A 61684-nucleotide genomic window follows, 5' to 3' on the forward strand; every position below is an offset into this window, starting at 1 on the left:
TTTTTTTTTTTTTTTTGAGACAGAGTCTTGCTCTGTCTCCCAGGCTGGAGTGCAGTGGTGCGATCTCAGCTCACTGCAAGCTCTGCCTTCCGGGTTCATGACATTCTCCTGCCTCAGCTTCCCGAGTAGCTGGGACTACAGGCGCCCACCACCACGCCCGGCTAATTTTTTGTATTTTTAGTAGAGATGGGGTTTCATCATGTTAGCCAGGATGGTCTTGATCTCCTGACCTTGTGATCCGCCCATCTCGGCCTCTCAAAGTGCTGGGATTACATGTGTGAGCCACCACACCTGGCCCCGGCCTCTCACTTCTAATAGCTACAACCTCTTTCCTTTTTCTCTCTAGCCCTAGGCAGTTCCCTCAGTTACACTTTGTGATACTATGGTCCCTTTCTGCGTTTCTAGTAGTCCTGCACCTGGTTAACATGTCCCTCTATTAAATTCTTCCTGTTAAAGCACCTGCTGTGGTTTTCGTTGGCTTGGCTGAGAGATCCCACTTAGCTGGTGTTCTCACCTGGAATTGCTAGACAGCAGCTGCCCCCTTTGGTCAGGTATATGCTCTTCTGTTCCCCTCTTCCTGCTCCCTACTTTTTTCATTTTTATTTTTATTTTTTTGATACAGGGTCTCGCTCTGTCACCCAGGCTGGGGTGCAGTGGTATGATCATGGCTCACTGCAGCCTTGACTTCCTGGGCTCCAGCGATTCTCCCACTCCAGCCTCCCAAGTAGCTAGGTCCACAGGTACACGCTACCACACTCCTGAGCTCAAGCAATCCACCCACCTTGGCCTCCCAAAGTATTGGGATTATAGGTGTGAGCCACTGCACCCAGCCCCCACTTTTCTACATCTTGCTGACTCTGTATGCCTGACCCTAAGGGGATCTGATTTGTGCTCTTGTCTAATGTAATAACGCCCATTGATTGAGCATCACCTATGTGCCAGAGTCTGTGCATAAGACTTTATGTAATTATCTCATGCAGTTCTCAACATAATACCGTGAGGTGGGCACTGTTATGCTCCCCATTGTACAGATGAGAACATTAAGGCTGGGAGAGGGGAGGACTTGACCAAAATCACAGCCAGGGCCAGCATTGGTGGCTCACGCCTGTAATCCTAGCACTTTGGGAGGTCGAGGCAGGTGGATCACCTGAGGTCAGGAGTTTGAGACCAGCCTGGCCAATATGGTGAAAACCCATCTCTACCAAAAATACAAAAATTAGCCAGGTGTGGTGGCAGGTGCCTATAATCCTAGCTACTCAGGAGGCTGAGGCAGGAGAATCACTTGAATATGGTGGGTGGAGGTTGCAGTGAGCTGAGATCACACCACTTCACTCCAGGCTGGGCAAAAGAGCAAAACTCTGTCTCAAGAAAAATAAAGAAAGAAATAAATAAAATAAAATCACAGCCAGGCAGTGGCAGAGCTGGCCACAGGGACCCATCATTCCTATAAAATGAGGCTAACCACATTGTTCCCAAGTCAGTAAGTTCATACTTCTATCGTGAAAACTGTGTTTTATTTATATGTTTAATAAATATCTGATCTGTGCACTCTGGGCTCCCGTTAAATTAGGTTACATACAAGTACTTGAAATCAAAACCTCAGAAGTTACCCTTCTGAGTTTTGAGAACAGCATGTCTGTGACCATGAAGAACTCAGTTCAAGTTCAGGATATCAATCATATAGCATGGTGACCATAGTTAATAACAATGTATTGTATACTTTGCAAATTGCTGACAGTAGGTTTTTACTGTTCTCATCGTAAAAAAAGGGTATGTGAGGTGATATATATGTTAATTAGCTTGATTTAGCCATTCCACATATTTCAAAACATGTTGTACACTACAAATACATGCAATTTTTATTTGTCTTTTTTTTTTTTTAATTTTAGAGAAAGGATCTTGCTCTGTCACCCAGGCTGGAGTGCAGTGGCTTGATCGTACCTCACTGCAGCCCTGAACTCCTGGGCTCAAGCAGTCCTCCTGCCTCAGCCTCTTGAGTAGCTGGAACCGCAGGTATGTACAGGTATGTACCGCCACATTTGGTCATTAAAAAAAAAATTGTAGAGATGCAGGTCTCACTATGTTGCCCAGGTTGGTCTTGAACTCTTAGCTTCAAGCGACCCTTAGCCTGAGCCTCCCAAAGTGCTAGGATTACAGTTGTGAGCCCCCATGCCTGGCTGCCATTTAGTTTCTGATGATCATTTTCCTGCCTTTTTTTTGGGTGCAAAAAAATGGTTTTAGTCCTCAGCATCTTACCTGCATCAGGTTCACCAAGGGGCCCCAATCCAATGGCTCCCTGCCTCAAAGCAGTGGACTATCCATCTCTCCCAGGATGGCTCGGTAGCACCTGAGGGCGCATGCGGATAGCCTGGGATTTGAGAAAAACCATGAACCCAGACAGATCACAGCTTGCAGAGCTCAGGGTCTCTTGCTGTCCTCTGAGAGCAGTGACCTCCCAGAATCTTCCTGCTGGTCCAGGTACTGTGAAGCCTCAGGCCCCACACCCACCCTCTGCCTTCCATCCTCGCAGCTGGGTTGCACAGCAGTACTGCCCAAATGAGATGCCCCCGCCTGGGCTGGTGCCAACATTCAGACCACATGGAAGGAAAAGTGTTCTGTTTATTGGTCTGGCTTGGTCTCCTGTGCGTCTCTCAGAATGCTGCTCTGCCCTTATGGGCTCAGGGGTCGCAGTGGTGGTCACACCGGGGCCTGCCTCTGCTGCCCACCTGGAAGTGGCCTCAGTCAGTCTTCCTGAAGCCTGGAAGGCAAAGACCACAGGATGGCATGGGATTCTGAAGGCAGCCAGGCTTCATCCTCACCATCACCTCAGATGCCCAAGTACCCCTCACAGCTGGCATGATGTAGGCACCCCAGAAGCCATGGGTCTCAATGACCCACAGTCATAATAGCTAGTTTTCTTTTTCTTCATTACATGGATTAAAGGAGACAGATATTTCCCCAGCACAGCCACACAGCCACTTGGCCTCTCCATTCTGAGGCATAAGGTGTTCACAGAGCTGTTAGTCAAGAAAGACGATGTGCTATCGCCCAGCCCAGCCACTAAAGCTGTGTGACTGTGGGCGAGTCACTCCACCTCTCTGAGCCTCATTTTCCTATTGGTCAAGTGTAACATTACTAAAGCCTACCTCCCCAGTTGCTATTAGGCAAGTACAGCCATGGAGAAGACAGCGTCTGGGGAAGCGTAAAGTTCTATAAGAGAATGAAGACTAACCAGACCATTTTTCTACTGTTTCACACTTCAGGCCTTTGCATCCATTCCTCACTTGATCTTCACAACACCCTTGTGCAGCAGAAAAGTATTACACCTATTTTCCAGTTGAGGAAACCGAGGCTACACGGCTCATCCAGGGTCACAGAGCTAGTAAACTGGCAGAGGTAGGACTCAAACCTGGGTCCTCTGCCTCCAGGCTGTGTTCTTTCCTGTATGCTAAGCCTCTTTCTAAATGAAGACCCTGCTAGGGAGAAAATGAGTGAACACAGGAAGACTTTAAAAGTTACCTGTCAGCCTAAACTTCTGGAAGAGGGGGATGAAGCCTTGGAGGGCGCTGTGGATGCGGTACACTGCTCAGAAGCAAAGAAAAAAGTAAGTTAAGTTTGTGCCCCATCAAGGGATACCCGGCCACCACTGGACAAGGGCCTAACTCATGCAAACAAAGCTCTGATGGTGGAACTTCAGGCAGCAGGTTAAGCTTAGATAATGGTACTAGAGTTATTATTACTAAAAACAACAACCGCGAACAGCAGAAGTAGTGGCAGGAAACTCACTCGCCAAATTCAGTTCCCAACTCCATTAACTAACTTGTTTTCAGGATCTGGCTAGTTCTATTTTGTTCGCCACTTTTATTTATTTATTTTATAGGCAGAGTCTTGCTATGTTGCCCAGGCTGAACGAATTCCTGGGCTCAAGCGATCCTCTTGCCCCAATCTCCTGAGTAACTGCAATTACAGGCGTGTGCCCTGGGCCCAGCCTGTTTGGCACTTTAAACTGTTGCTGTTGCATTGTATGGAGCTGCCCGTTTTTCCCACAGGGTTTTGCCAGTGACCTTACATTGACCTTGAAAGTGGTGAGGAAGAAAACATGAGCATAAGGACATTTTTTTTTTTTTTTTTTTTGAGACAGAGTCTCGCTCTGTTGCCCAGGCTGGAGTGCAGTGGCACGAGCTTGGCTCACTGCAACCTCCGCCTCCTGGGTTCAAGCAATTCTCCTGTCTCAGCCTCCCGAGTAGCTGGGATTACAGACATGCGCCACCAGGCCTGGCTAATTTTTTGTATTTTTAGTAGAGACAGAGTTTCACCATGTTGGTCAAGCTGGTCTCAAACTCCTAACCTCAGGTGATCCACACACCTCAGCCTCCCAAAGTGCTGGGATTACAGGCGTAAGCCACCGCGCCTGGCCAGAAAATTTTTTAAAAAGTGTAGATTGTGACTCTCTGGTCCATACTTGAATGAGTATGAAAATGAATATTTCTACCCACGACCCCTCCAAGAGACTGTGTGTGTGTCCATGCTGGGGGAGGGGCTTACCTAGTCCGAAGTAGATGCCAACGGTTTCCAGGGAGGCGAAGGTGAGCAGGCCGACCCCAAGAGACATGAACCAGTCTGGAAGGGCAGTGAGGGAGGGAATGGTCAGCCTCCAGATCTTGACGCCCCTGCCCCCTGCACCACCCCATGCCATCCCCCTTGCGCATTCCCCAGGGCGCCTCCCCTCACCTGCGTAATAGTGATAACACACCAGCAAGGCCCCGATGGCAAAGCACAGGAGGACGAAATGGAAAAACTCATCTGTGAAGGCAGGGGTGGGCAATCACTATCTGCTGCTTTCTCTCTCTTTTTTTGGGCAGAGGAGACAAGGTCTTGCTCTGTCACCCAGGGTGGAGTGCAGTTGTGCAATCACAGCTCATTGCAGCCTTGAAGTCCTGGGCTTAAGCAATTCTCCTGCTTTAGCCTCACAAGCAGCAAGGCCTACAAGTGCATGCCACCACACCCAGCGAATTTTTTAAATTTTTAGTAGAGATAAGGTCTCGCTATGTTGCCCAGGCTGGTCTCGAACTCCTGGCTTCAAGCAATCCTCTCATCTCGGCCTCCCAAAGTATTGGGATTACAGCTGTGAGCCACCATGCCTGGCCTCTTTTTTTTTTTTTTTTAATTACAAAAAATCTCTGTGTGGAGCACCATGGTCTTTCCTCTTGCCCTCCCCTTCCTCCTAGAAGTCCCCATGGATTCCAGGCCTGGAGCAGGGAGGTTGCTCCCATTTTCACTGCTCCTTTCCGATTCTGGTCTAATCTAACCTTACAACTTTCTCAGCTCAGCTGACCTCCAGTTCCCCATCCTGGCCACAAGACCTGGAAGGTATTTACCATCCTAGTGACTGTGCATAGCAGAAAGAGCAGAGGACCAGGGCTCAAGCTCAGGCCACTCCACTCACAAGCTGTAAGGCCACTCCCCAACCTTGAACCTCAGTTTTCATATCTGCAAAATGGGAACCATTGTCCCACCCTGTTGAGGTGATTCTGAGCTGAGTAATGTGTAAACTGCAGGGCACACGACAGAGGTGGGCTATGATTACTGCTGTGCTAGGCCACCAGCCGCATTTCACCCCTAGAAATCTAGCCAGACAGGAAAAAGCAGCTCTGCTACACCAAGTTCCTTACCATCTTTCTTTATATTCAGTCTTCTTAACTGAGAGGCCTCCACTTCTCCTTAGAGAACAAGAGAGAGATGAGTATTTAACTTTGATGCAGGACGGGAGGTGGGATTTTCTCTTCCCTGCCTCATTGAGAATTAATATCCTGGGTATATCTTCCTGGGTCAGAGGGCACTCACTGCAGGACCAGTCAAACTGTGAAGATGGGGGTGCTGTCCTTGGAACCCCCACTGACTTCCTCCTCCTTCCTTAGGCCTGAGTCTGCCTTCCTTTCCATTTCCCCTGCACTGGAGATCCCCCTTCTGAATCATAGTGACACTGGCTGGCGACAGCATCCCTGCTGGGACTAACCCACCCTCTCAGGCTGTCTGAGGACCCAACCCATCGTCTGGAATCCACACCCGCTCTGGCTCTCCTATTTGAGCTTGTGTATTTACCACTTGCTGGGTCAGAGCCTCTCCTTCGGAGTCCTGGGAACAAGAAACTCAACATTAGTGCCCAACCCCGCTTGGGGTCCTTAACAGGTGCCTCCACCCTGGGGAAAGCTATAGGTGACCTAAAAAAATGTCCCCATGGAATTCTGCAGCCCCCACGGTATCCTTCTCTCTACTGATGGCTGGTTGGTTGTAATCTCCTGGGGTCTTGCTGGGACAGCCTTCCAAGCTCCCCAGGCTCCCTGCTTCATGCCACAGCTGGCCCAGCCTGCTTGATGAGCCTAGGCTAAGTGGACCTGGGGCTCCTGTTTCTCAGAGCCAGGTATCCCAACAGGTGCTGGCTCTCTTGGGGGAGAAGTGATGCCTAGACCTGGCTCAATACCAGCACCAACGACCTCTCTCCTCTAACTGGACACTCACCTGATTCCCCAGAGGGTACCACCTCTCCAGGAGCATCTGCGCAGAAAGGAAATCAGTGATCATATACCCATGATCCTCTGAGGGGGGAGAAGTCATGCTTCAGGGAAGGTGGATCCTGTTTGGAGACTTCCCACTTAATCTGGAGTCGGCCAGGTGGGGAATGGAGCCGGCTGGAGGGTTCATGTTCCAACTAAAGGGGCAGCCACCACCCACCAGCCACAGAAAGCTGCTGTAGGAACGCCTACCCACTCTTACAGGTCTGTCAATTTCCCCAGAGAAGCCAGGTTTTCAGGTAAACTTCCCAATTATGAAAAAGTTTGGGCTGCACGCGGTGGCTCATGCCTGTAATACCAGCACTTTGGGAGGCCAAGGTGGGCGGATCACGAGGTCAAGAGACTGAGACCATTCTGGCTAAGATGGTGAAACCCCGTCTCTACTAAAAATACAAAAATTAGCAGGGCATGGTAGCACACACCTGTAGTCCCAGCTACTCGGGAGGCTGAGACAGGATAATCGCTCAAACCCAGGAGACAGAGGCTGCAGTGAGCCAAGATCACACCACTGCACTCCGGCCTGGCGACAGAGCGATACTCCATCTCAAACAAACAAAAAAAAGTTTGGTAACTCTTGTACTCCATGAATCAAAATGCCATTGCTTGTGAGACATGACATTATTTTATGTACTACTATGTAAGAAAAGCCCTTGACATTTACAATTGTAAGTTGCCAGCGATATATATATATATATATTTTTTTTTTTTTGAGACAGAGTCTTGCTCTGTTGCCCAGGATGGAGTGCAGTGGTGCAATCTCGGCTCACTGCAAGCTCCGCCTCCCGGGTTCATGCCATTCTCCTGCCTCAGCCTCACGAGTAGCTGGGACTACAGGCGCCCGCCACCACGCCTGGCTAATTTTTTGTATTTTTAGTAGAGACGGGGTTTCACCATGTTAGCCAGGATGGTCTCGATCTCCTGACCTCGTGATCCACCCACCTCGGCCTCCCAAAGTGCTGGGATTACAGGCATGAGCCACCATGCCTGGCTGCCAGTGATTTTTTTTAATAGAGACAGGGTCTTATTATGTTGCCCAGGCTGGTCTTGAACTCCTGGGCTCAAGCAATCCTCCCACCTTGGCCTCCCAAAGTGCTGGGATTATAGTCATGAACTACTATGCCTAACTTTGCCAGTGATTTTTAAGATGCATCCTGATTTCAGAAATATTCAAATGTGAAAAAAATGTGGTATAGAATTGATGAAATATATTCACATTCATAATTTTATTTTTAAAATTTATTTATTTAGAGACAGGTTCTCTCTCTGTCATCCAGGTTGCAGGGCAATAGCGCAATCATGACTCACTGCAGTCTCAAACTCTTGGGCTCAAGCAATCTTCCTGCCTCAGCCTCCCAAGTAGCTGGGATTACAGGTGTGAGCCACCATGTCTGGCTCTCACGATCATAATTTTATATATATATAATATATAAATTTATATATAATATACTTATATATTATATAACATATAAATTATAAATATTATATATTTATAATATTTATTTATTTATTTATTTTGAGATAGACTCTTACTGTGCCACCCAGGCTGGAGTGCAGTGGCATGATCTCAGCTCACTGCAACCTCTGCCTCCCGGGTTCAAGAAATTCTCCTGCCTCAGGCTCCTGAGTAGCTGGGATTATGGGTGCCACCACACCTGGCTAATTTTTGTATTTTTAGTAGAGATGGGGTTTTGCCACGTTGGCCAGGCTGGTCTTGAACTCCCAACCTCAAGTGATCCACCTGCCTCAGCCTCCCAAAGTGCTGGGATTACAGGCATGAGCCACAGCGCCTGGCCACACAATCATAATTTTAAAAAAGCATTCTGGGCCAGGTGTGGTGGCTCACGCCTCTAATCCCAGCAATTTGGGAGGCCGAGGCGGGTGGATCATGAGTTCAGGAGATCGAGACCATCCTGGCTAACACAGTGAAATCCCATCTCTACTAAAAATACCAAAAAAAAACCTTTCTGTGTGGGCCAGGCGCGATGCTTCACTCTTGTAATCCCAGCACTTTGGAAGGCTGAGGTGGGTAGATCACTTGAGTCCAGGAGTTCAAGACCAGCTTGGGCCACAGGGTAAAACCCTGTCTCTACCAAAAATACAAAAATTAGCTGGGCATGGTGTCGCATACATGTAGTCCCAGCTTCTCAGGAGGCTAAGGTAGGAGAATCGCTTGAGCCCGGGAGGTGGAGGTTGCAGTGAGCCGAGATGGTACCACTGCACTCGAGCCTGAGCAACAGAGTGAGACAGCATCCCAAAAAAACCAAAAAATGAAAAACAAACCTCCCCTTCCCCTGCCCCCCCAAAAAACATTCTGTGAGCCAGATAAAAAGCATCTGCCCACATGGGCCACCCATTTGCACATGCCTGCTCCAGGCTATCCAGATGCAGGTGATGACACCTGCTGCCTTTTACCCATAGAACTCTGGACGAGACAGGCAACTCCAAGCTCATGCCATCTTGCTGTCTTCTAGATCTACCAGGCTCTGAGCATGTGGGAGCCAAGCTGGCTTGTACACCTCGATCCTTGGCTCCCACCATGATTGTTGAGCCACTTGTCTGGACTGCTGAGGGTGAGTTGAGCCCTACAGACCTGAGCTGCCACCTCTGCATTATTCCAGTCCTGGGCGTCTTTCCCACACCATTCACCATGTGGTTCTTGGTGCCTGTTCTAGTTCCCTGGTGACCTTGCTCCTAGCCTGTCATCTTCTTCCCCTCAAGGGCAGACAGGCATTTGTATGATCTTCCAACCATCAGGCCCTGACTTCTGTAGTTTCCTGTCCCTCAGGGCAGCCCCAGGACACAAACACCACAAGAGGCACTTAGCATGTGACAATAGGCACTCAGCACACTGAACACTATATGCAAAGTGACCAGAGGGGCCAATACGGAGAGTGCAGAGAGCATACCAAGGACAACATGAAATGAGAACTCAAGCAATGTAATTTACCAAGCACCTCCAATATCTGGGGGAAAGAAGTAATTCATGAATAAGTGAATGTATCTACATTTTCTACAGTAAATATGAATTACTTAATGAGAAAAATATTTTAAAATACACATGAACATAAAGGTTTATCTTATTTTATACCCAGTGAAACCTTTCTTAAATTACTTGAGTAATTAAACGCATTTTTCTAAACCAGATTATACTTGTTTTTGTAACAAAAAAAAAAAAAAAAGAAAGAAGGAAAGAAAGAAAGAAAGAAGGACCAGGTACAGTGGCTCATGCCTGTAATTCTGGCACTTTGGGAGGCCAAGGCGGGAGGATCACTTGAGCTCAGTAGTTCGAGACCAGCCTGGGCAACATGGCAAAACTCTGTCTCTACTAAAAAATACAAAAAATTGGCCAGGCGCGGTGGCTCACGCCTGTAATCCCAGCACTTTGGGAGGCCGAGGCGGGCGGATCAGGAGGTCAGGAGATCGAGACAATCCTGGCCAACATAGTGAAACCCCGTCTCTACTAAAAATACAAAAAATTAGCTGGGCTGGTGGCGGGCGCCTGTGGTCCCACCTACTCGGGAGGCTGAGGCAGGAGAATCACTTGAATTGGGGAGGTGGAAGTTGCAGTGGGCCAAGATCACACCACTGCACTCCAGCCTGGGCGACAGAGTGAGACTCCGTCTCAAAACAAACAAACAAAACAAATAAACAAAAACCCCAGAAAATGTAGGATTTCCCCAAGACAATCTCATGCCCGCCTCCCCACCTGCCAATGTTATAACCACCCAACTGGCCACATCTCCTGTATTTGGCTGGGACTTTTCAGCTCATGAATCACCCTCATGACCTTGTTTCTGCCCAGCAAAGCCCTCTTTTCCTTCGTCTGTTTTCTCCAAAGCTACTAGGCAACTGATTACCTCCATAGAGTTGAAGTTCATCCTTCAAAACGTCAGGCTCCCCATGCCCAGGACCTGGATGGAGACAAACCCCTTAGTCAGCACTCCCCAAACACAGTGATCCAGGCCACTTCCCTCTCCCATGGCTTTGACGCTTAAGAAGTACCACAGTCCTTGTGCTGGAGGTGAGGTGGGGGGCGGTCTTCAGGAGGCAAGGCAGCACAAGTACCTTCCCTTTGCCCTCTCTGATGCCCCCAGAACTTCCAGAGGTGACCACACTCAGAAAGCACTCAAGACCTGAGAGGACCTGGACCTTGCTCAAGGTTAATAGTGGGTATATACTGGGCACTAGCATGCACCAACACTGTACTAAGTGATTTATATTTAATACCTCATTTGCTCCTCATGGACATCCTATGAAGAAGGTATTAGTACCTACCCCACTCATTATACAGATAAGGACACCGAGGCTCAAATAGTTAAATTATTTTCCCAAAGTCATATAGCCAGCAAGTGGCAACTCTACCAGGTCTGTTGCCAAAGCCTGCATTCCTAATCATGTTTATATCCAGAAATAGAACCCAGGGCTCAGCTCTAGCCTCATGGGCAGCATTTATTAAACACCTTCTGTGTGGCAGGTTCTGTACTATACAATAATTCACCCCTTTTCCCCATGCTCTTACCTTCCTATGAAATTTGTTGTTTATTTCTTTTGCAAAAATTATTTCCTGGTTGTAAAAGTAAAACATGCTCGGCCAGGCACGGTGGCTCACCTCTGTAATCCCAGCACTTTGGGAGGCCAAGGTGGGTAGATCACTTGAGTCCAGGTGTTTGAGACAGGCCTGGGCAACATGGTAAAACCCTGTCTCTACTAAAAATACAAAATTAGCCAGGCATGGTGGCGCATGCCTGTAATCCTAGCTACTCGGGAGGCTGAAGCAGGAGAATCACTTGAACCCCGGAGGTGGAGGTTGTGGTGAGCTGAGATCACGCCATTGCACTCCAGCCTGGGCAACAAGAGCGAAACCCTGTCTCCAAAAAATAAATAAATAAAATAAAAAATAAAACATGCTCATTGTAAATTATTTATAGTATAGGACAGTTCAAAAAGGGAAAATAAAAATCACTTATAATTCCACCATCCTGAGATAACCACTATTAACATTTTAGCATTTTTCCTTCTAGTCTTGATTATAACCATATATGTCTGAATTTTTATAAAGCATAAATGAGATCAAATTGATTCTATGATTTGGCATCTTTCTTTTTCAGTTCAGCGATAGATGAAGAGCAGAGCTGTCACCAGGGCAGAGTGTAGCATCCTTTATCTATTCTGCTGCTGTCAGGCTATTTCCTATTTTATCCTGCCATAAACAATGCTGTGAAGAACATCACACTTCAGTCCCACGGAGAAACTCAACAGTGAGCGAGTGGGCAAAAGAAAAATGGTAAGGCCTATTTCCTACCGGGTGAGCCGTTCCCGTGGGGGTATCCAGCCCCCAGGCTCCGTCGATGTTTTCCGGTTGCTCTGGGTTGCTGGTCCTCATCATTGCTCTCTGCGGGTAACAAACACAAGCTGTAGGAGAAGCTCAGCCTGGAACAAGCTGGGAATGCGTTCATTCTGGTGGCCATTCTCAGAATTTAGTTTATGAGAAGAGTGTGGTTTGGTGGGAGGAACTCTGATTTGAGGACTGGAGGTAGGAGACCTGCCACTCACTTTAGGTGTGACTTTGCACAAATCCCTTAATATTTCTGTTGATTTCGTGTCTACATAATATTTCTGCTTCTGCCTTGCCTACTTCATAAGACTTCCATGAAGATAAGATAAGGTCCCATGAGGCATCATAGTACTGAGATGGCTTCCATCCCACCAAGTGCAGGGGCTGTGTCATCTCTGTTTTCCCACCCATCATGCTGGCTCTGGATGTTTGCTGTGTCTCCCACCCCCCTGGAATATCCTTCCTGTTTGTCTGTGTTATTGAGAAGCTTAAGCTGATGTCACACCTCCTGTAGAAAGCCTTTGCCAACTGCCCCAGCTCACACTGGTCTTGCCTTTCCCTGCTGGGGTTTCTATAGCACCAGCTGTCTGTGCTTGACTCAGTGGACATGAGGGCCAGCGGTCTTGTGATGTGCCTCTCTCCAACCATTTCATCTCCTGAAGGACATGACCTGGGTTCTCCACCCTGCAAGGGTGCCCAGCTAGGAACAGGAGCTTGAGCAAGACTTGAAAATGGTTGTCATTTGTGCTCTTTGGCCAGTCAGCATTCCAAGAATTCAGGTCTAGGAGTTTCTGGCTCCAGGTCCAGAAGACTCCTTTATCCCAAGACAGGACCGTGGGGACCTCTCAGTCAGTCATGGGTCAATTTAAAAAATTCCAGGAAACCAAATTAATTGTGCTTAAACATCAGTGCATCTGTGCTCTCAACTGGATACGGAGGAAGAGGGATTGGGAAGCTCAACAAAATAACAACGGTGGCGTTTATCTCAGGAGAGAGGATTTCGGGTGACTTCTATTTTCTTCTTTTCTATATTTTACAAATATTCATCAGTGCAAAAAATGACTTTTTATTGCTAAAAAGATAATGCATGTTGCAAAATAAAGAAATATAGAAAATAAAGTAAAAATTATTCCAATTTTTTTTTTTGAGACGGAATTTTGCTCTTGTTGCCCAGGCTGAAGTGCAATGGCGTGATCTCAGCTCACTGAAACCTCCACCTCCCAGGCACAAGCGATTCTCTTGTCTCAGCCTCCTAAGTAGCTCAGATTACAGGCGTGCACCACCACACCTGGCTAATTTTTTTTTTTTTTTTTTTTTTTACTAGAGATGAGGTTTCACCATGTTAGTGAGGCTGGTCGTGAATTCCTGACCTCAGGTGATCCACCCACCTTGGACTCCCAAAGTGTTGGAATTACAGGTGTGCATCACCACACCTGGCAATTACTCCAAATTTTATCAGCTAGAGACAACTGCCATCAATGTGTGAATGAACATTGTTTTAACTTTCTCTGTGATATATTCATAATACAATTTTTTTGGAGACAGGGTCTCACTCTGTCATCAAGGCCGAAGTGCAGTGGTACAATCAGGGCTTACTGTAGCCTTGACCTCCCAGGCTCAAGTGATCTTCACGCCCCAGCCTCCTGGGTAGCTGGGATTATAGGTATGTGCCACCATGCCCAGCTAATTTTTTGTATTTTAGTAGAGATGGGATTTCCCCATGTTGCCCATGCTGGTCTCGAACTCCTGGACTCAAGTGATCCACTCACCTTGGCCTCCCAAAGTGCTGGAATTACAGGCGTGAGCCACTGTGCCCAGCCTAATACAATTTTTTAAATAAAAGGTATTATGGAATATATGCTGTTTAAAATGAAGACTATTTTTGTATATGCTCTCTGATTTAGTTATTTAAAAAGTTACCCAAACTGCAGAACTGTGAGCTAAATACACCTCTTTTCTTTTTCTTTTTCTTTTTCTTTTTTTTTTTGAAACGGAGTCTCACTCTGTCACCCAGGTTGGAGTGTAGTGGTGCAATCTCAGCTCACTGCTACCTCTGCCTCCCCGGCTTCAGTGATTCTCCTGCCTCAGCCTCCCGAGTAGCTGGGATTACAGGTGCCCACCACCACATCTGGCTAATTTTTGTATTTTTATTAGAGACGAGGTTTCACCATGTTGGCCAGGCTGGTCTTGAACTCCTGACCTCAGGTGATCTGCCCGCCTCGGCCTCCCAAAGTGCTGGAATTGCAGGAGTGAGCCACTGTGCCCAGCCTCTTTTCTTTATAAATTAAAAAATAATAATAATAACCGCGGCAGAAAGATTCACTGTTCATTGCTAGTGTCCCTAGTACCCATCACAAAGACTGGCACATATTTGGTGCTCAGTAAATATTTGTTAAATAAATGTAAGAAATATACTAATATGTTTTGGGTGGTTATCTCTGGGTAATGGGGCAAAGGATGATTTGTTTTCTCATATTTTCTGTTTCCCTATATGCTCTATATTTTCTACAGTGTACCTGTGTGTAATCTTTTACAGTTGAAAACAAAACTTCATCTAAAAATAACTGGATCGAAACAGGTATGTGGGAGAGAGATGGTGGATGTGACTATGAGTGAGGGCCCTGCATGTGAGGACGGCAGAGCTGCAGTGAGGCACCCAGGCTCGGGGCCTCTAGGGTAGCGGGTCACTGTCCGGGCCTGAGAAACAGGCGGCTATGTTCTGGCAGCAGGTCAGTCACGGTACGATCAGGGACCAGGATCCTGAATGTCAGCCTGTCTTTATGCTTCTAGGACTCCGGCTTTCTCCTGCTGCTTTCTCTTGGTGCTCCATTTGGCTAATTTCAGCCAGTCCTATGTGTGAGGTGGAGACTCCAGGGTGTCTGGGTGCCAGGGATTATGGTCATATGGGGGACATTTTTGGAGGAGCAGCACTCCGTGAGGGACAACCAGAACCAGAGGACAGAACACTCCTTCCTGCCCAGGGAGGAGAAACAAAAGGACAGGCAACAAACAGCCCCCTGCCTGCACCTGGAAGCTCTTCTTCCAGAGCCAAACCTCATACATGGTGGGCTTGTGTGTTTTCTCATTTTTTGTTTTTAAATGGGGCGATGGCTTCCTTTCCAGTGCCATGAGGAGACTGGCTACAAACAAACCCACGTGACCCACCGACCACTCTCCCTCCCCTGCTGAAATGATCATTGATTTTGTGGCTTTGGGCCTTGGTCTCAGCATTTGCAACATGAGGACATAAGACCAGAGCTTTTTTTTTTTTTCCCTTCCAGCCCAGAGACCTTTCATTAAATAAAGTCTTAAGCTCAAGCCCACGGCATAAGAGATCATAGTGCAGGAGCTCTGGTTGAGGAGGATTAGCCTCCCGGATCCCACAAAGACCTCCGGGGAATCCCAAGTTGGTTACTGAGCTCTCTTAGAGCAGGTCGGTTGGCCTCTCTGTGCCTCAGTTTTCTCACTTGTAAACTGGGAATAATAATAGTACCTTCCTTTATGGGTTGCTGTGAGAATTGAGTTATTACATGCAAGTGCTTACAACAGCTCCCGGCACAGAGTAAGCATTCAATAAATATTGCTGGTGCTACTACTATAAGTTCAGCCTCATATTTTGAATTAAAAGAATACAAATGAAAGAACATTCTGCTGTTTCTTGGAGAATAATGTGGTTATTTGTAATCAGGATGTTATTGGAGGCCAGGCACAGTGGCTCACCCCTATAATCCCAGCACTTTGGGAGGCCGAGGTGGGCAGATCACCTGAGATCAGGAGTTCAAGACCAGCCTGGCCAACATAAAGAAACCCTATCTCTACTAAAAATACAAAAATTTGGCCAGGCATGGTGGTGGGTGCCTGTAATCCCAGCTACTCGGGAGGCTGAGGCAGGAGAATCGCTTGAGCCCAGGAGGCAGAGGTTGCAGTGAGCCAAGATCATGCCGCTGCACTCTAGCCTGGGCAACAGAGCAAGATTCTGTCTCAAAAAAAAAAAAAAGATGCTATTGGATGTTGTTCCTCTAAACCCACTAAAGTACTTGCAAGGACTCAATACTTAGGAATGATTTGCACAAAAATTCAAAAGGCAAAAGCTTTCGCACAAGGATGCTCATGAGCATGATAAACCTGGGAGGGGAAGACCATAACACAACAATTACTTTTAGAGCTTTTAATATGTGCTACGTGCTAAGACTTTACCTGTATAACGAATTTAATCCTCACAAGAATCCCATGAGGTATTATGTATTGCTCTCATCCCCATCTTCTAGATGAGGGCACTGAGGCAGCCAGGGGTTGAGCAGTTTACCCAAGGACATGTAGCTACTTAGTGGTAAAGACAGGATTTGAACCTGTAACACACGCTTTGACTATGGCACTGGGGTGCCTCTAATAAACCTAAATGTTACTTTACATGAGATGCAGCCACTTGAGGGGCTGTTCAGTAAACATTAAAAATAGCTACAGCGATATTACAGAACAACATGGCTAAAAGCTTAGGATAAGATGGGGAAAATTTTAAATGGAGGACAAAATTGCCTATACCATCAATGATAACTGTGTACGTAGAAGCACATGTAGACAGATCGGCTCTAGAAGAGAATGTGGAGAAACGGTATTGGAGTTTCAAGTACTTCAATGACTTCAAGTATGGGGGATTATTTCCCCATGTAAATCTTTTTCTTGAATAATATACAGATATTTAAATCTCTGCTATACCTGAGGAGGAGGAGGAGGATGAAGAAGATGAGGAGGATGAGGAGGAAGAGCAGGAGGAGGAGGAAGACTTGTTTCTCTCATATTGTTCTTGGGAAAAGGGTCCAGCCTTCCCATCTTGCTTGTGGAAATCTGTCTCTCCATCTGCAAGGCACACAGAGGCCAGGGGATGAGCGTTTCCCACCCTTCCCACCCCAGGGACCACCCAGTCCTCTCCGGGGTTCTACTTGGATTTGGAGAGCCAGGAAGGACTGGATTATCTTCCCAAATATCTAGAGCCAATGCAACGTGCAGGAGACCAAGGCTCTCAGAGATGCCAGGGGCTCAAGGAAGGCTCAATACAGAGATTTATCTGAATATGGACTCAGAAAAGGGGTTTCTTTCTTTTTTTTTTTGAGACGGAGTCTCGCTCTTTTGCCCAGGCTGGACTGCAGTGACACTATCTCGGCTCACTGCAAGCTCTGCCGCTCGGGTTCATGCCATTCTCCTGCCTCAGCCTCCTGAGTAGCTGAGACTACAGGCGCCCACCGCCACACCCGGCTAATTTTTTGTATTTTTAGTAGAGACGGGGTTTCACCATGTTAGCCAGGATGGTCTCGATCTCCTGACCTTCTGATCTGCCCGCCTCGGCCTCCCAAAGTGCTGGGATTACAGACGTGAGCCAGCGTGCCCGGCCAGAAAAGGGGTTTCTAAGCCCCCTGCCTTGCCCAGAGACAGCTAGATTCTGTAGAGTAGTTGCTAACTTAGGATCCTCTGTACATTACAGCCAAGATGAGGTGTGATCAAGTCCTAAACCTTCCCATTCCCCATTCTGGGGTCACACAGGACCCTCTCCACCTTCTAGGGGTGCTCCCTAGTGCCAACCCAAGCCCCCAGAGAATTCTTGAGATTTGGCAAGCAGCTGAGGGTCCCCATAGCTAGACAGCACAGGAGGACAGATTGGACCATGCAAATGTGTGTGTGCATGTGTGTAAAACCACTACTTCCCCATTTCAGCTGTGATTTGAGGCCCTGTGCAACGTGAGCTGAGCAGGGTCTTCTTCTGTCCCTTCTACTTTTGGACTCCACCTCCCGTGTGGTTTTGCCCAGAGGGTCAGAGAAGGCAGACGTACAGTCTAAATCTTCTGTTTCTCTGTGGACTTGACTGTTGTCCTGAGGCTGGGAGGAGGATGCTGAAGTCTCCATGGCTTTTCCTGGAGGAATAACAATAATCAGTAGTTAATATCACCTTAGTTAATATCTTAATATACAAAGAGCTTGGCAAATAAATAAGAAAAAGACAAACACTCAACATTCAAAGGAATAAGAAAAATAATTAACAAAAAAAATGGTAGTTCTGTTGGCAAGCAAGAAGGCCGGGGTAGTGGAGGGAGGAGGGTTAAGGGAGTGGGGAATCGGGGTGGTGGGTATTGGTTAGGCAACTAGCAGGGGGCTTCATGAAGGAAATCAGTTTTTATCTGTGCCTGAAAAGTCAGGCACAATCCTTTTTTCTTTTTCTTTTTTGTTTTTTTGTGGAAACAGGGTGTCTCTATGTTGCCCAGGCTGGTCTTGAACTCCTGGGCTCAAGCAATTCTCCTACCTTGGCCTCCCAAAGTGCTGGGATTCAAGTGTGAGCCACCATGTCCAGCCTAGGTACAATTTTGACGGGAATGCAGATTTGAAGTTGGTGAACCAACTCCAATCCCACAAACATGGCCAACATCCAGGAATGACTAAGCAAAAAGGCAAGGGAGTCCTGGGCCCCGGCCGGCCTCACACACAGAGCCACCTGCCACCTCTTGACAGCTACGTGCACAGGAAAGAAGTTTCTTTTAATGGAGCCCATGTGCTATGAGTCTCTGTTATAGCAGCTGAGCCAGGAAGTGCAGGCTTCCTTCTAATTCCTTGCCCTATTTCTTCTTCTCTCAGCTCTGAGGCTGAGACCTTAAATCTGAGAGGAGGTAGATTTACTAGTCTCTGATTCATTTATTTTTTACTTTTTTATTTGAGACAGAGGTCTTGCTATATCACCCAGTCTAGTCTTGAACTCCTGGGTTAAGGCAATCCTCCCACCACAGCCTCCTGAGTAGCTGGGACTACAGGCACGTGCCACTGTGGCAGCCTCTGACTCATTTAAACCATGTTTCTCAGCCTCAACACGACTGACATTTGGGACGGGGTAACACACTGTGAGATGTTTAGCAGCCTCCTCCCAGATGCCAGTAGCACTTTCCTGTTCAGCTATGACAATAAAAATGTCTCCAGACATTGCCAAATGACCCCTGTTGTGGGGCAAACATCACCCCCCATTTGAGAATGTCTAGAGAATCTACCACAAGACCTTGGCAGGAAGCCTCCTCCCTGTGTCTTAGAGCCAGATTGCCTGGGTTGGAATCCTGTCTCTGCCTCTTCTAGCGATGGAAGCATGGGCTAGTTACTTAATCCCTCACTGTGCCCTGGGTTTCTCATCTGTAAAACGGAGACAGTAATAGTGCTTACCTTATAGTATGTGAAAATGGCAGGACAGTCAGCAGGGCCATTGTGAATGTGTGTTTCCTCCTCTACAGGCCTCCTCTTACCCTTGGACATTCAGTGTCCAGTCCCATCCCTGCTCATCCCTCATCTCATAGGCCCCAGACTCCATCACCCGTTTTTTTTTCTGTTTTTTGAGATGGAGTCTCGCTTCTGTCGCCCAGGCTGGAGTGCAGTGGCACGATCTCAGCTCACTGCAACCTCTGCCTCCCGGATTCAAGTGATTCTTCTGCCTCAGCCTCCAGAGTAGCTGGGATTACAGGCGCCACACCATGCTTGGCTAATTTTTGTATTTTTAGTAGAGATGGGGTTTCACCATATTGGCCAGGCTGGTCTCGAACTCCTGACCTTGTGATCCGCCCGCCTTGACCTCCCAAAGTGCTGGGATTACAGGCGTGAGCCACTGCGCCTGGCCTACACTTTACTAGAATAAAACTTCCCATTTCTCAGAGCAGAATTCAGCTAGGCATTAGGAAGTCACTAGCCATTAAAATGCATCGATATCGAGATGGAATGACTGACAGCAGAAGCCTCCAGGGCATATTTCTATTTTGAACAGGGTTCTCTGCATGCAACAGGTGACTAGTACATATTCATTGGCTGAGATCATCTCTAATGAAGGCATTTCAGCTAGAGTGGAGGAAGAGTTGTAGAGTCACGTTGGGGAAAGAGAGCTGCTGGCTGATGTCAGATAGACCGAAGTTTACAAAGTGATGAGCTCTTTTTCCAGTCTCATCTCCATCCTGCTCTGTGTCCTGGTCACACACAGCACTTTTGGCTTAGTCCATTCTTTCCTAATGTCAAAATTGCATCTGACCTTCCAAGCACAGGTCAAAACCCACTTCCCTCATGAAGTACTCTTTCGATTGCCTAAACAATACCCATCAACTCTATTCCCCACTCCCCTAACCTTACTCCCTCCACTATCCCTAGCTTTTGTTTTTTTGACAAGGTCTCTCTCTATCACCCAGTCTAAAGTGCAGTGGTGCAATCACAGCTCACTGCAGCCTTGAACTCCTGGACTCAAGTGTTCCTCCTGCCTCAACCTTCTGAGTAGGTAGGACTACAAGCATGTACCACCATCCAGGCTTTGTCTCCTTCACCAGATCATGAATGCAGCCTAAGTAGGGACTAAGGCTGATTCATTTCTGTGTCACCCATACCCTGTACAGAGCCGAGAACAAAGGAAAAATGATGATAACAAGCAGCTATAAGTGCCTACTATCTGCCAGGCAAGGTTCTAACAGTTAACTTGTGTTAACTAATCTATTCCTCACCACAAACCTATGAAGGCTCACTAGGGCCGTGCCCATTTTATAGGTCAGAATATTGGGGCACAGAGAGGATAAGAAACTTGCCCAGGACTGGCCGGGCACGGTGGTTCATGCCTGTAATCCCAGGACTTTGGGAGGCCGAGGCGGGCGGATCACAAGGTCAGGAGATCGAGACCATCCTGGCCAACATGGTGAAACACAGTCTCTACTAAAAATACAAAAATTAGCTGGGCATGGTGGTTGCAGGCCTGTAATCCCAGCTACTCGGGAGGCTGAGGCAGGAGAATCACTTGAACCCGGGAGGCAGAGGTTGCAGTCAACTGAGATCGCACGACTGCACTCCAGCCTGGGCGACAGGGCGAGACTCTGTCTCAAAAAAAAAGAAAGAAAGAAAGAAAGAAAGAAACTTGTCCAGGACCACATAGTAAGTGGTTAAGCAAGGGTAGTTGGTTGCTAAGCCCATGTTGGGAGACTAAAGGAGTGATGCTGGCTCCTCTTCTCAGGACCCTGACACTGGCACCAGGAAAGAGGACACACTAACAGTCATCAGAGTGTTATGCAAATATGCTGACTTGGCTTATATTTAGCTACTGATGGAGCCTTGAGTAATTGTTCCCATAGCCAAGGGAACTTCCTTGGGCAGGTCTTTAGCACACTGAAGGGAAGGAATGGAACCATCACAGAGGGAAGACCCGACGTGGCTCTGTTTCTCCTTTCAATGTCCTTGTGTATTCCTCCTCCACCCGTTTTTCTTTTTTGCCTTTTTTTTTCTTTTTCTTTTTTCTTTTTTTTTTTTTGAGACAGGGTCTCACTCTATCACCCAGGCTGGAGTGCAGTGGCACGATCACGGCTCTGCAGCTTCGACCTCCTGGGTTCCAGTGATCTTCCCACCTCAACCTCCCGAGTAGCTGGGACTACAGTCATTTGCCACCACACCCAGCTAATTTTTTAGTTTTTATATTTTTGTAGAGATAGGGTCTACTATGTTGCCCAGGCTGCTCTTGAACTCCTGGGCTCAAGTGATCCTCCCGCCTTGGTCTCCCGAAGTGCTGACGTTACAGGCATGAGCCACCACACCCGGCCTCCACACAGGTCTTATTTAACATAGGGAGAGACTGAGGCTCAGGTAGAGGAAGAGACTTGTTCAAGGTCTCCCAGCTTATAGATGGACCCAAATCTGACCCCTACCCCAACAGAGAAGCTTCATGCCCCAGCTGCCCCCTGGTTAGAGGCCTCTAGCACCACCTCAGGTGGCCCCCACATCCAAGGCTGATCCTACAAGGAAATGGAATGCCTGACTTTCTGGCACTTTTCTCCAAAAAGCCCAGCCCTGCTGAGTCATGGGTGGTGCCAGGGCCTCTGTACCCACGGGTCCTGCTAAACTGGATTTCCCCTTCAGGTGAGCCCAGATTTCCTGAGCTCCTGCTGTCACAGGGCCTGGGCCCAGGGCAGGAGGGCTGACAGAGCACACTGAGCCATCACAGCCTCACAGCACTCTCCTCTCCCAGCTCTCTTGACTCTCACACAACCAGGAGGGAGGCAGACTGGAGATTACTGTCGTATTTTACAGAAGAGGAAACTGAGGCCCTGAAATGGAGAGGAACTTGCGCAGGTCATGGAGCCACACGGGGCAAGGCTGGCTCTTTCATCACATCAGGTCAAGAGATCGAGACCACCCTGGCTAACACGGTGAAACCCCGTCTCTACTAAAAATACAAAAAATTAGCCGGGCGTGGTGGCGGGTGCCTGTAGTCCCAGCTACTCGGGAGGCTGAGGAAGGAGAATGGCGTGAACCCGGGAGGCGGAGCTGGCAGTGAGCCGAGACCGCGCCACTGCACTCCAGCCTGGGCGACACAGCAAGATTCCATCTAAAAACAACGACAACAACAACAACAAAACAAAATAATGGCTGTACAGAAAGAGGATGGTTGGACTCTGTGTGGAGGCTGTTTATACAGAAAGATCTAAGATTTTAAAAAGATAATCTGGAAGGAAAGAAAATAGTGCAAGCATCTAGGTTGTTGTCTAGCATGTCTAGCACATAGTAGGTGCACAACCAATGTTTGTTAAAGTGGCAATATAAGCCAACAAGGTGATATAGCTACAGAGCAAAGCTAGCATATCCTTAGGTGACATTAACAGAAGCACAGAGTCTACGGTGAAGAAGGTGGCCCACATTCCACCATCCCCAATCCTCCATCCTGGGTTTACTCCTGGGTCCTGCATAGAATAAGTTCTGGACAGACAAAGAGAATCCAGAGGATGTAGCGGGTACAGAGACTACACCCAAGAGAAGTGGCTTGGGGAGCAGGGCACTTGACCTAGGGATGAGCTCCACATGGATGGGCCTAGTCACTGACCCCAAGTCTCTGCAGAACTACTCCAGGACTCCAGGACATGGGGAGCAGGTAGGGCTGTGAGCTCACAAGGAAAGGTCAGTACTTGAGGAAGTCACCAGAGAAGTTGCCAACTTCAATATATAAAAGAATTTTCTTCTTTTCTTTTCTTTTCTTTCCTTCTTTCTTTCTTTCTCTTTTTTCTTTCCTTTTCTTTTTCTCTTTCTTTCTTTCTCTTCCTTCCTCTCTCTCCTTCCCCCTCCCTCCCTCCTTTCTTTCTTCCTTTCCTTCCTTCTTTCCTTCCTTCTTTCCTCTCTCTTCCCTCCCTCCCTCTTCTTTTCTTTTTTCTATTCTTTTCTTTTCTTTTCTTTCCTTCTTTTTCTTTCTTTCTCTTTCTTTCTTTCTCTCTCTCTCCTTTCTTTCTTTCTTTCTTTCTTTCTTTCTTTCTTTCTTTCTTTCCTTCTTCTTTTCTAGAGACAGGGTCTCACTTTGTCACCCAGGCTCAAGTGCATTGGAGCAATCATGGCTCACTGCAGCCTTGAACTGTTGACCTTGAGCAATTCTCCTGCCTCAGCCTCCCAAAGTGTCGGGATTGGCCTTCCAAAGTGTGCTGAGCCACTGCACCTGGCCTCAATATATAAAATAATATTCTAAAAATGACAACAGCTTTGGGGTTGTCCTGAGCACGTTGCCATGTGAGGTGGCAAGTTGAGGAGTGGCAAGGGTTGGCTTAGATGTTCTTAGCTCAGAACCTATTAGTGTCTCAAGCAATTCTCTCCAAAGTACAGGAGGAAAATATTAATGTATCGATTTCTATGTAGTTTTTAACTAAAAATAGTTAATAGTATATAGTTTAGCCCTGATGTGCACCCTTGGCTCATATGTCAGACACCACATGTCATGTCTATTAAGTGGGGCTCCCAGAGGCCAGTGGGGAGCCCCACAAGGCAGACAGGTTGATTGTGGCCACGTCTTCCTTTTCTCTACATCCAGACTATTGCCATATATTGTGGCGTGCAGGAGCCCAGTTGGGTTAATTTGAGGCTCAAATGAAACAGCTTTCACTGAATCAGCCCCCTTCTTGTTGACAAGTGACTTCAAAGAGTCTCTGCAAAGAAACAGCGGATGGAGATAACCCTAATCATGAAAGTACAAACAAGCAACAGGAAAAGTGTGGGACAGACTTGTCCTTACTCTTAGTTTAGCTGCATGAGCACATTGGAAAGAGCAATGGAAAGGAGTCTGACACATGAAACAACTGTTTCCTGTGTATTTGAGTTCCTGAAATAATGAGAAATAAACACAAACTCAAAATACACAATAATAACGAGAAACAAATACAAACTCAAACTCAAATACAATCGTATTTGAGTTCCTGAAATAATAATGAGAAACGATTTGAAAGGTGGATTTCCACCCACTATCATTGGTGATTGAAATTCATTCTGGGCGTACACTGGCCCTGAGACATCAGCTAACGGCCACCATACTTGTATATACATGTACATATCTATGCATATGTATATGCTGGGGGTGCCCACAGCATTCTTCTTGAGAAGATTGTGCAATCAAAAAGTTAGATGAGTGCTGCTCTAGATCCTCAGACCAAGCTAGATACTAGGGGATGCTGGTCCTGGTTTGGGGTTTTTGGGTCTAATCAGATAATTTGTTCCAGATTTAGGGACAAGGAAAACTAGAGGGGGAGTTTGCCTTCCATAAAACTTTTTTGAGGCTCCACTGACACATTTGAAGATTAATAGGAAGAAACCTAAAACTCATAAAATTCTTTCCCTGGCTCGCATCGTCCTAACTTGGTGTAGTGTTGAGTCAAACACCAAAGCACCAAGGTGGGTGCCCAGCTAGACAGAGCCGGGCGGGTCCCTTCTCCCACAGCCTGGAATCTCAGTCTCTGTTTCTTTCTTTCCCATCTTTCTCTCTCTCTGTTTCTACCCACCTCCCTCTCTCTCTCTCTCTCTCTATCTCTTTCTCTCTCTCACACACACACACACTCTGTCTCTCACAACACACACCACACATATACACACTCTCTCTCTCACACACACACATACACACACACAACTGACAATAAGAAACAAAAAAGTAGCATCCAGCACAAGAGCTTGTCAGTTCTCTTGAACATCAGACAGACCTAGATCTTCAGTTCCTGCCTCTACCCCTCACTGACTCTGAGACCTGGAGCGTGTCACATCCATTCTCAGAGCTTCAGAATCCTTAGTTGGAAAAATGGGCATGCCTACAACTCAACATACAGTGACAAATAATCCAGTTTAAAAACGGACAGAGGATTCGAATAGACATTTCTCGAAAGAAGACACAGAAATAGTCAATAGCACATAGAAAGATGCTTCACATCGCTGGGTGCGGTGGCTCATGCCTGTAATCCCAGCACTTTGGGAAGCTGAGGCGGGCGGATCACCTGAGGTCGGGAGTTCGAGACCAGGCTGGCCAACATGGAGAAACCCCATCTCTTCTAAAAATACAAAATTAGCTGGGCATGGTGGCAGGTGCCTGTAATCCCAGCTACTCGGGAGGCTGAGGCAGGAGAATCACTTGAACCCAGGAGGCAGAGGTTGTGGTGAGCTGAGATCGCACCATTGCACTCCAGCCTGGGCAACAAGAGTGAAACTCCGTCTCAAAAAAAAAAAAAAAAGATGCTCCACATCATTAGTCATTAGGGAAGTGCAAATCAAAACCACCATGGGATACTCCTTCACACCCACTAGGGTGGCTTACCATAAGACATACAGACACTAACAAGTATTGGTGAGGGTGCAAAGAAACTGGAGCCCTCATACATTGCTGGTCAGATTGTAAAATGGTGGTCACTTTGGAAAACAGTTTGTCAGCTCCTCAAGAGGTTAAAAAAGATTTACTACCTGACCCAGCAATTCCAATCCCTAGTATATTCGCAACAGAATTGACAACCTATATCCGAACAAAGACTTGTAATGAATGTTTATAGCAGCATTACACATAACAGCCAAAAATGGAAAAGCTGGAATTACAGGTGCGCATCACCATGCCTGGCTAATTTTTGTATTTTTAGTAGAGACGGGGTTTTACCATGTTGGCCAGGCTGGTCTCGAACTCCTGACCTCAAAGTGATCCACCCGCCTCAGCCTCCCAAAGTAATGGGATTACATAGGTGAGCCATGGCGCCTGGCCCTGAATTATACACTTTTAAAGGGTGAATTTTATAGTAGTGAATTACATCTCAGTAAATCTGTTATTTAAAAAAAAAAAAAAGAAAGAAAGAAAAAGGAAAGACTCCACCCACAGGATTGTTGTGAAAGTGAAATAAGGCAGGGAGCAGGGCAGGCCCAGCATGGTCCCTGACGTGCAGCCAGCACTTGAGATCTCTCTCTCTCTGATCCTTTTCACAAGGAGGATTTCCCAGCAAAAGTAACCTGGTGCTCTAGGGCTACACTAGCTTGAGTTCACTCCCCACCACTCCCACTAACACACACTCCTGACTCCTTAGTTAGGGCTCTGAACTCTTCTGGGCAGTTTCTTAACAAAACAGAAGAAAATAATAAGCACAAGACCATAATCATTCTCATCCCCCTTAAAAGGAAACTAGGTTGGCTTGAGGCCTAAAAGCCAGGGTGCTCTGAGCAGAGGTGGCTCTAGGACAAGGATGACAGTCTACGGGGGTGGGTGGGGGGAGCTCTGAGAGGTCTGCCAAGCCCCCCTCCCCTTGGGCCACACCACCTGTGCCTCAGCCCCCGACAGGCAGCAGGGCCCCCTCCCCATGGCCCAGCTCTCTGGCATATCCTCCCCGGGGGTGCCTTTGAGCTGGAGGCAGAGGACAGCTGACTTCTTCCTTCCAAGTCTCCCAAACCTGGCTGGCAGCCCAGGGTGGCTTCCTCCAGGAGGGGCAGAGAGAGGGGCAGCTGCCTGTAGTCACTGATGGTGGTGCAGAGGCTGAGACATTTGCGGGAACATCCCCTCCCCTCCTAAGCTGTTAGGTTCCATAACAGTGAGGGTGTGAGGCGCCTTCAGAGATCTAGCTGGACCCTTCATTTTACAAGTAGGGAAACTGAGGCTCAGAAAGGTCAAGGGTTTTTCTGAAAGTCTTGCAGCAAGTTGGTGACAGAATTGGGAGCTGGTCACCTACCATGGCCAAGTATAGGCGGGTGGAAACCTCAACACAACCCAGGAAGGTGAATATTTGTCATCCTCCCCTGAAGTAGAGACAGGTTCTCACACAGCTAGGAAGATGCAGGGCTGGGACTCAAACCCAGGTCCACCAAGGAACCACACAATATCAAGCCTATTGAGGACACTCTTTCTCCCGATTTCTTTAAAAGCTGACACTCCACCCCACTGCTCACCCAGCCCCATGTCCCATTACCTGTGGTCCTTCAGCTTGTCTGGGCAGCAAGGGGAGCTCTGTGTAGACTGTGTGGACGCTGGGCTGGTCAGGGGAAGGAGAGGACAGGCTGCACCTGTGACAGCAAGGAGGGCGGGACTACCGTGACGTTGTCCCTGGGCCCCACTCGCTCACTGGGATGGCATGCCTTCCTGCTGGTGCTATCAGCCCCAGGCCTTCCTGTCTGACTTGACTCTTCCCTACAACACTGCGGAGGGGCAGGTGGGGCAGCTACATGCCTGGCCCTGCCTCAGGGCCACAGCCATGCCTTCAGACTCCAGGAGACAGTGAAATGGGGGCAGCTGTGCCACCCTTGGCTGTACCAAGCTCTGGGAAGGAAGGAGGGGACGTGTCCCAGGTACCCCCTCCACCCACATTGGTGAGGCTGACTCAGGCCCCAGCCACGTGTCCCAACCTGCCCTGCGCGTCCCAGAGGGGAAGGAAGATATTCCAATGCTCCCAGGAGGCTGAGGTTGGGCAGGGAGCAGGAGAGAGGGCCTGGGGGCTCAGGAGACTGGCAGTGCCCACTCCTAGGGAGGAAACTGGGTTACAGCTAGAAGTACTTTTGGAGAGCACCCACTCGCCTTGTGCAAGTGGGAAAACACAGGTCCCTAGAGAGGTGAGAGGAGCAGTGTCAGACCTCACACAGCCGAGGGCAGGGCCCCAGCTCAGCTTGCCTCCACCTCTCACCTCTCACTTATCCAGCACTGTGGCAGCAGGACAGGAAACAAGTCCTACCACGGGAGCCCCCAGCCTTGGAGGGAAACAGGCAAGGCCCAGGGAGCTGTGGGCTCCCCAGGAGGACTTCCTGAAGAGGGGTCTTCCATACCCTAAGCTCAGCCCCCAAATCTTGACACTTTGCTTTCTCACACTCTGTATCTGACCCATCTGGAAAATCCTGTTGGTCCTGCCTTCAGTATAGCCTGAATTCAGCCCCTTCTCTCCACTCCTCAACTGTCACCTTGATCCAGGCAGTGTCAACACTGGGCTCCCTGCTCCCTGCCTCGCCCCTGGCTATTCTCATCAGCCAGGCAGCCAGGGGGTCCTGTTCAAACCCAAAGCAGCTCATGTCCCTCCCCGCTCAGCAGCTGCCACACTCCCACTGCACTCAGGGTAAAACCCAAGGTCTTACAAGCTCCTGCGAGATCTTCCCCACACCTCTGGCCCTCTCTGACCTTGGTTCCCATGACTTCCTCCCTCACTCTGCTCCAGTAACACTGGAACATGTTCCAGTTCCCCTGGGTAGGCTCCCTCCTCAGGGCCTTTGCCCTGGCTGTTCCCTCTGCCTGGAGTGCTCTCCCCCTAGAAAGCCACCTGGCCCCTCCCTCTCTCCTCACAAGTCACCTACTCCATGAAGCCTTATCTGACCATCCTGCTTAAAGTAGTAACCCCGCACCAGCTTTCCCTCTGCCTGCTTCACTGCTCACCATCTGCTGTGCTGCATATTTTCTTGTTATGTCTATTTCCTCATTACGTATTGCTTTGCTACAGGACCTAGGATCATGTCTGACAGTAGGTGCTCACTAATTTTTTTTTTTTTTGAGTCAGTGTCTCGCTCTGTTGCCCATGCTGGAGTGCAGTGGCACGATCATCACTCACTGCACCCTCAAACTCCTGGGCTCAAGCCATCCTCTCATCTCAGCCTGCTGAGTAGCTGGGACTACAGGCATGCACCCCCACGCCTGGCTGATTTTTATATTTTTTGTAGAGACAAGATCTTGCTATGTTAGGCTGGTCTTGAACTCCTAGCCTCAAGCGATCCTCCAGCCTTGGCCCCCTAAAGCTCTGGATTATAGGCGTAAGCCACTGCATCTGGCCCTCAATACATCTGTTGAATGAATGAGTGACCTGAAAGGTTAGCCCAAGAAGTGTTCCAAGGATATTCCATGCAGAGGGAGCCATGTGTGAGGGCTTAGAGGTGAGGAGCACTATTGTGTGGAGGATCTGCAAATAATTCTGAACAGCCAGAGAGTGGGGGCCTTGGAGATGGAGAGGGGAGAGGAGGAAGCAAGAGAGGCAGGGCCTCAGCAGCCAGACATCCTGAGAGGGATGGGGAGCCACCTGAGAGGGACATGACCAAACCTGCGTTTAAGATAAGAATTTTGCCTGGGAGCCGTGGCTCACGCCTATAATCCCAGCACTTTGGGAGGCCGAGGCAGGTGAATCACTTGAGTCCAGGAGTTCAAGACCGGCCTGGCCAACATGGTGAAACTCCATCTCTACTGAAAATACAAAAAATTAGCTGGGTGTGGTGGTGCATGCCAGTGGTCCCAGCTACTCGGGAGGCTGAGGTGGGAGGATCACTTGAGCCTGGGAGGTGGAGGTTTCAGTGAGCAGAGATGACACCACTGCACTCCAACCATGGCAACAGAGTGAGATCTCATCTCAAAAAAAAAAAAAAAAGAAAAAGAAAAGAAAAAAGATAAGGATTTGGCTGCTGCATTGTGGACTGGTGGAGCAGCTGTGAGGATCCAGCATCTGGGTGAGCATGAGCCATGCAGGGGAGATGGGGACTAGGGACAGGGTCATGGGAAGTTTACAGCTCCGCTGTCCGAACAGTAGCCACCAGCCACATGTGGTTATGGAGCCCTTGACACATGGCTGGTCAGGATTGAAATGTGCTGTGAGTGTAAAATAACACTAGATTTAAAGACTTGGTATGAAAAATGTATGTATATATATATACAACATATATATGTATAATAGATCATTAATAATTTTTGTATTGATTATCTATTAAAATGATATTTGGATATATTATTATTATTTTGTAGAGACGGGATCTTGTTCTCTTGCCCAGGCTGGAGTACAGTGGTACAATCATAGCTCATGGTAACCTTGAAATGGGTTCGAGTGATCCTCCTACCTCAGCCTCCCCAGTAGCTGGGACTACAGGTGTGCACCACCATGCCCGGTTAACTTTTACTTTTTAAAATTTTGTGTAGAGAAAGGGTCTGCTGTGTTGCCCAGGCTGGTCTTGAACTCCTGGGCTCAAGTGATTCTCCAGCCCTGGGTTCCCAAAGTGCTGGGATTTATAGGCATGAGCCAAGGCACCTGGTCTGGATATATTATTAAAATTAGTTTCACCTGCTTCGTTTTACTATTTTTAACATAGTTACTGAAAATTTTTTTAAATTTTAAGTTTTCAGGAGCTACAGAACTTCTATATTGGATGGTGCGGATTTAGAGGTAGAACTGGCGGAGGCTGGAGTACTGTGAGGGTGAGGGGGACCCCGGGTCTAATTATAAGTCTGTCTTCTCCAATTGCTCCTTTCTAATGAGACCATTGTGGTCCAGAGGCCACAGGGGAGAGCCTACAGAGTGAGTGTTCAGTTCAGCATAAGCACACACGCTCATATCTTCAAAGTAAGATCTATCTAGACATGAAATAGGCTGACTGAGTAGACAGTGAGTTCTCTGTCTCTGGAGGTATGTAAGAAGAAAATTAAGGACCACCACTAAGCAGAGGAAAGGAGGTGGAACTAGATATTTTCAAAATATAGTCCCCGGACCAGCTGCTACAGCATCCCCTGGAAACCTTTTAGAAATGCAAATTCTCAGACCCCATCCCGGGCCTGAATCAGAAACTCCAGGAGTGGGACCTAGAATCTGTATTTAAATAAGCCCCACTGGACTGGGTGATGTTTCCTGCCACTTAAAGATTTAAATGCAGCTGGGCGCGGTGGCTCGCGCCTGTAATCCCAGCACTTTGGGAGGCTGAGGTGGATCACGAGGTCAGGAGATGGAGACCATCCTGGCTAACACGGTGAAACCCCGTCTCTACTAAAAATACAAAAAATTAGCCGGGCGTGGTGGCGGGCTCCCGTAGTCCCAGCTACTCGGGAGGCGAGGAAGGAGAATGGCGTGAATCCGGGAGGCGGAGCTTGCAGTGAGCCGAGATCGCGCCACTGCACTCCAGCCTGGGCGACAGAGTGAGACTCTGTCTCAAAAAAAAAAAAAAAAAAAAAAAAAAAGGTTTAAATGCCTGGCACATAGTAGGTGCTCCAAAAAAAACTGTTCATTACCTTCTGTTTGCCTCCTACTCCCAAGTTCAGGTAATTCCCTCCCTGAGCCTTAGTTTCCCTCTCTGCACCTCCTACAGCATCTGGTTGTGTGTGTACCTGGTACAGGATGGATGAACCTCAGGGCGTTTCCTACCTCTTTGCTGTGGGCAGATCTCAGGGGACATGATAGAGCTGCCAGAAGTGTAAGGCAGGCCCCAGCTCAGCTCCATCCTGAGGTGACCTCATTGCCCTGTGTGTAGGGGGTGATTCATAGGACAACCTCCTACTGTCCTGTGAGCACAGCTGACAGCCCGGGGGAGCCAGCTCAGCAGCTGAGCATGGCATCCAGCTTCCCTGAATTCCAGAACTGCAAGCGGGGGCCTGCCTGACTCAGCAGGCATGGGTGTTCTGGAGACAAGTTAGACAGCTCAGCCTCAGTCTCCCCATCCATAAAAATGGCGAGACACAGCCCCTATCCATGGTGAGAATATTTATATAAAGTGGTCAAGGCAGCGCCTGGCACACGTCAGCCCCTGCTATACCTTGGTGTTCTTGTGATGAGGCTGTGGGATCCTTCAGGCTGATTGGAACTCTCCAGTGACTTCCTAGGTCTGAGAACGATGCTCTGTAGGTGTATGGAGAAAAGAATGTTTACCTACTATGAGCACCCAGGAGCCTGGTTCTTTACATGAGGTTTATTTTTATTTTTATTTTATTTCTTTGAGACAGAGTCTCACTCTGTCGCCCAGGCTGAAGTACAGTGGCGTGATTTCGGCTCACTGCAGCCTCCGTCTCCCGGCTTCAAGTGATTATCCTGCCTCAGCCTCCCAAGCAGCTGGGATTACAGGCACCCACCACACCTGGCTAATTTTTGTATTTTTAGTAGAGACGGGGGTCTCACCATGTTGGCCAGGCTGGTCTTGAACTCCTGACCTTAGATAATCCACCCGCCTCAGCCTCCCAAAGTGTTGGTATTACAGGTGTGAGCTGCCGTGCCCGGCTACATGAATTTTTAGTCACCAGAAAGATGTGTGTGAGGGCAGCACCTGTCTTAGTCATCTTAAAGCATCTATTAAATGAACTCTAAATTGGAGAGTATTGTGTCCATTTCATGGATGAGAAAAATGAGGTTCAGAAAGGTTAAATGATGTGCTCAAGGTCAAATGGCTGGGAAGTGGCTGAGTCAGGATTTTCACTCAAGTCTCCCTGACTTGAAACCTGGGACTCTTTCTATCCCTTCATGGAGAAACTCCAAGTTAATTCACAGATTTGGAAGCTCCTGCATGTGCCACTTAAATCCATGTTTGAAGTGTTAGCTTCTGGTCCACGTTGGAACCCTTGCAATCTATGGTCTTAGAGAAACAGTGGCTGTAGCTGATGCCATTTGAGATGAAGCTTAAAAGATTCCTAAACTAGATTAAGCCTTACTCACCCTGGGCCTCCAGGCTTCAGTTGTTTCACCTGTAAAATGGGCATAATGAAAGCTTGCCTTGGCTGAAAGCAGAAAGTTGGATCTGGTTACCTGAGGGCTCTCCTAACCCTCAGATGCCTGTGTCCCTGCACCTACTTTAAAAGGCAAGGACTAAAGTTAAACTTAAAGTTAAAATTAATTTAAAGTTAAACCCAGGAGGCAGGTTTACATATTTTAATATTTAAGTTTTGTTTTTTGTTTTTTTTTTGAGACAGAGTCTCACTCTATCACCCAGGGTGGAGTGCAGTGGCGCGATCTCGGCTCACTGCAACCTCCGCCTCCCAGGTTCAAGCAATTCTCCTGCCTCAGCCTCCCGAGTAGCTGGGATTACAGGCACCTGCCACCATGCCTGGCTAATTTTTGTATTTTTAGCAGAGACAAGCCAGTCTGGTCTTGAACTCCTGACCTCAAGTAATCCACCTCCCTTGGCCTCCTAAAGTGCTGGGATTACAGGCATGAGCCACGGCGCCTGGCCTGAAGTTAAATTTTTAAAAAAAAATAAAGAGGGAGTAGAGGAAAAGTCAAGCCTAGCTCATTCTGATTTGTGCAAAACTAGTGATTTGTACTCAACAATCTTATTTTAAGCAGAAAAATCCTTTTGACAAATAAAATTTAAGAAATCTTATCTGATCAAAGTGGATTTTTTTTTTTTCTGGTTGAAGTAGGAGCCATGGGCTGTCGATGGGAACACTGGCCCAGCATCACCTTGGCCTTGCAGGCAGCCCTTGGGGTGCCAACAAAGAGCCCAGGGGTGCCAGAGAACCCAGTTTGACAATCACTGGAGGGCAGCAATACAAACAAACCATCGCTAGAGATCTGTTTGAAGAGAGACAAGAAGGTCCACTAAACGGTTGCTTTGGGTTCTAACGAAAAATGGCTGTTTGATTACTTTTTTTTTTTTTTTTTGAGACGGAGTCTCGCTCTGTTGCCCAGGCCGGAGTGCAGTGGCGCGATCTCGGCTCACTCCAAGCTCCCCACATCCTGGGTTCACGCCATTCTCCTGCCTCAGCCTCCTGAGTAGCTGGGACTACAGGCGCCTGCCACCACGCCCAGCTAATTTTTTGTGTTTTTAGTAGAGACTGGGTTTCACCGTGTTAATCAGAATGGTCTCGATCTCCTGACCTCGTCATCTGCCCACCTCCCAAAGTGCTGGGATTATAGGCGTGAACCACTGCGCCCAGCCTCTTTTTTTTTGAGACATGGTCTTGCACTGTTGCCCAGGCTGAAGTGCAGTGGGCACCATCTCTGTTCACTGCAACCTCCACCTCCCGGGTTCAAGCAATTCTCCCACCTTAGACTACTGAGTAGCTGGGATTACAGGTGTGCACCACCTGCGCCCGGCTAATTTTTTGGTACTTTTAATAGAAAGAGGGTTTTGCCATGTTGTTCAGGCTGGTCTTAAGCTCCTGGGCTCAAGCAATCCTCCCACTTCAGTCTCCCAAAGTGCTGGGATTACAGGCATGAGCCACTGTGCCTGGCCAGCTTGTTCCTTGTTATTGCAGAGTAGTGTGGATGTTCAGATTCTATGGTGTGGATAGGCAACTGTTCGTTGGCCATTTACCCAGTGAGGGGCATCTGATTGTTTCCAGTTTGGGTCTATTATGAATAAAACTGCTATAAATATTCATATACAGGGCCGGGCACGGTGGCTCACACCTGTAATTCCAGCACTTTGGGAGGCCGAGGAGGGCAGATCACGAGGTCAGGAGATCGAGACCATCCTGGCTAACACAGTGAAACCCCGTCTCTACTAAAAATACAAAAAATTAGCCAGGCGTGGTGGCAGGTGCCTGTAGTCCCAGCTACTCGGGGGGGCTGAGGCAGGAGAATGGCATGAACCCAGGAGGCTGAGCTTGCAGTGAGCCGAGATTGTGCCACTGCACTCCAGCCTGGGCGACACAGCGAGACTCCATCTCAAAAAAAAAAAAAAGGATTATTTATATATAGCAGATAGTAACCTTTTGTCAGCTATGTGGTTTGCAAATATTTTCTCCAGTCCATCGGCCACCCTTTGACAATGCTGAACAGTCATTCTCTTGTCTAGTTCACAGGACTCTGAGAGGCCAGCTGGACAGGCATTCTTGAGGACAGTTCACAGATGCAGAAACACAGGTCTAGAGGGTAAAAGGACTTTCCCACAAATGCACAAGGAGTTTAGGGGCAGAGGGGGGACCAGGACCCAGATCTCCTGACCCTCGGCCTAGTGATCAGGCCACCTTGTGGAACGAGAGATCTTCCCTTTCCCTCCCCTCTCATCCTGGATGGATGCTCACCACACAGCCACAGCTCTAGTTGAGCTTGCTGAAGCCAAAGGAGAGAGATGTCTGCGCCTGGGGAAGGGCCAGTCTCCAAAAAGGACCCTATGTCCAGAAAATATGCACTTTCCTCCAGGTGAGGGAAGATCTGACCCTGGAGCAGCTACTAGAGAATGAGTTTTGTGGGACACCTTGAAGCTGGGGAGGTTAAGTAACTTGCTTGAGGTCACAATGATTTAGTGGTAAAAGTTGGGGGGTCAGTTACCAAATTTTTTCAGTGCCTTCCTGTCAGCCCTGATACTGGCTTTTATAGGGGAAGGACTATAGAGTCATCAGATGTATTCAATGGGTCAGAGGAATAAAAATCTGGCCTCCAGGACAGCAGGGGGGAAAAGGCTCTCCTTGGAGAAGAGCAAGTGGGGACAACTATGGTTAGGGCGGGAGATGTCCTCTTTCCCAGGCGACTATGGCATTGATAGAAGAGATGAGAGCAAGTAGCAGGTCAGGAGCTTCGGTCCACCTTCTCTACGGTCAAGTATGAGCTCTGAGGTCCTTAGGGTCTGTTTTACCCGCAGATTAGAGAATTGGGGTGAAGAGAGAAATGAAGTAACGTACCCATCAGATGGGAGTTTATCTGAGCCCTGGGTCCCTACAGGCCTGGCTAGACAGAAATGCTCTCCATTCGCAGGGCAAAAGCAGCATGGGCAAGACTCCTCTGAACTCCACTGCTTGCTCTGAGCAGGGGCCCCAGAAGGTGGTCTCCAAGGGGATGGGAAAACAGGACGACTAGGGCTGATTCACCACCCAGCACTATTGGACTTAACAAAGAGGCAAGGAGGATCAAAGGCCTGGTCTCACCTTGAGGACCTACTGGGGCTAGTTTGTGTCAAGCATACAGCTGGAGCTTTTAGGGAGGAATATGGTGCAGCTGCTGTCTCCACACCCCTTATAGCTTGTCCAGGAAGCAAAACTTGTGGAAGTGTCATAGTTACAGACTCAAGAGCAGAATGGAACACTAAGGACCATCATTGCCCCTCAGCCAGAGACCACAGTGTGTCTGGAATTGGTGGGTTCTTGGTCTCACTGACTTCAAGAATGAAGCCACAGACCCTTGCAGTGTTACAGTTCTTAAAAGCGGCGTGTTCGGAGTTTCTTCCTTCTGGTGGGTTCATGGTCTCGCTGGCTCAGGAATGAAGCTGCAGACCTTCTCGGTGAGTGTTATAGCTCTTAAGGCGACGCGTCTAGAGTTGTTCGTTCCTCCCAGTGGGTTCGTGGTCTATGCTGGCCTCAGGAGTGAGCCTGCAGACCTTCGTGGTGAATGTTACAACTACATAAAGCCAGCGTGGACCCAAAGAGCAAAACAACAAAGCTTCCACAGTGTGAAAGGTGACCCCAGCGGGTTACCACTGCTGGCTGGGGCAGCCTGCTTTTATTCTCTTATGTGGCCCCACTCACATCCTGCTGATTGGTCATTTTACAGAGAGCCGATTGGTCCGTTTTGACAGGGTGCTGATTGGTGCATTTACAATCCCTGAGTTAGACACAAAAGTTTTCCACATCCCCACTAGATTAGCTAGATACAGAGTGCTGATTGGTGCAGTTAGCTAGATACAGAGTGCTGATTAGCTAGACATAAAGGTTCTCCAAGTCCCCACCAGATCATCTAGACACAGAGCGTAGACTGGCGCATTTACAAACCCTGAGCTAGACACAGAGTGCCGATTGGTGTATTCACAATCCCTTAGCTAGACATAAAGATTCTCCAAGTCCCCACCAGATTAGCTAGATACAGAGTGCCGACTGGTGCATCCACAAACCCTGAGCTAGACACAGGGTGCTGATTGGTGTGTTTACAAACCTTGAGCTAGATACAGAGTGCTGATTGGTGTATTTACAATCCCTTAGCTAGACATAAAGGTTCTCCAAGTCCACACTAGACTCAGGAGCCCAGCTGGCTTCACCCAGTGGATCCCGCACCGGAGGCCGCAGGTGGAGCTGCCTGCCAGTCCCGCGCTGTGCGCCCACAGTCCTCAGCCCTTGGGCGGTCCATGGGACAGGGCGCCGTGGAGCAGGGGGCAGCACTCATTGGGGAGGCTCGGCCCTGCAGGAGCCCACGGCGGGGCAGGGTGGGGCGGGGCCGGGATGGGGCGGGGGGAGCGGCGGGGGGCGGGGGGAGCGGCGGGGGGCGGGGGGAGCGGCGGGGGGCGGGGGGAGCGGCGGGGGGCGGGGGGAGCGGCGGGGGGCGGGGGGAGCGGCGGGGGGCGGGGGGAGCGGCGGGGGGCGGGGGGAGCGGCGGGGGGCGGGGGGGCGCGGCCTGGTGAGGCACAGGCAAGGCGCACTGCAGGTCCTGATCCCTGCCTCTCAGGGAGGCAGCTGAGGCCCGGCGAGAAATCGAGCGCAGCGCCAGTAGGCTGGCACTGCTGGGGTACCCGGCGCACCCTCCACAGCTGCTGTCCCGGGTGCTAAGCCCCTCACTGCCCGGGACTGGCGGGGCCTCTCCAAGTGCGGGGCCTACCAGGCCCAAGACCACCCGGAACTGTAGCCGGCCCTCAAGTGCTGCGCGCAGCCCCGGTTCCCGCCCGTGCCTTTCTCTCCATACCTCCCAGAAGGCTGAGGGAGCCGGCTCCGGCCTCGGCCATCCCAGGAAGGGGCTCCCACAGTGCAGCAGCGGGCTGAAGGGCTCCTCAAGTGCAGCCAGAGTGGGCGCCGAGGCTGAGGAGGCGCCAAGAGCGAGCGAGGGCTGCCAACACGCTGTCACCTCTCAACAGGAGCCACCCTTAGTTAAACAACTTAAAAAGGCTCCACCTTCTGGAGCAGGAGGTGAGTGGAGGGGTAATAAAATGAGGCTGGGGCAGGGTGCAGGGGCTCACACCTGTAATCCCAACACTTTGGGAGGCCAAGGCAAAAGGATTCATTCTGGCCAAGAGTTCAAGGCCATCCTGGGCAACATAGCAAGACCTTGCCTCTACAAAAAATTCAAAAAACATTAGCCTGGAGTGGTGGCGTGTACCTGCAGTCCCAGCTGAGATGGGAAGCTGAGGCGAGAGGAGTGGGTTATGAAAGGGACTTAGAAGTTACTCCATAGGAGTGGGTGTCCCCAAGTCAGCCCCTCTAATTCCTGGTGGTTCAGGAGATAATCATAGTTAGCACCAATAATACTGAATCACATAATCAGAAACAAGTTCCATTTTCAACGTGTCTGGGTCCTTCTGATTAAGAATAACATGGTGTTTATGACTCTGGAACCAGACAGCATGGATTTGGATCCTGACTGTGACTTACCAGCTGTTTGACCTCAAGAAAGTTACTTAACCTCTCTGAGCTCTGGTTTCCTCATCCATAAAATGGGGATAGCAATCGTACCTACCTTATTGGGTTGTTACATTAACTTAGCTCACTTAAACTGCATATTGGTGACTTATTACATCTAGGAGAAAGTCTCTGTGTACTGTTAATGTGTTTTTAACACGCCTTGCCCATTTTGAGCCCATGCTCACTTTTAATAAAGTATTAGAATGTATCTCTGTGGAGACACACTCTAATTTTCAGCAGACAATTCTATCTAATTAGAATGTAATAATAACCTTGTTCCACTTTCCTGGTATTTTGTCTTTTTTAATAGTTATTTTCAATTTACGGCAGATAATACTGGGTTTCTGTCTTGGGTAGTAACATAAAGTTTCCTTTAAAAATAAATTATTTTGCTTGTTGGCAGGGAGAGGGAGAGCATCAGGAAGAATAGCTAATGGATGCTGGGCTTAATACCTGGGTGATGGGATGATCTGTGCAGCAAACCACCATGGCACACGTTTACCTATGTAACAAACCTGCACATCCTGCGCATGTACCCCTGAACTTAAAATAAAAGTTGAAGATGAAATAGTAATTATTATTAAAAAAGAAAAATTTTTTTAAGATGTGAGTTAAAAAGTTATAATGTGTGGGCGGCAAGCCATCCAGGTGCCGAGGCAAGAGACCGAGGACATGAGCTGTTCCAGTATAATAAAATATAAACAAGAATAGTTATACTAGATATAGATCTTAGATATGATTATATATGAATATCATTGATCATTAGTTTGTAGCAATTACTCTTTATTCCAATATTATAATAATCCTCGCTCTATAATCATAACCTAGGAAAAACCAGGCCATACAGAGATAGGAGCTGAGGGGACACAGTGAGGAGTGACCAGAAGACAAGAGTGCGAGCCTTCTGTTATGCCCAGACAGGACCACCAGAAGGGCTCCTTGGTCTAGCGGTAATACCAGCATCTGGGAAGACGCCCATTGCCAGGCGGACCATGGTCTAGCGGTAGTGTAAGTGTCAAGGAAGAACACACGATACTTAGCAGACCGGGAAAGGGAGTCTCCCTTTCCCTGGGGGAGTTTAGAGAAGCCTCTACTCCTCCACTTCTTGTGGAGGGCCTGACATTAGTCAGGCTCGCCCGCAGTTACCCGGAGGCCTAACCATCTCTCTGTGATGCTGTGCTTCAGTGGTCATGCTCCTAGTCCGCCTTCATGTTCCATCCTGTACACCTGGCTCTGCCTTCTAGATAGCAGTAGCAAAATTAGTGAAAGTACTAAAAGTCTCTGATATGCAGAAATAATGGCGTAAGCTGTCTCTCTCTCTCCGTCTCTCTCTCTCTCTGCCTTGGCTGCCAGGCAGGGAAGGGCCCCTTGTCCGGTGGACACGTGACCCACGTGGCTTTACCTATCGTTGGAGATGACTCACACTCTTTACCCTGCCCCTTTTGTCTTGTATCCAATAAATAACAGCGCAGCCCGGCATTTGGGGCCACTACCAGTCTCCGTGACTTGGTGGTAGTGGCTCCCTGGGCCCAGCTGTCTTTTCTTTTATCTCTTTGTCTTGTGTCTTTACTTCTACACTCTCGTCTCCACACACGGGGAGAAACCCACCAACCCTGTGGGGCTGGTCCCTACAATAAAGTAATATTAAAACCTTAAATATTCCTGGGTGCACTGGCTCACACCTGTAATCCCAGCACTTTGGGAGGCCGAGGCAGGTGGATTACCTGAGGTCAGGAGTTTGAGACCAACCTGGCCAACAGGGTGAAACTCTGTCTCTAGTAAAAATACAAAAATTAGCTGGGCATGGTGGTGCATGCTCCCCAGCTACTCAGGAGGCTGAGGCAAGAGAATCACTTGAACCTGGGAGGTGGAGGTTGCAGCGAGCCGAGATCACACCACTGCACTCCAGCCTGGGTGATAGAGTGAGACTCTGTCTCAAAACAAACAAACAAACAAAAACCTTAAATATTAAAATATGTAATATATAATACAAGTGGTTATAGATGTGGCAAATGTTCTGGAAGTGGTATGTGAATGAATGAAGTTTGGGAGCTTTGTTGTTGAGAGAAATGCTGGAGAATCCCTGGAGAGGTTTAAGCAGGAACACTCAGACAAGAGCTGCACTATAGGAGGCCTGACTCGAGTGGGGCCAAGGCTACTCTAAAACAGAGACAGGAGGCAGACAGTCCTCTGTCCTGCCTGGGGCTGAGATGGGCCAGGGACAGGAAGGAGGGGGAAATTCAGGAAATTTTGTGAATACTCATCTTACAAACAAATTGCAGATAGACAGCTTTGACAGTCTGAACACTGAATATAGGGCATTGAGTTATTTAAGGAATTATTATTTTTTTTTTTAGGTATGAAAATGGCATGGTGGTATGTAAAAAACAGGCTGGGCATGGTGGCTCATGCCTATAATCCCAGCACTTTGAGAGGCCAAGGTGGGCAGATCACCTTAGGTCAGGAGTTCAAGACCAGGCTGGCCAACATGGTGAAACCCCGTTTCTACTAAAAATACAAAAATTAGCCAGGTGTGGTGGAGCACGCCTGTGGTTCCAGTTACTGGGGAGGCTGAGGCACAAGAATCACTTAAACCTGGCAGGCAGAGGTTGCAGTGAGCCGAGATTGTGCCACTGTACTCCAGCCTGGGTGATAGAGTGAGATTTCGTCTCAAAACAAAGTCATACATTGGCAATGTGGGCTGAAGTGATTACTTGTGTCTGGGATTTGTTTTGAAGCACTTGAGCAGCAGAAAAATGTGGAAGAGGGAGAGACGAAGCAAGATTGGCTAATGTTGGTAACAGTGGAAGCTGGGTGATTTGCTATATTATTGTCTAACTGGATATATATCAAAATTTCCTTAATAAAAGTTTCCAAGGATGCAGTACATCACTGGATCCATGTTCCATGGCATTAGAGAGGCAGTACTGTTTTCAGAAATGTCTGGACTGTGTATTCCATATCTTTGTTTAAACCCAGAATGAAAGTATTTAGTGACTGGACACCAGGACACTCCTTGCTATAAATGTTATGGAATCTCCGATTGTGATTTCCTTTGGGCCTGGTGATTCCTTTCTAGATTTGTCGGATCTACCAATATAGTTCACTTCTTTAGGAGGGTTCAACAGTCTCTGGCAATAAATAAGTGGGGGTTGTTGACCTTTATGACAAATACAGGAAGGGAGGGAAGGAGAGAGAGAGGGAGGGAGGGAAGGAGAGAGAGAGGGAGAGAGGAAGGAGGAAGGGAGAGAGGAAAGGAGGGAGAGAGGGAAGAGGGGAGGAAGGAAGAAAAGAGGAGGGGAGAGGGAAGAAGGAAGTGTTACCAAAATACCAGGGGTTTGGTCTAGGTCCTGCTGCTTGCTGCACAGAAATCAATTACTGAGACAAGTATTGCCAAGGAAGAAGCCTTTAATCAAGTGCTTCAGCTGAGGAGATGGAAGTTCAGTCTCAAATCTATTTTCCTGACTGACTAAAACCAGGGGTTGGTATAGCAGGCAAGAAATGTAACAATGTGTAAGAAAACAGGAACTTGGGAGGGGCAAGGAAGCAATCATGGTGAATGAGGGGTCAGGCACCTAGTTCAGTCACCTGGTTTCAGTTCTTTGATACTTTTTGTGAGAGGCCTGAAGGTCCTTTCCTGAGGAAGGAACTCAGATAAAACAAATGTAAGTTTCAATCTTTAACAGCAGAATGGTCAATTTCTATGTTTATCCAAAAACAACTGTCTATGGGATTCTTGGGCCCCTTTCAGAAGGAAGAAAAGGAGCAGGAGGAAGGAAAGAAGATAAAGAGAAGGCTCTTGAGATCATCTTGAGACCCAAGCCCTAAGTGTTCGGAATGGGCTCATCTCTGTTGGAAGGAGACAGTGCCTTCAGCCTTGGAATTCTCCCAAGAACTCTGGGCAGTAACTCCTCTGAGTGGTCTGAGCTGAGCTCAAGCCCAGGCAGATGTCACAGGACCATTTGTCCCACCCACCCAATGACAGGAGCCTGAGGATGTGCAGATGCAAGCATGTGTGGCGGGACTCCTATCCACTTCTATACCTGGAGAAGGCAACTGCTCCTCAAGGCTTGGCTCATGAGTCCCCTCTCCCCCTTCCCTCTTCTGTGTCCCTGTATTAGTCAAGGTTCCAAGAGAAACAGAACCAATAGACTTTATGTAGATGTACAGGAAGAGATTTATTGTGAGGGATTAGCTCCACAATTATGAAGCTGAGAAGTTCCATAATCCTCCATCTGCAAGCTGGGGGTCCAGGAAAGTCAGTAGTGTAAGTTCCAGTACCAGGAGCTCTGACATCAGAGGGCAAGGGAAGGTGGGTGTCCCAGCTCAAGCACAGGCAGCAAATTTGCCCTTCCTCCACCTTTTGGTTCTGTTAGACCCGCAGCACGTTGAAAGATACTTACCTGCACTGGTGAGGGCAGATTTCTTTACTCAGTCTACTGCTTTAAATGCTGATCTCTTCTGGAAACAGACACACCAGAAATAATGTTTTACCAGCAATCTGGGCATCTCTTAGCCTAGTCAAGTTGACACATCAAATTAGCCATCACCGTCTCCATGATTCTTCCCTCAGCCGTGGCACACATCGCACTGTGCGGTAATTGTTGGTCAGTTAATGTCTCCCCTACTGGGCATAACAGTAATAGAAATAACTAACAGCTACCATTCACAGCAGCTTGCCCTGTGCCAGCTTTTCTCCCAAGAGCTTTACCTCATGAGGTAGGTGCTATAATTTCTACTCTATAGAGATGAAAACTGAGGCTCAGAGAGATTGAGTCACTTGCCCAAAATCACACAGCGAGAGGGGACTGAAACGCAGCTCTGTCTTCCCACAAAGCAGTTGTTCTTAACCACATTTCTAACCAGCTTGCCTCTAGCTCCCCCTGTGCCTAGTGAATGGCTGGCTCCTTGGTAAATGCTTGAAGAAACACTCACCACTCTGACTCGACTTCCCTCCCAGTCTGGGGAGCCTGCCACCCTCCCCCAGCAACTTGCCTGCCTCATTCACTCCCAAAAGGTGCGATGGAATGAGAGTTCCACCTTGTTCACTTCAAGCTACAAACGTCTTTCTCCATCCCAAAGAGAAGTGGCTCAGTTTTATAAATAGCCCTAAGCTGGGAGCTGAGAGACCCCATTTTGAGCTCTGGCTGTGTGACCTTCACAAAATCACATAACCTCCATGAGTTTCGGTTTCTTTGTAGGGCAAATGGAGAAACCCCTTGTCTCTTGAGGGAAGGCATCTGACAGTGCTCAGCAAATGTTCTTTTCAGTTCTCCGGGAGGAGTTAAAGAATTCTTCCAGCATCCTGCTGAGGTGGGCTGGGGTGTCACACACAGAGCACCAGGCCATGGACAGAAGCCTCTGCCGAGACCCAGGCAGAAGAAGTGGGGCCCAGAGGGAGCAGCCTGGTCCCCCCACAGGGCCAAGCAGATTGACTTCTGGAGCAAGGGGCTGCATCTGGGGGGCTTCTCTGCAGGCAACACCTGAAGCCCTGACCATGGGCCAGTATAAATGAGGAGGATGGTTTGTTAGCCAAACCCACCTTCAGACACTTGCAGGATACCTACCAGCTGGAGGCTCTGGGAGTGAGCCAGCCCTGCCCCTCACTGTAGGGGTGGGAGATGATGGAAATGAATCTTTATTCCCAAATTCTACAAAACACTGTCACAGCCATAGCTTTCTTGTCTTCCTTGCTTCTCACCACTTCTCTCAGTTCAGTCCATTGCTCGAGCATCTACACTGTGCCAGGCACTGTACCAGGTGCTAGGTGGCAGGGAGGGTAAGTGCTATTGCATTTAACAACAAAGGGCGAAGTAGTGAGGCTAGAACTTGAATGCAGGGACTCTGCTCTTAAAACCCCACTTCTTCCTACTACTAACTCTCTTACAGCCAAAAGAGATTTCTCAGTCAGCTATGGAGACAGAAAAAACAGCAGGAAGGGAAATTGAAGGTGAGACAGAGGAGACATAGGAAAAGGGAGTGATATGGTTTGGGTCTGTGTCCCCACCCAAATCTCATCTTGAATTGTACTCCCATAATTCCCACATGTTATGGAGGGACCTGGTGGGAGATAATTGAATCATGAGGGCAGTTTCCCGCATACTGTTTTCCTGGTAGTGAATAAGTCTCACGAGATCTGATAGTAAGGGGAAAGCTGTTTCACTTGGCTCTCATTCTTTCTCTTGTCTGCCGCCATGTGAGACGTGCCTTTCACCTTCCACCATGATTATGAGGCCTCCCCAGCCACGTGGAACTGTAAGTCCAATAAAACTCTTTTGTAAATTGCCCAGCCTCAGGTGTGTCTTTATCAGCAGTGTGAAAACAGACTAATACAGGAAGTGAGAGGAGAAATCCACGAAGGCCTCCAGGAGGCTGTGACAGTTGGTTTTGAAGGTTGGTTGGGGGTTATTTGGTTTGTTTTTTTTTTTTTTTAAATAACTTCTCCCACCCCCTGACAGAAGCAGCATCAATTCCTTATAGCAACTTGAGTAAAATACTGGTAAACAAAGAAATCAAAACAAAAATCTCCTGGAATTCCCACCATCCAGAAATAACCACTGTTGATACACGTGTATATATCCTTCATCTTTTTTCTATCCATAAATACTTTGTTACGAATGTGAGCTCAAGCTGTACAGGCTGCTTTATGAGGTTCTAATGCAGGTTTCCCCCAGAAAGATGGGAGGCTGATCCTTCTTGCAGTGTCTTCCTAAGAGAGAAGGAGGGAGCATCTGATGGAGGTGGGTATGTAAAGGAACCACACATACTCAGACCATTCACTTGGGTGGGGATTGCTTTCTGCCCTCAGACATCTGGTAGACTAGACATGTTCTCTAATCCAGGAGTGCTGAATTAGTGAGACTAGTGGGGCAGGTGTCTAAAACCACTTTCTCTAATCACCCTCCTCTCCATCTGTCTGCCTGTCTCTGTTTCTCAATTCATTCCACATTGTGAAAGGGAAAGGGGCTGTTGTTTATTAACACCCTAAATAGAAATCACCAAATAGTATGAAGAATTTGACATTTTAGCCAATGCTTTTCTTAACAACTTTTTAAATGGCGGCTTTATGTAGCTGCGTCATAGTTTACTTGACCATTACCTAGTGTGGACATCCAGGCTTTCTCCTCTGTCTTTTGAAATAAAATTAATCCTGTTAATCTGTGTGAAAGATGGAGTTAGAAGGGCTGTGGGGAGCAGCTAGGCTCAAGGCTTGGCAAACCCTTTGTGTAAGTGGACAGAGATAAAGTGTTTTGAGTTTTGTAGGCCAGGCAGTGTCTGTGGCAGCGTGGTGGTTGTGGTGGTGGTGGTGGGGAAGCATTCTGGACACATAACATTGTTCCAGAAATGTAATTCTCTGCAAGTCCCGTTGCAGAAACTGCCTGTTGTAACTTGATAACAGTTGTATCTGTAACTACTGAACTAACTTGCCGTAACTCTAGGACCAACTTTACCCACGACTGTTGCTCACCAACCAGAGCTTGCCAGCAGTTCCCCAGAACCTTACTGGTGCCAATGAACTTTCTCAAAGAGCAATACGTTTCTCCTTTAAAAAAAAAACTCCAACCTCCTCTCTGTTCTTTGGACATACCAAAGACCACCCAGGCTGTGTGTATGCCCCAGATTGCAGTTCTGTCTTCACAAATAAAACAGTTAATTTCAGATATTTGTTTCTGCATTTTTATTTTGACTTTGACAACATTAATAGTGAATTGTAAATGAATGGGTGTGGCTGTATTCCAAAAACAGGTGGCAGGCTAAGTCTGAGCTGTGGGTCACAGTTTGCCAAACCCTGAACTACAGCAAAGGTGGGAAAGTGCAGGATGTGTTGGGGAACAGAACATGAGAAAGTACACAAATATACTCTGCAGTATGGTATGTAGGACAGGAAGCAAAGAGAGACCCATGGATGCCCCCTAAAGAACTAGGTAGTATTAACTCCTTGTGGCTGAAACTATCTGTTTCCCCTTTTCCATAGTAATCACTGGGCACATGGCTACATAGACTACATTTTCCAGTGCCTGAGTATACACTACATTTTCCAGTGCCTGAATATACACTACATTTTCCAGTGTGGCCAATGGGTTGTAAGTTAAAGTATCTAGTGGCAGCTTCTGAGAATGTTGCTTAAAACACATCTAGCATATGATCTTTGTCCCTTTTTCCTTTTCCTCAGTCCAACTAGCTGGAAGCCAGTATAGAAAGGTCACAGAATGCAAGGTTAATATATGAAAGTCAGTTGCATTCTTCCCTTTTTTTTTTTTTTTGAAATGGAGTCTTGCTGTGTTGCCCAGGCTGGAGTACAGTGGCGCGATCTCGGTTCACTGCAAGCTCCGTCTCCCGGGTTCACCCCATTCTCCTGCCTCAGCCTCCTGAGTACCTGGGACTACAGGCGCCTGCCACCACGTCCAGCTAATTTTTTTGTATTTTTAGTAGAGACGGGGTTTCACCGTGTTGACCAGGATGGTCTCAATCTCCTGACCTCGTGATCTGCCCACCTCAGCCTCCCAAAGTGCTGGGATTACAGGCGTGAGCCACCATGCCTATTTTTTTCTAATATTTTTAGAAATTAGAGGAGCTAATTTTGTTGCCCAGGGCGGATCACGAGGTCAGGAGATGGAGACCATCCTGGCTAACATGGTGAAACACCGTCTCTACTAAAAAATACAAAAAATTAGCTGGGCACCGTGGCGGGTGCCTGTAGTCCCAGCTACTGGGGAGGCTGAGGCAGGAGAATACCATGAACCTGGGAGGCTGAGCTTGCAGTGAGCTGAGATCATGCCACTGCACTCCAGCCTGGGTGACAGAGTACGACTCCATCTCAAAAAAAAAAAAAAAGAAAAAAAGAAAAATTGTACTTTATATGAAAACAACAACAACAAAAAACCTACACACAGACCTTACACCTTCCAAAAAATTAACTCAAAATGAATCATAGGGCCTGGCACAGTGGCTCATGCCCATAATCCCAGCATTTTGGGAAGGCTAAGGCAGGTGGATCGCTTGAGTCCGGGAGTTCGAGACCAGCCTGGCCAATATGGCGAAACCCCACCTCTACTAAAAATACAAAAATGCATGCACTTCTGGTCCCAGCTACTCAGGAGGCTGAGGTGGGAGGCTTGCTGGAGTCCGGAAGGCGGAGGTTGCAGTGAGCTGAGATCGCACCACTGCACTCCAGCATAGGCGACAGAGTGAGACTCTATCTCAAAAAGAAAAAAACACATAGACCTAAATGCGAAACATAAAACTATAAAATATGTAGAGGAAAATATAAGAGAAAATCAACGTGAGCTTGGATTTGGCGATGAGTTTTTAGACACAACATTAAAAGCATGACTCATGAAAGAAAAAAATAAGTTGGACTTTATTTCTTTTGTTTATTTATTTATTTATTGAGACGGAGTCTCGCTCTGTTGACAGACTGGAGTGCAGTGGCACGAGCTCGACTCACTGCAACCTCTGCCTCCTGGGTTCAAGTGATTCTCCTGCCTCAGACTCCCGAGTAGCTGGGACTACAGGCATGCGCCATCATGCCCAGCTAATTTTTGTATTTTTAGTAGAGACGAGGTTTCACCGTGTTGGCCAGGATGGTCTCGACCTCTTGACCTCGTGATCCGCCTGCCTTGGCCTCCTAAAGTGCTGGAATTACAGGCGTGAGCCACCAGGCCCTGCCCGAGTTGGACTTTATTAAAAGTAACACCTACTGCTATACCAAAGACACTACTAAGAGAATAAAAAGAGAAGCCACAGACTGAGAAGAAATAATTGCAAATTACATTTCTGGTAAAGGACTTATATCAAAAAATATACAAATAACTCTTAAAATTCAACAGTAAGAAAACAAACAACCCGTTTAATAATGGACAAAGATCTGAACAGATATCTCACCAAAGAATATATACAGATAGCAAATAGGCACATAATAATTCTTAACCTCATTTTTTTTTTTTTTTTTTTGAGATGGAGTCTCGCTCTGTCCCCCAGGCTGGAGTGCAGTGGCGCGATCTCGGCTCACTGGAACCTCTGCCTCCTGGGTTCAAGCAATTCTCCTGTCTCAGCCTCAGCTGGGACTGCAGGCACCCGCCACCACACCCATCTAATTTTTGTATTTTTAGTAGAGATGGGGTTTCACCATATTGGTCAGGCTGGTCATGAACGCCTGACCTCAGGTGATCCACCCACCTCAGCCTTCCAAAGTGCTGGGATTACAGGTGTGAGCCACCGTGCCTGGCCAACCTCATTTGTTTTTAGGGAATCACAAATTAAAACGACAATAAGCAATCACTACACACTTATTCTAATAGCTAAAATCCAAAAAACCGACACTACCAAATGCTAAGTAAGCAACTGATTCATTGTTAGTGGGAATGCAAAATGGTATAGTCACCTTGGAATACAGTTTGGCAGTTTCTTATAAGCTTACCATATATATAGCTTACCATACCTTCCAGCCAGCAATCACACTCATAGGTAATTATGCAACTGATCTGAAACTTACCTCCACACAAAATCCTGCACGTGAATGTTTATAGCAGCTTTATTCATAATAGCTAAACACTGGAAGCAACCAAGATGTCCTTTGATTGGTGAATGGGTAAACTACAGTACATCCATAAAATGGAATATTCTTCAGCAATAAAAGGAAATGCACTATTGTTGATGATAAACACAGCCAGACATTATTAGTTAGAGCAGTGAAAACAGATTTTATTCAGTAACTACTGACAGCAGGGGAAAGAGCTGAGCTCCATTCTGATCTGTGCAGAGGTGATTTGGATGTTTTAAAGGGAGAATGAGGGAGCAAGGAGAGCGGCCCTCTGTAGAATCAGAGAAGTGAAAAATTACAAAGCGTTGGTCGGTGCAATTAGGCCAGCTGTGTTTGTTCTATCCTCCCTCAGAGAGTGGGAGACAGAGGCCCTAACATCATGAAATGTTCCTGATGATTACATTTCAAAGGAATGGCTCTCAGGTCCTTGAGAGAAACGCTTCTGAGTTATAACAGATACATATTCACAGTTGTAAGCTGTTTCTAGTAAATGCTTTAAGAAAGGGAGGTCAGAGGCTTATCATGAGATATTGGCTAAAATAGACAGTAAGTTCTCCAGGCAGCTTGAGCTTTCTCAGACAGGCATTTTAACAAGGTCTGAGGTCATTCTAAGGATATATTCTTATGGTCAAATCTCTTAATGCAGGGGTTTAGATGGGTTGTTATATGCCAAGAGTTCTGCAATCCCCTCCCCTCCCTTCCCCTCCCCTCCCCTCCCCTTACCTTTTTTCTTTTCTTTTCAGATGGAGTCTTGCTCTGTTGCCCAGGCTGGAGTGCAATGGCATGATCTTGGCTCACTGCAACCTCCACCTCCAGGGTTCAAGCGATTCTTTTGCCTCAGCCTCCTGAGTAGCTGGGATTACAGGTGTCCGCCACCACGCTCAGCTAATTTTTGTAGTTTAGTAGAGACGGGGTTTCACCGTGTCGGTCAGGCTGGTTCAAACTCCTGACCTCAGGTGATCTGCCCACCTCAGCCTCCCAAAGTGCTGGGATTATAAGCATGAGCCACTGTGCCTGGCTGAGTTCTGCAGTTCTCATGGAAAGACATAGATGAATCTTTTTTTTTTGACACGGAGTCTTGCTCTTTCACCCAGGCTGGAGTGCAGTGGCGCGATCTTGCTTCACTGCAAGCTCTGCCTCCTGGGTTCTGGCCATTCTCCTGCCTCAGCCTCCCTAGTAGCTGGGACTACAGGCGCCTGCTACCATGCCCAGCTAATTTTTTTGTATTTTTAGTAGAGACCGGGTTTCTCTGTGTTAGCCAGGATGGTCTTGATCTCCTGACCTCATGATCCACCTGCCTCGGCCTCCCAAAGTGCTGGGATTACAGGCATCAGCCACCGCGCCCGGCCAACATAGATGAATCTTAAATGCATATTATTAAGTAAAAGGTGTCAGTCTGAAAAGGCTATATCCTATATGCTTCCAACTATATGACATTCTATAAAAGCCAAAATTATAGAGACAGTAAAAAGATCAGTTGTTGCCAGGGGCTCCAAAAGAAGGAGGGAGAGGTGACTAGGTAAAGCAGAGGGGATTTTTTTAGGATGACGAAGGTATATACAGCAACTATATATAATACTCTAATTAGTGAATTCACAACTATGCATTTGTCAAAACCTATAGAACTTTACAGCACAGAGGAATCTTAACATGTGCAAAGTTTCTAAAGTCATTTAGGAGGTCAGGGGATTTCAAGGTGGAAAGCAGAATGTGATGAAACAATGCAACTGTATTATAAATGTATGCAACAACCTCACTGAATGCAGGGTGGGAGAAAAGTGCTGACCTAAGTAATGCAGGCAGACCCCAAAACTGGGAATCAGCCTGGGAGGGTTCTTGGCTTCACTTAGGGAAGATTTCAAGAGGGAGCCAACAGTGAAGAAAGCAAGTTTATTAGAGCAACGTTGTACAGCAAAATGGCTGCTCCATAGACAGAACAGGGCTATCTTATAGGCAGAGTGGCCCAGAATAGCACTCTTGGATTGCTGGCTAGCTCTATTTATACCCACACTCAATTATATGCTAAATAAGGGGTGGGTTATTCACAAACTTTCTGGGAAAGGGGCGGGGAGTTCCCAGAATCATATAAGGTAACTTCTGGGTCATTGCCATGGCAGCATTTGTAAACTGTCATGGCACTGGTGGGAGTGACATGCCAATGCAAATAAGCAGTGAGGGTAACTAGAGGTTGCTTTCGTGGCCATCTTGGTACTAATTGGTTTGGGCTGGCTTCTTTGTAAATCCTGTTTAGATAAGGAGGGTTGTGAAAGTCTTGTTGATCTCCTACCTCATAAGTAACTTTGGAAATGAATGGAATCTGCAAAACTAAAGGCAAAAGAAGATATACACAAGCACTATCCTCTAGTCTGTGAAGTTGTTTCCCATGGGGTAGAGGTTAACCATTGTGATATCACTATACATATATACTGGAATTGAAGAATTGGGTAAATGAGTGGCTAGGATTCTCATTGTTGGAGTAGGAGTTATAGTGAAACAAGGGGAGGAAGCTAGAATTATCCATTGGATAATGGATTCAAGTTGGACACATCAGTATAAATTTGTGTTTAGCTTAATAGAGATACAAATGGTTACATATAGATATATATATAGATATGTGGATATGCATGGATCAGTATACATACACCTATCTCCTTGTCTATCAGCTGAGAGGGTCTACAAGCAATGACACCCCAGTAGGAACAATTATATCTAGCAGCCAAAACTTGATTTCTAATACTATTCTCCAGTAAAAGGAACCAGGGATACTTGGAGAAATGGCTGATCTTCAGGAAATACGCAAGATGAGCCTGAAGCATCTTCTAATGCCAGTAAATAAGGAAGTGCTCAAACACACACACACACACACACACACACACACACACACACACACACACGATCAGGGTATGTCAAAGGAACACAGGAACCAACTGAAAGAGTTCCCAATGGCCAAAGCTGGAATAATTTGAGAAAAAAAAAAAAAAGTAAAGTAGTATTGGATTAGAACTGAAAGTATAAAATATCCGTAAGTCCATACTTATACAAATAGATGATTAAATAAATAAATAAATGCGGGAGAAAAATGAGTATCTAGTGCAGAACAATTTCAAATAATTTATGTAGATAATCCTCCCTTAAGGAAGTGGTACGTAACACCCCACTCCTTAAATGTGGGCTGCACGTTGTGACTTTCTTTTGAAAAGTAGAGCATGGAAAGGGAGGTGGGGGAAAGGAATAATTTTATAGTGAAGAAACCTGACAAACACTACCTCAAGCTACGTGGTGAAGATTAACATCAACAGTGATAATTCATGCTGATAGTATGCACCCCAGATATGTGATGAGAATGATGCTTTACCTCTGTGGTCTTCCTTGCAGGAGCTCATTACCCCAGTCTAACTATAATAAAAACATCAGACAAATCCGAGCTGAAGGTCATTCTATAAAATACTTGAACAGTACTCAAAACTGTCAGCATCATCAAGAACAGGGAGAGTGTGAGAAACTGTGATATGGTTTGGTTTTGTGTCCCCACCCAAATCTCATCTTAAATTGTAATTCCCATAATCCTCATGTGTCAAGGGTAGGATCAGATGGAGGTAATTGGATCATGGGGGTGGTTTCCCTCATGCTATTCTCGTGATAGTGAGTGAGTTCTCACGAGATCTGATGGTTTTATAAGTGTCTGGCATTTCCACTGCTTGCACTCACTCCATCCTGCCACCCTGTGAAGAAGGTGCCTGCTTCTCTTTTGCCTTCTACCATGATTGTAAGTTTCCTGAGGCCTCCTCAGCAATGCAGAACTGTGAGTCAACTAAACCTGTTTCCTTTATAAATTACTCAGTCTCGGGTATTTCTTCTTAACAGTGTGAGAATAGTCTAATACAAACTGTCATAACCAAGATGAACCTAAGGAGACATGACAACTAAAGGTGGTATCCTGGAACCAAAAAAGGACATTAGGTAGCTGGGCGTGGTTGTTCATGCCTCTAATCCCAGCATTTTGGGAGGCTGAGGAGGGCGGATCACTTGAGGTCAGGAGTTAGAGACCAGCCTGGCCAACATGGCAAAACCCCATCTCTACTAAAAATAGAAAAATTAGCCAGGCATTGTGGCGCACGCCTGTAGTCCCAGCTACTCGGGAGGCTGAGGCAGGAGAATCACTTGAACCCAGGAGGCAGAGGTTGCAGTGAGCCAAGATCGTGCCACTGCACTCCAGCCTGCGTGACAGAGTGAGACTCTGTCTCAAAAAAAAAAAACCCAAAACCAAAAAACAAACAAACAAAAAAAGAACATTAGGTAAAAACCAAGGCAATCTGAAAGAAATATAGTCTTTTAGTTAATAATAATGTATCAATAGTGGTTCATTAATTGTGACAAATATACCATGTCAATGTAAAATTGTTAATAATATGGGGAACTGGATGTGAGGATATAGGAATCTTTCTACTGTGTTCACAATTTTTCCATAATTCTAAAACTGTTCTAAAATTAAAAGATTATTTTAAGAAATGTGAGGAACAAAGAACTAAAAACTGGATAGAAAAATGGGAGAAAGATATGAATAGATAATTCACAAAAAGATATAAAAAGGGCCTCCATACATTTGAAAAAAATCAAACTCATAATTAGAGAAATGCAAATTAAAACAACACTGAGATACAGTTTCTCACCCATAAGACTGGCAGAGACTAAAATGCATGACAACACATGCATTTGCATAACACATAGGCTGTGGGGCAACAGACATTTTCCTGCGTTGCTGGTGAGAATGCAAACTGGTGCAGCCCTTGTGGAGGAGAATTTGACAGTAGCTAAGAAAGCTACAAATGCATTTACCTTTTGACTCAGTAATCCCTCCCCTTGGAATCTACCTGAAGATAAATAAAAAATATGTGGCCGGGTGCAGTGGGTCACACCTGTAATCCCAGCACTTTGGGAGAATTGCTTGGGAGGTCAAGTGTGCAGTGAGCAATGATCGTGCCACTTCACTCCAGCCTGGGTGACAAAATGAGACCCTGTCTCAGAATAAAAGAAAGAAAATGCATATTTATAAGGTTATTCGTTGCAGCATTATTTATAATTACAAAATATTGGAAAAAACTTAAATGTCCATAGATAGGAGAGTGGTTGAATAAACTGTGACATCTCCAGCAATGGAGTACCATATAGCTGTAAAAATGGATGAGATCTCTATGAGATGATATGGGGTGATTTCCATATATACAGTTAAGGCGGAAATAAATCAAAGTGCAAAAAAGTATCCATGGCATGCTACTGGTCGTGTAAGAAAGAAGAGGTTATAGGAAGATACACATTTCTGCTCATTTGTGCAAAAGAAATCTAGCAAAGGTAAACCAGAAATTAAAGAGATTGGCTACCTACAGGGGGTATGTAGGACTGGGGTGACAAGAAGGAAGGTATGGAAGTGACACTTTACTGAGTATACCTTTTTGCTTAGGTTTGACTCCAGGAACAAGAGTAATATTTCACATACTCCCCAAATAAAGAAACAATTAAAACCAACCAGACTATTGGGGAAACCCAAGATGGAATACAAACACTAGCAAATAAACCTAACTGTATTCCAAATGAATAACAGACCATACCAAAGGGACAGAAAAGAAAAGACCTAACTTAAATAACTGTGGAATATAGAATTTGAACTGGATTCTGTAAGGCTACAGACAAAAAGAACTCCATATAAATACTGTACTCTAGTTAGCAAATTTGTTTCTCACTGAGGTGTGGGTTAGCAATTCTGCAAGTAGTGTGTATGTATACTAGGATTGAACAAATACATAAATATAGATAATGAGAACAAGAGTTATCACTGTCAAAGAAAATAGTTACAAATGGCTGGGCAAGGTGGCTCACGCCTGTAATCCCAGCACTTTGGGAGGCCGAGGTGGGTGGATCACCTGAGGTCAGGAGTTCAAGACCAGCCTGGCCAATATGGCGAAACCCTACCTCTACTAAAAATACAGAAATTAGCTGGGTGTGGTGGCAGGTGCCTGTAATCCCACCTACTGGGGGGCTGAGGCGGGAGGATCTCTTGAACTTGGGAGGCAGAGGTTGCAGCGAGCCAAGATCGTGCCACTGCACTCCAGCTTGGGCAACAGAGTGAGACTCCGTCTCAAAAGAAAAAAAAGAAAATAGTTACAAATAAGGAAAGATAGGAAAGATAGAAGGATAGAATGAACCTTTGGTGTTGGGTTGAAATCAGAGATATCAGTATGAACTTGTGGGGTTTTTTTTATAGATAGAGATGTATGTGTGTGAGAGTTAGTATACACATACATATTTCATAGCTTTGTCCTCTGAGAGGGCCTAGAAGAAATGACATCTCAGTAGCAATGAGCAAAGCCAGAACCCAGATCTTGGTTTCTAAGTGCCACTTTCCAATAAAAGGAACCAGTGCTCCTTAGAAAAGTGGATGGTGATTATAGGGTTGGAACAGGGAAAATATAAGATAAGCCTAGAACATCTTTTGTTATTTAAAAAAAAAAAAAGAAAAGAAAAGAAAGAAAGAAAATGCTCCAAAAAGAATGGGAGCTTGTCAAAGGAACATAGAAGCCAACTTGAAGGAGCTCTCAATGGGCAAACCAAGAGCAATTTGAGCAACAAAATAAATAGTATGTTATTGGATTGTAACCCAAAGTACAGAATGAATATACAGGAGACCACATGTTTATTTATTGATTTTTAATTTATTATTATTATTATTATTATTATTATACCTCTGAACTTTTTATTGGCCTCCTGCTCCCCAAAGGGTACCCTGCTTCTGCTGGCTTAATGTCTCAGAACTTTGGTGTCATCGGTCTCAGACACCACTTTGCCATCCACTATCCGGGGGTGGTGGTTTTTGGATGGTTTGCATGGAGTTGCTGCTGTCCAGGGCATCACCAAGATTGAAGCCCTCGCCATCTTCCAGCAGGTGGCAGTGGGTGGCAATCTCAGCCTCCAGCTTGACATTGATGTTCAGCAGGGTCTCGTACTCCTGGGCCTGGCTGTCCCTCTGCCCAAGTCAGTGCCAGCTCCAGGTGCAGCAGGATCCCGCTGAGCTGCTCTATCTGCAGGGTGTAGCGGGCCTCCACCTCCCTCAGGCTGTTCTCCAAGCTGGGCTTCAGATTTCTCACAGAGTCCAGCTTGATCTCCAAGGACTGGACTGTACATCTCGGCTCTGTGAGCATCATCTCAGCAGCTCCAACCTCCACGGACTGCGTGGTGACCACTGTGGTGCTCTCCTCAATCTGCTGAGACCAGTACTTGTCCAGCTCCTCTTGGTTCTTCTGAGCCAGCTTGTCATATTGGGCTTGGATATCTGCCATGATCTTGGTGAGGTCCTGAGATTTGGGGGCATCTACCTCCACTGTCAACCCAGAGCTGGCAATCTGGGCTTGTAGGCCTTTTACTTCCTCTTCGTGGTTCTTCTTCGTGAAGAGCAGCTCCTCCTTGAGAGCCTCAATCTCTGTCTCCAGCTGCAGCTGAGTGACATTGGTGTCATCAATGACCTTGCAGAGCCCATGGTGTCGTTCTCCACAGACTGGCGCATGGCCAGCTCTGCCTCATACTTGACTCTAAAGTCATCAGCAGCAAGATGGGCATTGTTGATCTGCAGAACGATGCGGGCGTTGTCCACAGTATTTGTGAAGATCTGAGCCCTCAGGTCCTCGATGGTCTTGAAGCAATGGCTCCAGTCTCTGACCTGGGGTCCCTTCTTCTCCAGGTGCTCCTGGATTTTGCTCTCCAGCCTCCAGTTCTCGGTCTCCAGGCTCCTCACTCTGTCCAGGTAGGAGGCCAGGTGGTTGTTCAGGCTTTGCATGGTCTCCTTCTTGTTCTGGATGCCTCCCATTCCTGCCAGACCCCCAGCCATCCCCGAGGCCAGGCCCCTGGACCCCATGCCGCCCCGGAAGCTGGTGGAGTGGGACACGGAGATCCGGGAACCAGAGCCCCCAGCGACTGCAGAGATGCTGACCATGCTGCTGACCAGCCGGGCGCCATAGCTGGCACCTGGACAGAGCCCAGGGACCAGTAGTTGTTGGAGAAGGTGGAGCGATTGGTGAAGCTCATGCTCTCTGGGGAGGAGGGCGAGAAGACAGGACTCAGCTTTGCCGACAACCTATTATTATTTTTTAACAGAGATGGGGTTTTGTCATGTTGCCCAGGCTGGTCTTGAACTCTTAAGCTCAAGTGATCCTCCCGCCTCTACCTCTTCCCAAAGTGCTGGGACTACAGACATGAGCCACTGTGCCTGGCCTAGAGACCACAGATTTAAATAAATAATTGAAAAATAAATAAATGGGGGAGAAATGACCATATCTTCCTTCCAGAAGAATTTTAATAAATGCAGAAGGTGACTGGATGCAATGGTGCACTCCTATAATCCCAGCATTTTGGGAGGTTGAGATGGGAGGATCACTTGAGCTCAGGCATTTGAGACCAGCTTGGGCAACACAGTGAAACCCTATCTCTACAAAAAATACAAAAATTAGCCAGGCATGGTGGCACAAGCCTGTAGTCCCAGCTACTTAGGAGGCTGAGGTGGGAGGATCTCTTAAGCCCAGGAGGTCGAGGCTACAGTGAACTGAGATCGCATTACTGCACTCTAGCCTGGGTAACAGAGCAAGACCCTGTCTCAGAAAAAGAGAAACAGGGAAATAGAAAATCACCATTCAACAGTAATATTCATAAAAGAAAGATCCACCAATGGATGCTAAAATTAGTAGGTGGAATTTTGAGGAGAAATAGGATATTTTGGTCATCTCAAAAAATCTCCTCCAAGATATTTATCCGGTGCAATTTCTCAAGTTAATAAAATTTAAATGCAAATTTACAAAAAGTATAAAATTATTAATTACAAGAGAAACATAGTAACTTTATAGTAGAGAAACTCAACCAAGACACAGTTTAGCTAAGTGATCAACATTAACACCAGCAGTAAGAAGACTTAGTGACATCACAAAGCCCTTGCTCTGATGCACTGAAGAAAGCATAACACTGCTTATGCTGTACTCTAGCCAAAAAATGCATAACTTCAATCTAATCACGAGAAAAGCCTTAGACAAACCCAAATTGAGGGACATTCTGTAAAATAGCCAACCAGTTCTTTTAAAAAGTGTCAAGGACATTAAATACAAGAGAAGATGGAGGAACAGTCACAGATTGGAAGAGACTGAAGAGACCTGGAAACTAAATGTAATGAGTAACCCTGAACTGGATCCTTCAACAGAAATAGGACATTGATGGAAAAATTGGTGAAATTTTTTTTTTTGGAGGCAGAGTCTCGCTCTATCCCCCAGGCTGGAGTGCAATGGCGCGATCTTGGCTCACTGCAATCTCCGCCTCCCAGGTTCAAGTGATTCTCCTGCCTCAACCTCCTGAGTAGCTGGGATTACAGGCGCCTGCCACCATGCCCAGCTAATTTTTGTATTTTTAGTAGAGACGGGGTTTCGCCATGTTGGTCAGGCTGGTTTTGAACTCCTGACCTCGGGTGATCCGCCTGCCTCGGCCTCCCAAAGTGCTGGGATTACAGGCGTGAGCCACCGCACCTGGCCCACACCTGGCTGATTTTTAAAAAATATTTTTGTAGTGATGGGGTCTCACTATGTTGCCCAGGCTGGTCTTGAACTCTTGGGCTCAAGTCCTCCCATCTAGCCTCCCAAAGTGCTGGGATTACAAGCCTGCACCACTGTGCCTTGTTTGTTTTTGAACTTCACACAAATGGAACCACATAGAGTATGCACTCCTGCATCTGGCTTCTTTTGGCCAATATCTTTGAGATTCATTCATGTCATTGCACATGGCAGTAGTTCATTAATTTTCATTCCTATATAATATTCAATTTTATGAACTACTACAGTTTGTTTATTCATTCACCTGTTGATGAACACTTAGGTTGTTTCCAATTTTTGGCTATTCAGAAGAAGAAGAAGGGTGGTCTGAACTTTTTTTTTTTTTTTTTTTTTTGAGATAGAGTCTCATTCTTGTCACCCAGGCTGGAGTGCAATGGCGGGATCTCGACTCACTGCAACCTCCGCCTCCCGGGTTCAAGCGATTCTCCTGCCTCAGCCTCCGGAGAAGCTGGGATTACAGGTGCCTGCCACCACGCCCGGCTAATTTTTGTAGTTTTAGTAGAGATGAGGTTTCACCATGTTGGCTGAGCTGGTCTCAAACTCCTAACTTCAGGTGATCCACCCAAATTGGCCTCCCGAAATGCTGGGATTACCAGTGTGAGCCACCGAGCCTGGCCTGAACGTTCTTTTGATGAACACATATACGTTCATATATCTTGAATATACGCCCCAGAGTGAAAGTGCTTATCTGAATACATCAAGGTAGACACATACTTAGCTTTTTAAAATATGGACAAACGGTTTGTACCAATGTAGTTTTACCAATTTAAAGCTCACACTACCACCATATAAGAGTTCTGGGGCCAGGTGTGGTGGCTCACTCCTGTAATCCCAGCACTTTGGGAGGCTGAGGCAGGTGGATTGCTTGAGCTCAGGAGTTTGAGACCAGCCTGGGCAACATGGCAAAACCTGTTGCTACAAAAAATACAAAAATTAGCCAGGCATGGTCGCTCACACCTGTAGTTCCAGCCACTTGTGGGGCTTGAATAGGAGGATCAGTTGAACCTGGGAGGTCAACGATGCAGTGATCTGAGATTGCACCACTGCACACCAGCCTGGGTGAAGTGAGACCCTGTCTCAAAAAGAAAAAAAAAAAAAGAAAAAGAAAAAAAAAAGAGTTGTGTTTGTCCTGCATTCTTGATAACACTTCATGTTGTCCATCCTTGTACACTTTTATTGCTTTAAATACTTCCTCTGTGTGAAGACCTTCCCCCATCTGTATCTCCAACCAGGAATTCTCCCCTGATGCAACTGATGTATTCAGTTGTCAACATGGCATCTTTCCTTGGATGTCTAATAGGTAATTCCAAGTTAACAGATCAATGCAGAGTTTTCAAGTCCTCCTTCCCATCAAAAGGTTTCTTGTCTTGACTTCCTCATCCCCATAAAAAGCACCACCATCTACTCAGCTGCTCCAGCTAAAAACTCATAATTCTTCCCTTTTCCTTACCCATAAAAATAATATATGACTTGTAAAAATATATGCACTGACTCATAAAATTATTACAAAAATATTATGAAACTATGTACTTATTTCATTTCCTTTCCTTTTTATTTATTTATTTATTTACTTTTTTGCTCTGTTTTTTGTCTCGTTCTTTTGCCCAGGCTGAAGTGCAGTGGCATGATCTTGGCTCACTGCAATCTCCACCTCCCAGCAATTTTCCTGCCTCGGCCTCCCAAGTAACTGGGATTACAGGTGCGCGCCACAACACCTGGCTAGTTTTGTATTTTTAGTAGAGACGGGGTTTCACCATGTTATCCAGGCTGGTCTCGAACTCCTGACTTCAAGTGATCCACCCACCTCAGCCTCCCAAAGTGCTGGTATTACAGGCTAGAGCTACCGAGCCCAGCCCATTTCCCTCCTTTTTATTGAGGCAACAGTTACATATAGCAAAGTACAGCTTGATTAATTTTTACAAATATATACCTGTAATCGTCACCCAATTCAAGAGTGTGGATTCAATTAGCCAGGTGTGGTGGTGTGTGCCTGTAGTCCCAGCTGCTCAGGTGGCTGAGACAGGAGGATGGCTTGAGCCCGGGAGGTGGAGGCTGCAGTGAGTGGTGATCATGCCACTGCACTCTAGCCTGGGCGACAGAGTGAGACCTTGTCTAAAAAAAAAAAAAAGTATGTGAATCCAATCCTCAAATGAAACTGCTGTATTCTATTTCCATGACATAACCCGAATCTTCCCATCTTCGCCACCATTCCCCCAATGCAAACCACCCTCATTCTTTTTTCTTTTTTTTTTTCTTTGAGACAGAGTCTCGCTCTGTCGCCTAGGCTGGAGTGCAGTGGCCCGTGATCTCGGCTCACTGCAAGCTCCGCCTCCCGGGTTCACATCATTCTCCTGCCTCAGCCTCCTGAGTAGCTGGCACTACAGGCGCCCGCCACCACGCCTGGCTAATTTTTTGTATTTTTAGTAGAGATGGGGTTTCTCTGTGTTAGCCAGGATAGTCTCGATCTCCTGACCTCATGATCTGCCCGCTTTGGCCTGCGAAAGTGCTGGGATTATAGGCGTGAGCCACCGTGCCCAGCCTCTTTTTCTTTTTTCTTCTTTTGAGATGGAGTCTGGCTCTGTTGCCCAGACTGGAGTGTATTGGTGTGATCTCGCTCACTGCAATCACTTCCGCCTCCAGGGTTCAAGCAATTCTCCTGCCTCAGTCTCCCGAGTAGCCGGGACTACAGGCGTGTGCCATCACACCTGGCTAATTTTTGTATTTTTAGTAGAGACAGGGTTTCACCATGTTGGCCAGGTTGGTCTTGAACTCCTGACCTCAGGTGATCTCCCAGAAGTGCTGGGATTACAGGCATAAGCCACCACGCCCGGCCCAAACCACCCTGATTCTTGATTGCGTGGACTGTTCAGCACTAAAGAGATCTTTCTAAAAAACCAGGCCAGGCGCAGTGGCTCACATCTGTAATCCCAACACTTTGGGAGGCCGAAGCAGGTAGATCACCTGAAGTCAGGAGTTTAAGACCAGCCTTCTGGCCAACATGGTGAAACCCTGTCTCTACTAAAAATACAAAAATTAGCTGGGCATGGTGATGCGTGTCTGTAATCCCAGCTACCTGGGAGGCTGAGGCAGGAGAATTACTTGAGCCTGGGAGGTGGGGGTTGCAGTGAGCTGAGATTGCACCACTGCACTCCAGCTTGGGCAACAGAGCGAGATTCCATCTCAATAAATAACTGAATTAATTAAATAAATAAAATAAAATAAACTGATCTGGCTGGGCGCAGTGGCTCACACCTGTAATCCCAGCACTTCGGTAGGCTGAGGCGGGTGGATCACCTGAGGTCAGGAGTTCAAGACTATCCTGGCCAACGT

General features: G+C 47.1%; 1 protein-coding gene and 1 pseudogene across 5 annotated transcripts; both read right to left on the reverse strand.

Moving 5' to 3' along the window:
• Window positions 1-1868: 1868 nt before the first annotated feature.
• On the reverse strand, window positions 1869-37647 carry TMEM40 (transmembrane protein 40). Of its 5 annotated transcripts, none has more exons than XM_054680233.1 (12): window positions 37464-37641; window positions 17733-17813; window positions 16624-16764; window positions 11875-11964; window positions 10430-10483; window positions 6520-6555; window positions 6103-6135; window positions 5673-5720; window positions 4732-4803; window positions 4546-4620; window positions 3520-3582; window positions 2602-2758 (listed from the first exon to the last, which is right to left on the reverse strand). In XM_054680233.1, the coding sequence occupies exons 1-12, from the start codon at window positions 37501-37503 to the stop codon at window positions 2739-2741; spliced, it is 753 nt and encodes a 250-aa protein (XP_054536208.1). In that variant the 5' UTR covers window positions 37504-37641; the 3' UTR covers window positions 2602-2738.
• Window positions 37648-55462: 17815 nt separating this feature from the next.
• Window positions 55463-57104, reverse strand: LOC470752 (keratin, type I cytoskeletal 18-like; annotated as a pseudogene).
• Between the last annotated feature and the right edge of the window lie 4580 nt (window positions 57105-61684).

The sequence above is a fragment of the Pan troglodytes genome, chromosome 2, assembly GCF_028858775.2.
Source record: "Pan troglodytes isolate AG18354 chromosome 2, NHGRI_mPanTro3-v2.0_pri, whole genome shotgun sequence".
Lineage (NCBI taxonomy): Eukaryota > Metazoa > Chordata > Mammalia > Primates > Hominidae > Pan > Pan troglodytes.

Coding starts and splice junctions, on each gene's coding strand:
- TMEM40 (XM_054680233.1), bottom strand. CDS start 37,503: ATGGCCGAGGCCGGAGCCGGCTCCCTCAGCCTTCTGGGAG. Junction 16,765..17,732: donor AGAAACAGAAGATTTAGACT/GTACGTCTGCCT, acceptor TGTGCCTTGCAG/ATGGAGAGACAGATTTCCAC. Junction 3,583..4,545: donor TGGCATCTACTTCGGACTAG/GTAAGCCCCTCC, acceptor GCTTCTGAGCAG/TGTACCGCATCCACAGCGCC.